We start from the raw sequence: 72,089 nt of genomic DNA, 5'->3' as shown, positions 1-72,089 counted from the left end.
GTATTTGGGTATCTGCAGTATTTCTTATTAATAGTGATTTTCCCTCTCTCATTTTCCTCTCAGATCGCATTAAGAGATGCACTCTTGAAGAAGAGAAAACACAAGTAATTCTGTCCTGTGACGGACTGGAGCTGATTTGATCTGTGCGGACCGTTCTGTGTACAGGAAGACAATATTCAGACCTCCCGGATGTGTTGATTTTTCATGTTTAATAAACCAATTAAACATTCGAAACGCTGTTGCCATTTTTTTTTGTATTCAAGCTTCAAATAGTCCATTGGACAAACTGCACTCTTAATAATATAACTGAAGCATGAACTAACAATGAAACAATACTTCTACAGCATTTGGTTTCATATTTTGTCATCTAATACAATAATGTTTTATGTGTCCAGATATTTTGGAACCACTGTATATGATAAAAATGTCAACAAAAAAAAATCATCTAACCAATATTTGAGAGGAATAAACGTCCTCCCACATATTTCCAGCTGTGCTATATGATCCCTTCTATTTGCATCTCTATTGTCTAGTGTCATGCCAAACACACACATATATATCATTAGTGACAGCTGTGTAGTGCGTCTACAACACTTCGGCAGAGATTTGCTTTCATCTGGATAGTCTGGAAATTTGCTTTAAAGGTGAAGATACAGGTTGGAAAACTGCCCTTCCTTTGTTGGAGCTGAAGCTTCTTAAATGTAATTATTTTCTAGTAATAATAACCACAACAAATCTCAGCCTTGACTTGTGATCAGTAGAGATCAGAATGAGCTTAGGAAATACTAGTGTGTACTGAAAGCAATTGGCTTTTTTAAAGTTTTAATCTTGTTAAATTATACTTTGCCGGAAATAGGGAGACTGGTGTTAGTTGTTACATGGACATTAAAAGTTTCAAGAGTAATATTTGCCAACTAAAGGTCAGCGTTTTATGTAAATAATTTTCAAGCACACGCCATTTTAGTTAATGTGTTAGCAGTGATGTTTTTGTGTGTTTTTTGAATAAAATCAATTTATCTCTGACACTGTCAGCTGTTTCCATGCCAGGTGTAGCCATAGATCACTGTAGCAAGTTTCTGTTTGTTTTTCATATTCCATCAAATCATCCTCCATCACCTTCAAAGGACTACCTTCCATATGTATTTGCTTCCGAAAACTCCAGTGCTCTGACAATAGTGAGTGGAACTACTTGTTCCGAGCCCCAGCCTACACCAAATAGAGGCACTAGCAGCACCCATGGTGCTTTAATTATTATAATTTTTGTTAATAATAATTATTTCTTATGTTTATATATATATATATATATATATATATATATATATATATATATATATATATATATATATATATATATATATATTCCTTCCTGTTTCATTCTATCTATCTATATATATATATAATAACAATGTGCAGGACAAAATACTGAAACGTTTGAAATCTGAAATAAGAAACTTAAAGATCATCTTGCACTACAATAAAAAACAAAACAAACAAAAATGACATTTTTTTTTAAATATATATAATGCTTATATTTTCCTAATTGTGTGGCATTCATGGTAAATTGCATTTTTCTTTGCCACAAAATCCCCAATTACTTCCGCACACCTTCTCCTATGGGTCAACCTAGGATAATGAGAAGCAGTTTGTATTAGAGCGTTGAGTTATAAAGTATTCTGTACGGAGAAGAAGAAGGAATGAAAAATACGATTTTTTTTCATGATTTACTTAATAATTCTTTTATTTGTTCATTGTATTTATGCATATGAAAACTCACCAGTGACTGTTCTCAAGGTTTCTTTGTTGAGCTTCAGTTTTCTCTTTGGTCTTCCTACACACTTCTATGTCATATGGCTCATCGTCACAGGAACAGGAAGTAGCGTTGCATCGTTCTTCGTTACCTGGCAGTGGTTCATCCTGTAATCTTTATGAAGTTCAAACCTCTCAGATACAGAGCGATCTGCTCTGCTGTGTCCTGGATAATGGGTCTTGGATCCTGTGTGCTCTACGCTATAATCTTATGTGACACTTATGTATTTCATTTCTGCAGTTCCTTCTCTCCTTCTCCATCCAGTTGTTTTGTCTTGTGGCTGTTCTCAGAGCTCTGAAGCAGTCAGGACCAGGAGAGAGAAGGAGAGAGAAAGGAGGGAAATTTGCTTTCACAAAGCTAGAGATTCCATATTTTGAGGAACAGAAAAAAAATCACCTGACTTTTTAGTCTAGTTTGCATTTGCATGCGAGGGCTGAATGACAATATATCGAGTATATACATGAGATGAGAATGGATTTCTGTGTACAACAGAGCTAGTAATCCACAATACTCTGCTTCCTGCATGAATACTTAGCCTACCAGTTTATGTTTTCTCAGTAACATTTTCAAAACGGTCCAAGTTACATTCAGCAATAACTTGATTTCCTGAAGGACGGCTGGACTTGTCTAGGTAACAAACTCCCTTTAAAATTCCATTATAATAAAGTTGTTTTGGATCTTAAAATGTAATACAAATCTTAAAATGTTAAAAATATATATGTTATACATTTTTCTTCAGCTAGTAGGTGATGTTATTTTTTTACAAGCTATGAGTAATAAATGATATGTTATTATTGTTTTCATTTAGAGTTTATAGGCCTGTTGGCATAACTTTGGTATTGAACATACCATACAGAAAGAGAGAGACCACACTCTTTCTTTATGTGTGCGTGTGTAATATACAAACATGAATACTAAAGAATATTTCTAGACCGATACTAATTGAAAGACTCTATTTAGGGACAAGTACAGCCATGGACTGCTCTTCTGAGGATCCCACATGTGCGGTGTTCCCATCAACAAACCTCACAGCATCTGACAGCGCACTAATGCTTTTTTATTCTATTAACAGTTGTGTGTTGAGCTTCAGTCTTCTGTCTGGTTTTCTAATTCACCTCTATGTGATCGGGCTCATCCTTACAAAAACAGGAAATGGAATAGCATCAGAGTTCTTCATCCTCAATCTCTCTGTTTGTGAGATCATTCTTTTAGTCTATGCGTTGCTTTATTTGATATATTCATTTCATCAAAGTCAGCAAGAATCAGTGCTCTTGCTTGTACTGAGGTTTTTAACAGGTAAAATCATCACCACCCATCCTCTGTTTCAGTGTCTGATGTGTGTTGAGTGTTACCTGGCAGTGGTTCATCCTGTTACCTTTCTGAAGTACAAACCTCTCAGATACAGAGTGATCTGCTGCACTGTGGTCTGGTTAATCGGTCTTGGATCCTGCGTTATTTGGCTGTTTCATTTAACATTACCAACATATTATATTTGGGTTTCATTCATGCAGTTCATTCTCTTCCTCTCCATCCAGTTGTTTTGTCTTGTGGCTGTTCTCAGAGCTCTGAAGCAGTCAGGACCAGGAGAGAGAGGGAGAGAGAGAGAGGAGGAAAATCCAGTTAAGAGAAGAGCAATTAAGATCATTGCAATATTGACTGTGACTATGCTACTCATAGTTGTTCCTTTTATTATCTCAAGATTCCTCAATATCCTGTTACAAAAACAGGTTGAAGAAGTGAGCTTGGTTAGCATGTATTGTTTTGTGCTGGGGGGCTTTGTACCTGCTCTTCTTTATCTCTGGCGAGTTGGGAAACTGCCTTTCTTCAAACCTACATAACGCTTCTCAGTACTTTAAAACATTTAAGTTTTGTCAGCATGTTACCATCTACATTTTTGCTGTTTTATGGTTCTTTTGTGCTTGATGGTTTTACTCATATGGTCTCATTAAGATCAGACATACCTTTTCCTCCATGCAACAATAGTGTAAATATTCTGAAGATGTTGTATTTGTGTCTATAAAAACTTCCCTGAAATGAGAAAAATCTGCCACACAGCATTTTAGTTTATGTATTGTCAATGATTCGCTTCAAAATAAAAGCATTTATCATTTATCTCTAACAGTGTCAAAAGGTTCCATTTTTTAAATTCAAGTTTTCTTTCACATCAGCATACATTTGATTTGATCAACCACAGTATATTTATTTACATTTTTATAATAATTAAAATAAAAAATGTATTTCTTGAACCTGTTTGCCTGCATCAAAACACTCAAGATGAATCTCTAAATGGAGCTTTTATTTATATTTCAAGTCAATATTTATTGAATAATTGAGACCATATGTTTTACATGTACATTTTACATGCAATATACATATCTTATTTATTCAAAATATATTTCTACCAATTCTAATTAACATGATGTTTTTTCCATGCAAATAGAAAATTTTCCATGCAAATGTTTCAAATGTTTACTCAGACAGCTATCTGTAAATCATAAGAAATATTTGCATCTCAGTTGATTTATGTGACATGGAGTCTTGCAAATATATCCTAATGACAGCTGTGAAGTCAGTCTGAAAAACAAAAACACAACATAATCTCTAATAATAGCATGATGTTCCACGCATGCACACTACTTGATGTGAACTTTTTGATGTGATTTTTTTTTTTTTTTTTCAAATATGGTGACCCAGTTATGAAAAAGGCAGGCCTATACATTAAGGCCATACATTGGCTGAAAATGTTAGAGATACATTACAACACAAATCAATAAAGATTTATATTTATACAGAACAGTGTCCTACAACATATTTTTCCAACTAGTCATTAAAAAAGCATTGCATCCCACAAGCTGAAATCATTGTACTTCATGAGTTATCAATTATGAAAACAATTCCACAGACTGTCTTTTTGAATCTCTATTTTTCAATGAATATTTGCATGTGTGCTCCATTGCATGCAGAAGTCATAATACTTTCTTGTGGCAGCTGTGAAGTCAGTCTGCAAAACAGCACAGATTTATCCAGAGCAACTGGACATTCACACTTCAGGTGACGAACCTCTCTTTCAAATTGCATTCATTTTCTTCTCTTTTTTGTATGCTGAATTGTATGTCACAGTGCGGTTATTATTCATATTAAAGGGTTAAAGGCACATATAAAATGATATTAGCAATATGTTGTGTTCCTGTAGCTCAATTGGTAGAGCATTGCGCTATCTAATGAAAGGTTGTGGGTTTGATTCCCCTGGAACACACGATAGGTAAAAATTGATAGCCTGAATGCACTGTAAGTAGCATCTGCTAAATGCATATAATTTAATTTAATGTCATGGCAACATATGTTGTTACATTACTTTAACTCATCAAATAAATTTAATTTCAACTTCACTTTTTCACATGGGATTCAACTTGATTTCTCAAGCCAGTTTAATATAATTTATCACTTGAACAGCCAATTTGCTCATACTTAAAAAAATTTAGGCAGCAACTGAACTTGTTGAAGAATGTAGAAACTGTATGGGTGATTAAAAAGAATCAATAATTTACTTTGAAAGCTAAATTCCCTCTATTCCTACAGGTCACAGTTCCTGTATTTTGCGAGCGTTTGTGGCCCGGGCAAGCGAGGCGAAATGAACTCATCCACACCTGACTCATACGCTAACTCCACAACTCCTTCCATTGAGCTAATAGTCTATCTGGAAATGTGCATCTCCACCTTTAATTTCCTGTTTGGTCTTCTTACACACTCCTATGTGATCTGGCTCATCGTAACAGGAAGTGGAGTTGCATCAGAGTTCTTCGTCCTCAATCTCTCTGTTTGTGAGATTGGAAACTCTTTGAATTCGTTGTTACATATGCTGTCAAATGAGTTTTCATGTCTTACGACATTAGTCGTGTTTTTACAAGGACTCGCCATCACTGGTCGTCCTCTGTTTCAGAGTCTGATGTGTGTTGAGCGTTACCTGGCAGTGGTTCATCCTGTAACCTTTCTGAAGTACAAACCTCTCAGATACAGAGTGATCTGTTGCACAGCGGCATGGATCATAGTTCTTGGACCATGTTTGTTTTGTAGGTTTATTTTATACCCTCTCCATTTGGAGGCATATTGCTGGTTCTTCACAATGCAGTTCCTTCTCTTTCTCTGCATCCAATTGTTTTTCCTTTTAACTGTTCTCAGAGCTCTGAAGAAGTCAGGACCAGGAGAGAAAGGGAGAGAGAGAGAGGAGAAAAACCACATGAAGAGAAGAGCGTTTAATATCATTCTTATATCTACAGTGAATGTAGCTATCATATACGTCCCGTATACCATCACCTCACTTAATACCATTCTAATACAGCAATATATCCACAGAGATTGGTTTGGTGCTTTGCTTTTTTATGTGCTGGGTGGTTTTGTTCAGCCGGTTCTTTATCTGCACCGCGCCGGAAAACTCTCCTGTCTCTGTTGCTCATAACACCTACTATTGTGATATTCTAAAGTCATGGGACAGCTTTGGATCTGAAAGATCTCCTGTCATGAACCAAGAAATCCTATTAGTTAGCTAGCTGTTAGTTAGTTTGTTTTTTCAGTAAACCTCTTCAACAGTGACCGGGTGTCATTGTCTCTCTCTTTCTTTCTAAATGCTTGGTCTTAAAAAATTCTAAAATAAATGTATTTGTTTGTATTTTTTATTGTTTTTATTACAGATTAAAACTAATTAAGCTATATCAGACAAACAGCAGTATGTCTTGTTTTGCATATGGCATGCATCAGAGTTCTGCATCCTCAGTCTCTCTGAGATTGATAACTGTCTGGATAGTTTGCTCTTTATAATGTCAAATTGGCTTTTATTTCTCAGTAAACTGTCACAGTTCCTACTAGGAATCTCCATCACAAGTCGTCCTCTGTTTCAGTGTCTGATCTGTGTTGAGTTGAGGAAAACCACATGGAAGAGAAGACATTTCACATCATTCTTGTAACCACCGTGAACATGATAATTGTGCATGTGCCAATTACAATCTCAGGAATATTTACAGTTTGGAGAAAAGAACATATTTCAGCATTTTGGTTCCCTGGTTTGATTTGTCATGTATTGGCTGGTTTTGTTCAGCCTGTTCTTTATCTGCACCAGAGTAGAACATTTTCCTACTTTTTTTTCCTTCATAAAACCTAGAAAAAAAGAGTTAATGTCACTAACATGCAAATAAAGCCACGATAGTACTTCCTCAAAAGCCATTGCATTATTAACATGGTGCATTTTTTAACATTAGATTGTTTTCTGGCTGATAAATCAAAACCTGTGCATCTACTTTTGACTTCTTGTGGTTGATATTAGTTTGTTTGTTTATAAAATAAATAATTCCATTAATTATCTAGTGTCATTTTGGTCTAATAAATTTGCATTACAGGTGTCCAATGCCTGATTGTAATAGAAGCCTGTACTTTCAGACATTAAAGATTGTTTTATAAAAGTGGATATTTATTATTCCATTATTTATCATATAATATCAAACTGCTATATCAAGAGTGCTGTTGTCTTTTGTCTGCAATGAGTTGAAAGTGCAATTGCTTTTATACAACAATTTAGTAAATAATGAGATTTTAGTAAACGATACATGTAACTTAAATTTTAGGCACAATTTTTCAAAACATTTTTTTTTATCAAAACATCCAAGATTTCTCTCCAAGCAGATGAAGTCATGCAACATATAAGCTGTTCTGGTGACAGTGTAATGTCAGTTCACAAAATGTATATATATCCAGAGAGCCTGAACATTCACTCCTCAGGTGATAAACTCTTCCTTCTTTTATATTGTTGTCATGTTGGATGAACCGTAAAAATAATGAATATTATTATTTACTGTAAAACTTCACTTACGTTTTCGCTCTAACAATTAAAAATCCATTAGCTTTGATTTACAACCCCCCCCAAAAAAACAAAAACAAAACAACAACACTCAATATGCAGCTCAAGATGCTTTTTTGTGAATTATGGGATTAATATGCATTATGCGGCATGAATTATGAATATGTATTAGTATAAAACAAACTGACATTTAAGATCATTAAAGATCAAAATGGGACATGACTTGCATCAATATATTTATATTTTCTTTTTTCCTTTATGAATGTTGTCCAGGAACAGCCTATAAACAACTCTGAACATAATGCAAAGATTAGCTATGTTTGTTAAGCAAATGTTGAACACAGCTGGTGTCTGTCATAACAGTACGCATCAGAAGTGCAAACGTCATCTGGATTCAGACAGATAGCTTTGTACTCCACAAGGGTAAGCTGCATTTTACTTCTAGTTTGGAAGAGCGTTTTGTAATCAGAGGCCCCGGTCAAGTCATTCAGATAACAAATTGTGATCTAAGAGATCAGCCGAGCGAATAACGATTTTACGTAAGCCTCAGTAAATATTAAATCTCATCTTGGTTTCATGTTGACAAGGTAGGCTAAACATTTTTTTGTTCCACTAAAAACAAATGCTGCGAAAATTGTGTTGCATATTCAGTCTACTTTTTGATCTCATTTATGTTGAATTGCAGTCTGAATAACCTGGTGAATGTATAATTCTTTCATCCATTAGCAATATTATTTATGTTTTGTGAGCTTCTTAGCTCAGACAAGCGAGGAGGAAATGAACTCCACCACACCAGGAGCTTCCACCAACACCACATCTCCTTCCACCTCGCCACTGGACAGTGCTCAAATTCCTTTGTTCAGCATCAATGTCTTGTTTGGTCTTCCTACACACTCCTATATTATATGGCTTATTGTCAAAGGGACAGGTGGAATTGCATCAGAGTATCTCAACTTCAATAACTCTTTATGTGAGATTTGCATCTCTTTGGATTTCTTGATCTTTATATTGGCAAGCTATATTTCAAGTCTCTTTCCATTAGCAATGTTTTTACAAGGACTCACCATAACTGGTCGTCCTCTGTTTCAGTGTGTGATGTGTGTTGAGCGTTACCTGGCAGTGGTTCATCCTGTAACCTTTCTGAAGTACAAACCTCTCAGATACAGAGTGATCTGCTGTATCGCAGCCTGGATAATCACTCTTGGATCCTGTTTGTTCTGCCTTATCATGTTCTTTTTTTCTACCGTTGCTATGCATGCGTGCTTCTACTCAGTGCAGTTTCTACTCTATCTCCCCATCCAGTTGTTTTGCCTTGTGGCTGTTCTCAGAGCTCTGAAGCAGCCAGGACCAGGAGACAGAGGGAGAGAGAGAGAGGAGAAAACACACATGAAGACAAGAGCATTTTATCTCATCTTAATAACTACTGTGACCATGACTATCACATATGTGCCAACCACTGTCACTGGAATCTTTACCATTGTGTTAGACCAGCTTAATTCGATAGTTTGGATTCCTTCAATGATTTGTTTTATACTAGCTGGTTTTGTTCAGCCTGTTCTTTATCTGCACCGGGCTGGAAAACTCTCTCGCCTCTGTACTCAATAAAACCTTTTGAGGATCTCTAGTTTTACTTTTTGATGCATTTGATTAATGAATGGGAAAATTGTTTATATTTTCTTTCTTTCTGAATTGCCTCTTACATCTATATTGCTTACATGCTGATTTTATAAACTTTGAACCTTTTAAACAAAATTTAATTTATCGGAGGACTAGTAAAAAAAAGTGCACTCTTCTAAAAGATGAATAGCAGCCAAACTATACGATTTGAGCTGGTGATTTTGGGCAACTATTGACAGTTTTGTGTGTAATATTTATCAGATAGGTGGTGAAGGACAACTAATGCATATGTGCATGTTGAAATCTTTTACTGTCCTATTTATTAGAATTTTATTCTGAGTGTGTTTATGTGGTATATTTATTATAAATGGTTGTTATTTGTTTTGCTTATCCAATAAATCACTTCATCAGCATCAGTTTCTCTCTCATTCTTTCTAAATATCCAAGTTATATTTATTCGGAACAACATCACAATTGTGAGAGCTATTGCTTTAGTACAAGTTCAGTTACAAAAAAAAAGTTAATCCACTTATTCACACAGAAGATAAGAAAATAAAAGTGTCAGATAAGACTTTGTATATTAGGTTTTCGAAAACTTTTTTCTACCATTTTAATATTTGCATATCTGGTGTTTTACGTAACATAGCAGATAAAGACATCTTGTGACAGCTGTGAAGTCAGTCTACAAACCACAGCACTGAGTTTTATACATCCCTAAAGACTGGATATTCTCTTTTCAGGTAATAAAGTCCTCTATTCCTGCTAAACAATGCTTGACAATAGTGTTGCAGTCATGATTTATATTAAAGGGCTCATGGGCATGTTAAATAAAACACTTAAGGAAACCAGAGATGATTTGTTGTCATCTGTGAATTAACAATTTACTCGACACCATTAGGGTATAATGTAGGCTTACTGCAAAATATCAAATGATCAGTATGAAATTGACCTGCATTAAGTAGCCCAATATTGATTTGATCTGATTACTTATATTTGAATCGATAATTCTGTAGAATTCTTAGGGTGGACTGGAAAGTCTGAATAATTCCAAATCTTTACAATTCTCTATTCCTACAGCGATATTATTGATTCATTTATTGTGAGCTACTGTGCTCAAACAGACGAGGAGGAAATGAACACTACCACACCAGGAGCTTCCACCAACACCACAACTCCTTACATTCTTGGAAATCTAGAAATGTGTGTGTTCAGCATCAAAGTCTTGTTTGGTCTTCCCACACACTCCTATATCATATGGCTCATCGTCAAAGGAACGGGTGGAGTTGCATCCGAGTTCTTCAACTTCAATCTTTCTGTTTGTGAGATCGGTGCCAGTCTAGACTGTTTGTTTTTTATCCTGGTAAACTGGATTTTGTTTCTTGCACCATTAGCACTGCTTTTCCAAGGTTTTATCATCACTAGTCGTCCTCTGTTTCAGTGTCTGATCTGTGTTGAGTGTTACCTGGCAGTGGTTCATCCTGTCACCTTTCTGAAGTACAAACCTCTCAGATACAGAGTCATCTGCAGCACCGCGGCCTGGATAATTATTTTTGTCTCCTGTTTGGTCTGCATGTTCACATTAATGTCATCTAATATTAATGCACATACATGGTTCTTCTTATCACAGTTCATTCTCATCCTCTCCATCCAGTTGTTTTGTCTTGTGGCTGTTCTCAGAGCTCTGAAGCAGTCAGGACCAGGAGAGAGAGGGAGAGGGAGAGAGGAGGAAAACCACATGAAGAGAAGAGCATTTCAGCTCATTTTAATAACTACTGTAAACATGGTTATAACTTATGTGCCGATTATTATCTCAGGAGTATTTATAATTTTGAAACAGCACTATCATGTATCATACTGGGCCCCTGGTTTGGTTTGTTATGCACTGGCTAGTTTTGTTCAGCCTGTTCTTTTTCTGCGCCGGGCTGGAAAACTCTCTTGCCCCGTTTCTCCATAAACGGACAAAGATTATCTGCAATTAACTACACAATGTTTTACTTTTTAAATTATATTTATTAGTGGATTTGGTCGTTTTATTGTATTTATTTATTCATTTATTTTCTTCTTTTTGCTTGGTGTTCACTCTTTCGGTCTTTATTGTGAAGTTGTGTTTCAAATACTTGATGTTACATATCTGCAAATTTTGAGTTTTGTGTTCAAATTATACTCATAGACAATCAATGTAAACTTACAGAGATTAAGTTTATTATAATTGTTAATCCAATAGCAGTTTATTTATCCAATAAAACACTTAAATAAAGACCCGTTGTCACTCTTTTCATATTTTCCCTCATATTTTTTTCTCTCATTTTCATTCCCTTTTTTTTAATTATCTGTCTAAAATGTTGCATATCACATGATAAATAAAATGCACCTGTGCTGGCCAGTTTATTTGTACAAAGATTGAATGTTCAGTCTGCAAAAATAATACTCAGGTGATCAATCTGAATTCCCTATTTACTGTAGGCTATATATGCAACATGATATAACATTATTATGTGGTGCTCTGGAATACTTTATTCTGATTGGTCAATCATGGTCGCTCACAAAGATGATTGCAGTTCAAATTTCACATTTCTCAAACAAATATAAATCACATGCTTTGAGATTCTGTAAATTCTGTTGAAAGTTTACTCAGACCTATATATATGGATAGATCTGAAGTGGGTTTGTCAGATACAGGGAGACATACATAAATATGCAGTGCTGGGGGTTTCTCATGCATGGTGATGTTTGAGAACCACTGCCTTCATTTATCATTGTGACGACTGTGAACTGTGAATGCCACATTCGCGCTTCAGGTAACAAACAAAACTTGTTTTTATCATCAATACTAAGCTAAAATGTCCATAGAAAATTATGAGAGTGCTATTGAGACTGAGCTCTTTTTGTCTGATTGAACAGGGATCATTGAAATCTAAAACTATGATCGAAAATGTTATTTTGCATGTGAATGAAGTTATTTTAAGAAAGATGAAAAAGGACAAAAATTGTTTTGGGATAAGCTTTTCTGTTATGGAGGTATATGGATGGAGTTATTATGCTATCAGTATTTTGTAATTCAGATTCATTAACCTTAAGAGTTATTATGGTAAAAAAAAGGTTCAGAATTCAAATATTTGGGGACTGTTGCAAAAAGTTAATGCTCTTATGTGTACCAAACGCAACTCTAAACATACCCTACTGTTAACAAATGCAATACTGATCTAAAAACACATTTTTGGATGCAACCTTGCCATTTTAACTTCTTTTATGCAGATTTGAACTGTTTTGTCAAACCATATTTACACAGGATTCAAACCAGAGCTCCTCAACGCTTAAGTACATCCCCATACTTCGCGAGCTATCAAACAAACCTACCATACATGAAAACCCATAGATATGAAGCTGGATATGTGTGATGCTAACATTCAAAAACATCAGAGTTCAACTCTCCCAGCATATTAAAATTGTTTTGAAGTCATAACATAATATCCTTCAAGTAATGGTGTGAATATTACACTTTTATTAATCGAAACTGTAAATTTGTGTTTAAGAGTTTTATGCCTCTAGTGTTGATTTCTTTTGGAACTGCAGTCATATGTACTTATTGGTATGAATTACACATTTTGAGAAAAAAATGTCCTACGTTTTTGTCATGAGACCAGGTAGCACTTTCTGAAATCACAATCATGTTTGATACATTACGAACGATTGGTTCTAACCAAACGAAAAAAAAAATGCTTTAAAAGCTTCATGAAGCAGCTTTAGAATTAGAACTTAATACTTAATTTGTTGAAAATTAACATGTTTCTGTTTCCATAGTTAAGAGTTCTAAATTACATTGTGCTGCATGTCGTGGAGAAGATGGACACAGAAGAGATGAATAACTGTACAGTGAACTTCACCACACCGGTTGAATCTACAAACTCCACAACAAATTCCTACGAGCTGCTCTATATTTTGAACATGTGTATGCACTGCATCAATTTCCTGTTTGGTCTTCCTACACACTCCTATGTTATATGGCTCATCATCACAGGAACAGGAAATGGAGTTGCATTTGAGTTTGTTATCCTCAATCTCTCTTTTTCTGAAATCGGTATCTGCCTGAATTCTGTGATCTCTCTACTGTCATTTTGGTTTTCAGGCATCATAATATTAAATACATTTTTAGTAGGACTAATTATCACTGGTCGTCCTCTGTTTCAGTGTCTGATCTGTGTTGAGCGTTACCTGGCAGTGGTTCATCCTGTAATCTTTCTGAAGTACAAACCTCTCAGATATAGAGTAATCGGCTGCACTTTGGCTTGGATACTTATTCTTGGATCCTGTGTGTGCTGCATGTTGACTGTAGCCTCACACTACATTGTATTTATGTGGTTCATTTTTCTACAGTTCCTCATCTTCCTCTCCATCCAGTTGTTTTGTCTTGTGGCTATTCTCAGAGCTCTGAAGCAGTCAGGACCAGGAGAGAGAGGGAGAATAAGAAACGAGGAAAACGACAAGATAAGAAGAGTGATTTATCTCATTCTAGTAACAACTGCAACCATAGTTATCATATATGTGCCACTTGCTCTCACAGCGTTGTATACAATTGTGACAAAAGTAATGATTCAGGATGTTTGGTTTCCTGCTGTAATTTGTTATATCCTGGCTGGTTTTGTGCAGAGTGTTATTTATCTGAACCGGACTGGAAAACTCTCCTGTCTCTGTTCCTTATGAAGCCTGCTACTGCTGTTATTATAATATTCAAAACCAGGGATTAGTTTGTCCTCAGAAGTACTTATCAGACTGGTACCTTACTTCTTGTACTCTGTGATAACTATAAAATGTCTAGCATGAAGCTAATGATATATGAACTAATTTTAGAGAGTGACAGCATGAGTTCATGAAAGCCTTCACTGTCCTATAATACTTTTAATGTTTGCAATTTGTTTTTTCAATAAATCACTTAATGACTAAGTCTCATTTTCCATCTCATTATTTTTAAATATTATCTAAAAACAGGCATATTAGGTGCTCAGTGAGTGCACCTGTGCTGGCCAGTGAGTGCCTGATGTAGAAAGATTGTTTGGGCAGATTAAACACTGACAATTTTATTTTGTATTATATGAAAAATATTGTTTTGACATTCAGGGTCACTTGATAAATGTGTAAATGATACTTTTGCTCTTTGCATATCAGATGTTTTGTGTGATTTATATTAGATGAAGTCATGCACAAGATTTAATGCGACAGCTGCAAAGTCAGTCTACAAAACAGCACACAGATTTAAACACACCCAGAGAGTCCGGACGTTCACTCTCCAGGTAATAAACCCCTTTTTTTGTTTTATTCTTTTTGTTTATACACGTATTAATAACCAACAGCGTTACTTTTCCAGGTAAAAAAATAAATAGACTTAAATTAAACTAATATCAATGCGCTTATTATATTTTTATTATACAATACTAAGTGCTTAATAAATTTGTTATTTTGGAGCAAATTTAAGTATAATGATTTGTTTATGATATGTGTAAAGATATGTCAAGATATGCTTAAATGCAGTGCATTTTAATATATTTAGTTAACCTCAAGAAACTTTAGTGTAATTAAATTGTACTTCTTTAACATATTTGAATACACTTTTATACTAAATTGTTATTATTAATAATAAATTACATTAAATTATACTCCTTGAAAAACGTCTCGGTTACGTATAGTAGGAGGAGAAGAAGGGAACGGAAACGCCACGCCGGTGACCGACGAATATGGGATATAGCTTCGATAGACCAATCTACTAAGAGTGTTAACTAAACGAGCCAATGCAGATTGGCATGCAATTATTGCATCCAGCTACCGCTGATCACTGCGTGAGTATAAGAAGGCAGCAGGTGCAATGCATACCAGTTTTTCGCTGAGAAGCTGAGCCGGGGACCGAGCCGCAGCTCAGCAGTGGTACAGCAACCATGGCGATGGGACGTGGCATCTCCGTTCCCTCCTTCAGGGAACGAGGGTTACCATACGTAACCGAGACATTACCTTTTAGTTGGTCACTCTCGACGCCACGTCGCTGACCGACGAATATGGGATCCCTATCAAAGCGCCATGGGTGCTGCCCCTTCCAGTGCCCTGTGCGAGCTGCCTGCGCCCCTATTAGGTGTAGGCCGGGGCTCAGAACAAGTAGCTCCACTCACCATTGTCAAAGCACTACCTCACTGGGTAAGATTGGATAACACTGGGAAAACGTACCCGGTTCGTTTGGAACCAGGACGCTGCGAAAGCTCCATCCTTCCCGAAGGAGTTCTTGGAGGCAAATACATATATAGCATCCATTTAGGAGTATACAGAGAAATTTGAGGTAATTAAAATCCCTCTTGGGAAGGCGGAAGTCTGCCGGGGAAACACGGGCTCTAAGACTATACTGTGGACTGTACACATACGAGTACCGCTTAGGTCTCAATATGGAACCCACCCTTCCATGGTTCTCACAGATACATCACGTAGGCCTGGCGCCGGATGTTCCGCAGTGTCCAACTGCTTAGGGTGATGGAGTATCTCAAAAGGGTCTACAGTACGGACACTCTGGAGCAGATTAAGCAAGCCGATACTAACCGGGGCCTCTCAGTGCCACTACCCATTTGAATCAGAATCAGAATCAGAATCAGAATGAGCTTTATTGCCAGGTATGTTTACACATACGAGGAATTTGTTTTCGTGACAGAAGCTCCGCAGTAGAACAGAATGACAGCGACAGAACATAAAACACATAATAAAAGAATAAAAAATACAAATATGTAGACAGTGAATGACAGGTGAGAAGACAGGGGGATACTGGCTCTACACGAAGGCTGTAAAACCTAGCGAACGTGTTAGGGGTTGCCCAGCCCGCAGCTCTACAAATATCTGTCAGTGAGGTGCCATGACGCAGCACCCAGGAGGATGCAACACTTCTAGTTGAGTGAGTTTGCAACCTGAATGGGCAGGGAACATCCTGAGCCTGATAAGCCAGGGTTATGGCATCCACAATCCAGTGGGCCATCCTCTGCTTAGAGACGGCACTCCCCTTCTGCCGGCCTCCATAACAGACAAAGAGCTGGTCTGAGGTCCTGAGAAGCTTTGTGTCTGGTCTACGTAGCATCTTAATGCTCGGACGGGACAAAGCAAAGCCAGGGCTTGGTCCGCCTCCTCCAGGGGCAGCGCTTGCAGGTTCACCACTTGGTCTTTGAAGGGTGTAGTGGGAACCTTGGGCATGTAGCCAGGCCAGGGCCTCAGGATTACCTGGGAGTCAGCCCAAACTCTAGGCACAAATCGTCAACCGAAAATGCATGCAGGTCCCCTACCCTCTTGATGGAGGCCAGTGCAAGCAGGAGCAGAGTTTTCAATGAAAGAAACTTTAGCTCAACTGAATGCAAAGGCTCGAATGGGCCATGCTGTAGTGATTTAAGCACTAGAGACAGGTCCCTCCATTGCTGACATGGCGGACTGCTGTTATACATGTTTGTCTCACAGCAAAGGCACCTTGAGCATCATTGGATTGAGCTATCACTTGACGGCACAAGAGTCTGACAAAGATGACCAGTTTATGAACAGCTCACAGTTGCCGCGTTCTTGCTAGCGGCATGGCCCGATGTTTATCTTGTTGGATTAAATCCTGCCGTGGATACGCTTCAGGATTATATACAACGAAACGCAGCGACTTTGACACATACACTTCCTTCCTGTTTTCCAGGGACTGTGCCTCCATTAGAGAGCGCTGTTGGACCACTAATGCACATCCAGCCCTCTCACTACAGTCTCCACGCTCTAACACTTACTGCCTCGCAGCATTATTGGATCGAGCTATCACTTGAGCGCCCCCTCAGACACTCTGCACAATACAGCCTTCAGAGTTGAGGGACAGCACAAGAGGCTGACTAAGACAGCCTGTTATGACGGCTCACAAAGCTGCTGTTATCACACTAGAGGCATGGCCCGATATTCATTTTGTTGGATTTAATTCTGCAGCGGATACGCTTCAGGATTAGACATAACGAAACGTAGTGACTTTTACACATGCACTTTCCTTGCTTACGGACGATGTGAGCTTTCCGTGCTTGGATGTTAATGCATGTGGGAACGCTGCAGGTGGAGGCTTGGAAACCACTACGTTCTATGGGCAGCAAGGTAGCGCTTGCCCGGCATTTTCACTATGGGTGTTACGCACAATTCGTCACGGACACACCATTCAGTTCTTCTTTCGACTTAGCCTTGGCTCATCTGTATTTTCGAAACGCATGGACGCAACTCTGGCCCTGTTGCGGCTCCAGGGCGTTCATGTATTGAATTGCCTGGAAGATTGACTGGTGTTAAGCACAATCGCAGACTCAAGCACACTCCCATCGGCATCTTGTGCTGAATCATCTAAACAGCCTGGGCTCATGCACAAATTTCTAAGAGAGTTTAAATTCCCTCTCAGCGGATAACCTTCTGGAATAAACTTGACTCTCGTGCGATGACAGCAAGACTATCTCTCTCGCGTGCTCAGTCTCTCGCGTCATGCGTACGTCACTTCTAAGTTGGTCGCACAGTGACGGTGAGTTTGTGCCTCAGACTTTTAGGTCTAATGGCAGCGGCATCCCCTGTAATCCATCTGGGCTAACTTCATATGCACCCTTTCAGTGGTGGACGACAAGCCAGAAAATTTCACCCCGTTGTCTTCCGCATCGGACGATTTCGGTGACATGGAGGTGTGTTATGTCAATAAAACAATGGATGTTTACCAAATTCCTTCTAGCTGGAGTTTGGCTGGGGATTTGTGCTTCCCGAGAGACTGTCACGACGGACACGTCTTTGACCGGTTGGGGAGCTGTTTGTCAAGGGCGCTCAGCTCATGGAGTATGGACAGCGACACAACGCAGTTGGCATATAAACAGGTTGGAATTACTGGTGGTTTTTCTAGCTCTCTAGTATTTCTCGAATCTGCTGATCGGCCGTCATGTACTACTCAGATCAGACAACATAGTGGTTGTGTCGTATCTGTATTATCAAGGAGGATTACGCTCTCACCCCTTGTGCAGGCTGGCAAGAAATATTAGTCTTTGGTCTCAGAACAGATTTCTGTCGATCCGAGCGGTTCATGTCCCCGGACGTTTGAACTTCGGAGTGGATTTGCTATCCAAACAGACTATGGAGCAAAAAAAAAAAAAAATGAAAAAGGGGGAATGGAGGTTGCACCCCCAAACGGTGAGCCTTTTATGGCAAATATTTGGAGAAGCAAGAGTGGACTCATTCGCGTCGAGCATGACTACGCATTGCCCGCTGTGATTGTCCTTATGCCCTACATTGCCCCTGGGCTTGGATGCGTTAGCTCACAATTGGCCCACACAGCCGTGGTTTGTGGACCTGGTCAGTCTGTTAGCGGGCTCTCCATGGAGATTCCCCTCAGACAGGACTTACTATTGCGAGCACAGGGAATGATTTGGCAGCAAGGCCAGCTCTATGGAAGCTGTGGGCGTGGCCTCTGAGCGGAGTGAGTTAATATGTCCCGGTCTTTCTGTTGAAACCACCGAGACTATATGAATTCTAGGGCAGCTTCTACGAGACGCTTATATGCTTTCAAATGGAAACTGTTTACGACCTGGTGTGGAATTCGTAATTGGATCCGGTTTACTGCCCAGTGGCTTCAGTACTGGAGTTCCTTCAAGACCGTTTTTCTATGGAGTAACGCCAGCCACTCTGAAAGTTTACGTGGCAGCCATTTCAGCTAACCTCCTATCTATATATATATCTATATATATATATATATATATATATATATATATATATATATATATATATATTTATATAGAGAGAGAGTGAGAGAGAGAGAGAGAGAGAGAGAGAGAGAGAGAGAGAGAGAGAGAGAGAGAGATGGTGCTTCAGTGGGCCGTCATCCGCTGGTCTCTCGTTTTATACAAGGTGCGCGACGGCTGAGGCCTTTCCACCCTGTGCGAGTTCCTTCATGGGATTTATCCATTGTGTTGCAAGGTTTATCAGGGCATCCGTTAGCCCTTTGAAACTATACCGGATAAAATCTTGACTTAAAGACAGTTCTTCTTGTGGCTTTATCCTCCCTCAAGAGAGTTGGGGATTTACAGGCTTTTTTCGTTTCGCCCTCGTGCATTCATTTTGCACCAGGCTCTGTGGAAGCATTGCTGCGACCGTGGCCTAATTATGTCCCTAGGTTGCTTCGAACCATTTCACTTTCAACAAGTGGTCTTGGAGGCTTACCCCCTGCAGAGGTGGGGTCAGGAGTTCTGAGTCTTTCCCCTGTCAGAGCGCTGAAGACTTATGTTGATCGAACAGCTCCATGGCTTGAGTCCAACCAGATTTGCCTGTTAAGACACAAAATAGAGGCCATGCTGTCACAAAGCAGCGCATGTCACATTGGCTGATAGAGACTATATCTTTAGCCTATGAGGCGTGGCGACGTGCTTCGCACTTAGGAATTAGAGCTTATTCCACGAGAGCAGTGGCTTCATCACAAGCTTTCTCAGTGGTTCTTCTATATGATGTCTGTGCTGTGGCAGGATGTTACTCACGAGCACTTTTGTCAAGTTTTACAGTCTGGATGTGAGGATGGCTCCTGGCTCCCGGGTTCTGTCCACTTGAGCAGATGCTTTCCTTGGATTCCAACTATCAGGTACGTCAGGCGTGATGGTATAGCGTTCCCATAGCCGGTGACGTCAGCGCAGCATCGAAGTGACCTATGAAAGGGAACATCTCGGTTACGTATGTAACCACGGTTCCCTGAATAGGGAACGAGATACTGCGGTCCCGGCCGTTCCGTACCTTGATAGTATTTCTTCAGTTCATGAAATCTAAGCGAAATAGCGCACGCCACCCAGGTATACGATGCGTACGCATGCGAGGGCGATGCCAAGCGCTATTTGGCCAATAGGATTGGCAGGGTGGTATAGGGCTTCAGACATTCGTCACACCGGTGACGTCACCGCAGCATCTTGTTCCCTATTCAGGGAACCGTGGTTACATACGTAACCGAGATGAAGTCTGACGTCACGTAGCATCGCTTCCGTGTCCAAACGCTCTATCAGTTACCACAAGAAAAACAAAAGGTGCTAATATAAACTCACAATGTGATATAATACTAGCAAAAAAGTTATAATCTTAACCCTTTAACTCCATACCGAGGTCCCAGATAGGCAGACAATGAAAATATAAATATAAAAAATAAATATACAAATATTTAATAAATATATAAATATACAAATAATTTGTGCTTGGGACTATGTTTGAAAGCGTTTAGTTTAAATGATTAATATGAATAAACAGTGCTCATAAACGGCTGCTGAGGTCATATTCTCAAGTGAAGCAAGTTGAGGCTTGGACCCAGAAACAGCGCTTTTTACATCAACACTTAACAACCAAATACCTTTAACGGCATTAAATCTAGTGTCACGTGGATGGGAATTTGCATGGAAATAATATGCAGATAGGGTTTGCATAGTATAACTACGTAGGCACTGTAAAGTCCATATATGGTGATTTCGTCCCCTGACTCAGATTTATAAAGATACTTTTGTATAAATACTTTTGTATAGCATTTGTGAATACGTACACTTTTAGAATGAAATCTACAGAAAGTTTTATAAATGGGACCCCACGTGTGTTCATCTGATAATGTCTGATTTGGGATGAAGTTAACAATTTAGCTTCTGATTAAAATGACACTGACTTCTGTTTAATTGAACAGAACAGTTTAAATAAATCCAGTATGAATTAAATTTGTGAACCCATATATTTTTATGTCAAAGGTTTTTGCTCTGGTCATTCATATTTAACCTGAATGTTGAAGAATTATGTACTGAACAAACTGGATATTCTGTCGTTTTAGCATATCTGGTTAATTTTTAAACACCTCTTTTCTTGTAGATAACAGTAGAAAATTATTAGTTTATGAGCTGCTGAGAAGAAAGATCAAGAGATGAACAACTCCACATTCAAATTTACGACTCCTGAGTCATCCACAAACTTCACAACTTATTCCATTAGGCCACTGAATCATCTGGAATTTTGTATGTACAGCATCAGTTTCCTGGTTGGTCTTCCTACACACTCCTATATTATATGGCTCATCATCACAGGAACAGGAAGTAGAATTGCATCAGAGTTCTTCATGCTCAATCTCTCTGTTTGTGAGATTGCTAACGCTCTGAACTGCTTTTTCTTAGTACTTTCAATTTGGTTTTCAAATTTCTTGATATTACGAATGTTTTTAGCAGGATTCGCCATCACTGGTTGTCCTCTGTTTCAGAGTGTGATCTGTGTTGAGCGTTACCTGGCAGTGGTTCATCCTGTCACCTTTCTGAAATTCAAACCTCTCAGATATAGAGTCATCATCTCCATTGTGGTCTGGACAATCACTCTTGGTTCTTGTTTGTGCTGCATATATATCTTAGTTTTATTAAACAGTACTGGATATGCATGGTTCTTCATGCTACAGTTTGTTTTCTTTCTCCCCATCCAGTTGTTTTGTCTTGTGGCTGTTCTCATAGCTCTGAAGCAGTCAGGACCAGGAGAGAGAGGCAGAGAGAGAAAGCAGGAAAACCACATGAAGAGAAGAGCATTTAATCTCATTCTAATAACTACTGTGAACATGGTTATGCTGTATGTGCCGATTCTTGTTTCAGCATTATTTACCAATCTGACAAAAGTAAATATTCAGGGAGCTTGGGATTTGATTTGTTATGTACTGGCTGGTTTTGTGCAACCTATTCTTTATCTGCACCGGAGTGGAAAACTTCCCTTCCTTTGTTCACTATAAAAACTTGATATTTTATTATTATATTCCTTTTTAATACATTGTTTTATTTGATGGGACTTTTTTGAAGGTACCTTTTCTGTTGCTTTTGCTGCAATGTAAAATCACTCTGATGATGTATCAGAAGGTGGCACTGATGATTATATTGAGATTTGTGTGGCTATAGGTTAGAAGTGCAAATGTCCAGTGTTATCACCACATTGCACAACACTGATACAAGCTTATAAATCAATAATAAAAAGTTGTTTTCATAATTTTCCCAGGCTTTTAACAAAATTAAAATGGAGCCATCCAGCAGCCTGAGCAAAACTGACAGTAGCAGTGGTTTCCTGGCACTGGAAAACTCTCTTGCCCTATTTCTCCAAAAAATAACTACAATTAACTACACATTGTTTTACTTTTAAAATTATATTTATAAGTGGATTTTGTCATTTTATTTATTTATTCATTTATTTGACTTCTTTTTGCTTGGTGTTCACTCTTTCGGTCTTTAGGTTGTGTTTCAAAGACTTGATGTTACATATCTGCAAATTTAGAGTTTTGTGTTCAAAGTATACTTATATACAATCAATGTAAACTTACAGAGATTAAGTTTATTATGATAAAATAATAAAACACTTAAATAATGACCCATTGTCACTCTTTTCATATTTTCTCTCATATTTATTTCTGTCTCTTTTTCATTCCCTCTTTTTATTTTAAATTATCTGTCTAAAATACTGCATATCACATGATAAATAAGATGCACCTGAGCTGGCCAGTTTATATGTAAAAGACTGGATGCTCAGTCTGCAAAAAATAATACTCAGGCGATCAATCTGAATTTGCTATTTACTGTAGGCTATAAGATATAACATTATTATGTAGCGCTCTGTAATACTTTATTCTGATTGGTCACTCATGGTCACTCACAAAGATGATTGCAGTTCAAATTTCAAATTTCTTAAATTTAAATCACATGCTTTCAGATTCTGTAAATTCTGTGAAAGGTTTACTCAGACCTATATATATATATATGGATAGATCTGAAGTGGGTTTGTCAGATACAGGGAGACATACATAAATATGCAGTGCTGGGGGTTTCTCATGCATGGTGAGGTTTGAGAACCACTGCCTTCATTTATCATTGTGACGACTGTGAACTGTGAATGCCACATACGCGCTTCAGGTAACAAACAACACTTTTATCATCAATAATAAGCAAAAATGTTCATAGAAAATTCTGAGAGTGCTATTGAGACTGAGCTTCTTTTGTCTGTTTGAACAGGGATCATTGAAATCTAAAACTATAATCGAAAATTTTATATTTGCATGTGAATGAAGTTATTTTGGGAAAGATGAAAAAGGGCAAAAATAGTTTTTGGGATAAGCATTTCTGTTATGGAAGTATATGGATGGAGTTATTCTGCTATTAGTATTTTGTAATACATATTCATTAACCTTAAGAGTTATTATGGTAAAAATGAGAAAATATTGAGCAAAGTGCAACATTATACTGAATGTGCATAGTACAAGCACTTAAATGCATGAACCCTGGAACGTTTTTATAACATTTATATTCAATTCAATTCAAGTTTATTTGTATAGCGCTTTTTACAATACAAATCGTTACAAAGCAACTTTACAGAAAATTATGTTTCTACAATATTTAGTAATAGCTCATAAGTGGTGACTGTCAGTTTGTGCACGTATGACAGGATTTGTAGAAATATTTATACAAGTCGTAGTCAGCCAGATGATGAACATTATTAATATTATTAATAATTAATATATGATTCAGTCACACTTGTAGCAATATTTGTTAGTTCTGTTGTTGATTCAGGGTAAGCATCCTCTGGGGTCCTCTGAGGGTCAGCATCATCTCTTCTCAGGTGTTCTGGATCCAGACTGGAGCTTGTGTAAATCTTAGTTACCTAGTGCAAAACATAGAAACAAATAGAGACATCATTAGCATAGCTGCTGTTCCAACAAAGTAAAATTAATTATTTTAACCCAAGCTAAAGAATAATAACGCACATTTGATCAGATACAACTATACTCACAATTTAAGATACATTATATTAGACTTTGCCATCCTATATAAGTGCGTATTGTTGTGTTTTTATTACGTTGCTTCAGGTATGTCTTGCGGCGATTCAGAGTTCAAATATCTGAAAAAGTTAAATGCTCTATCGTGTAAGAAATATGCCATGGCCTACACCAAACTCAGTCCTAAACCTATCCTAGTGTTAACAAATACAAAACGTCTCCGGTTATTCATTTTCCTTGAAATTATGAAGTCTGATTTTAATAACTCTTTTGCTTGCAAATAGAAAATGGCAAAACCTCAGAATCTTTGAATGAACAAGATCGATTAGGCTGGAAGGCTTTCCACACGGCAGCTTACATAATGTCTCATTCCCTCTCAGGGAACCAAGGTTACATGAGAAACCAGAGATGTTCCCTTAATGAGTCGGTCTCTTGACATTAGGTATGGGGAACAATAAAACCCTCGCATCGAGCCCCAGTAGAGCACAAGCACTGATTCTTACAGCGTGCCAGCTCTAGGTTGGGTACCTGACCTGGTTGAAACACCTCTTGGCACCGAGCCAAATCGGCTCCGAAACCATCGTAACCCTGCGCACCCAGTTAAGCAAATCTGAACCGGTGTGATATGGGGAAAATGCAGCAATACAGTACGTTGGTGCTTGAGAATACACTGCCGGCTTATAATGCGGGCACAAAAAGGGGGCCGCATTGGATAGCTAATGAATACATCAACTGCAGCTATTGCTAAAATAATTCACGCTGCCTATATGACCTGGTCGAATCCATGGCTAGGGCACGCGCCAGCCGGGTCGTTCCCATAGCCTAGTCCAATGACTGCTCAAACTCCCTCCTCCTGCACTGACAGCACATGTGATGCGAACGAGGGAATGTCAAAGTTATAGAATCTTGAAACTTGAACCCATGAAGGTGCCAAACTCCTTGTGGAGTGGGCGTGCACCCCCATTGTGCAAGCAGTTCTCCGGGAAGCATTAGTCAGTCACACAGCCTCCACTATGCAGTGTGATAGCCTCTGCTTTGACATCGCGCTGCCCTTCTAGCTGCGTTTGGGTAAAAGTCTGACCATAAAATCGTCCAGTCCAAACTGCATACACGCACTGTTCACTGATCGTGAACACAAACCTCCCTGGCGATTGATGTACACCACCGCCGCCGTGTTGTCCATTCTGATGAGAACATGATGATCTTTCACAAACAGAAGGAAACTCTGCAGTGTGCTCTTCTGAATGTAGCATGAAGCTAATGATATTTGAACTAATTTTAAAGAGTGACAGCATGAGTTCATGAAAGCCTTCAATGTCCTACAATTATTTGAATGTTTGCTATTTGTTTTTTCAATAAATCACTTAATGAATAAGTCTCATTTTCCATCTCATTATTTTTAATTATTATTTAAAAACAGGCATATTAGGTGCTCAGTGAGTGCACCTGTGCTGGCCAGTGAGTGCCTGATGTAGAAAGATTGTTTGGGCAGATTAAACACTGACAATTTTATTTTGTATTATATGAAAAATATTGTTTTGACGTTCAGTGTCACTTGATAAATTTGTAAATGATACTTTTTCTCTTTGCATATCAAATGTTTTGTGTGATTTGTATTAGATGAAGTCATGCACAAAATTTAATGTGACAGCTGCAAAGTCAATCTATAAAACAGCACACAGATTTAAAACACATCCAGAGAGTCCGGACGTTCACTCTCCAGGTAATAACCCCCTTTTTTTGTTTTATTCTTTTTGTTTATACACTTATTAATAACCAACAGCGTTACTTTTCCAGGTAAAAAATAAATAGACTTAAATTAAACTAATATCAATGCGCTTATTATACTTTTATTATACAATACTAAGTGCATAATGAATTAGTTATTTTGGAGCAAATTTAATTATAATGATTTGTTTGTGATATGTGTAAAGATATGTCAAGATATGCTTAAATGCAGTGCATTTTAATATATTTAGTTAACCTCAAGAAACTTTAGTGTAATTAAATTGTACTTTAACATATTTGAATACACTTTTATACTAAATTGTTATTATTAATAATACATTAAATTAAATTATACTTCTTGAAAAACGTCTCGGTTACATATGGTAGGAGGAGAAGGAGGGAACGGAAACGCCACGCCGGTGGCTGATGGATATGGGATATCGCTTCGATAGACCAATCTACTTCGAGTGTAAACTAAACGAGCCAATGCACATTGGCATGCAATTATTGCATCCAGCTGCCGCTGATCACTGCGTGAGTATAAGAAGGCAGCAGGTCCAATGCATACCAGTTTTTCGCTGAGGAGTCGAGCTGGGGACTGAGCTGCAGATCAGCAGCGGTACAGCAACCATGGCGACGGGATGTGGCGTCTCCGTTCTCCCCTTCAGGGAACGAGGGTTGCCATACGTAACCGAGACATTACCTTTCAGTCGGTCACTCTCGACGCCACGTCGCTGACCGACGAATATGGGATCCCTATCAAAGCGTTATGGGTGCTGTCCCTTCCAGTGCTCTGTGCGAGCTGCCTGCACCCCTATTAGGTGTAGGCCAGGGCTCAGAACAAGTAGCTCCACTCACTGTTGTCAGTTCTCGGAGGCAAGTACACATATAGCATCCATTTAAGAATATACAAAGAAATTTGTGGTAATTAAAAACCCTCTTGGGAAGGCGGAAATCTGCCGGGGAAACACGGGCTCTAAGGTTATACTGTGGACTACACACATACGAGTACCGCTTAGGTCTCAATATGGAACCCACCCTTCCATAGTTATCACGGATACATCATGAAGGCCTGGCGCCGGATGTTCCGCCGCGTCCAGCTGCTTAGGGTGATGGAGGATCTCAAAAGGGTCTACAGTACGGACACTCTGGAGCAGTTTAAGCAAGCTGACACTAACCGGGGCCTCTCAGTGCCACTACCCGTTTGAGGTGAGAAGACAGGAGGACACCAGCTCTACACGAAGGGTGTAGTGGGAACCTTGGGCATGTAGCCAGGCTGGGGCCTCAGGATTACCTGGGAGTCAGTCGGCCCAAACTCTAGGTACGAATCGTCGACCGAAAATGCATGCAGGTCCCCTACCCTCTTGATGGAGGCCAGTGCAAGCAGGAGCAGAGTTTTCAATGAAAGAAACTTTAGCTCAACTGAATGCAAAGACTCGAATGGGCCCTGCTGTAGTGATTTAAGCACTAGAGACAGGTCCCAAGAGGGTATACAGGGGGGCCGGGAAGGATTTAACCTCCTGGCCCCTCCAAGGAACCTGACAATGAGGTCATGCTTACCCAAAGACTTCCCATTCATGGGGTCATGGAACGCAGCAATAGCAGCAACCTGGACTTTGAGGGTGGAGGGAGACAGCAAGCTACAACTTACCGTACAACTTCCGGAAAGAAAGGCACTGGGGTGGGGCACTGAGAACCAGTGCGCACCACCCCAAGAAACAAATCATCCAACCGCAAGGGTTTGGGATGTGGTGCGGGATCCCACTCGAGCCCTATCTTCTCGGTGGCCAAGGAAAGCATAGCTGCCACTTCGGGATCCGACTCAGTCTTTGTCACCATCCCAGAGGGTGGCAGTGCAGCCGAATCGTCATCCGACAGCTCTCCCTCCGATGCTGAGATCGACATCTGGTTGGGGGGAGTCCCACTGGATACTGCTGGTACGCTCCTTGAAGAGGGCCCAGCGTGTTCCGTGGGTTGCTCCACTGGATTGGAGTTGCAAGAGGAGTGGTGGTCCCCAGAGGGTTGGTTCCCTGTGGGGTTTGCCACCACTGTGACCCTCAAACCACCTGCGCTACTGCTGGAATTGGTTCTCGTCTGTTGGCCGCCAGAACAAGCCCCAGATCGTGGCAGCGGCAATTGGACTCCGCTACCTTCAGCCTGGTTCGCAGCTCTGAGATGGTCATATTCCCGCAGTGAAAACATGACTCATCCACAAAAGCCAGACACGTGCTCGCCCAGACACATGAGGCAGCGATCGTGACCATCACCTGTTACCAGGTAACGGCCGCACCCAGAAATGCATGAGTGAAACGACATCCTTATAAGGATGATACGTCGTCTTTTCAAAGACGCACCTGTGAAGCTTTTTTAGAGAAATTTGCTCTTTAGGAAATGCTATTTTAGTGCTGAGGCGCACAGGGGAATTGGCCGCTTGCAACACTACAGGGGTAGTGCAGCGTGAAGTGTGCAATCCACTCGACACAGGAACGACCACCACTGAAGTGCCGTCTCGCCAACACACGAAGCTTCTGAGAGCGTGCTGAACTCGTAGTTCACAGCAGACACAGTTGAGCAGATCGATACTAACGCTTTGCTCCGAAGCGAAAAGCTGTTATGCATTGCACCTGCTGCCTTCTTATACTCACGCTGTTATCAGCGGCAGCTGGATGCAATCATTGCATGCCAATGTGCATTGGCTCGTTTAGTTTACACTCAAAGTAGATTGGTCTATCGAAGCGTTATCCCATATTCGTCGGTCACCGACATGGCGTCGAGAGTGACCGACTGAAAGGGAACTGTTATATTGACTGAATATATTTTAAAGTGTCATTTTAATATTCTTCAAGAATATTTTCAGTAGCATAACAGCTCATTAGAAATGCATTACTTGTACACTATTAGTTTTTGAAGAATATTTCTGTTATATTACTGGAAAGTACATTATGAATGTTGCATCATTGAATAGAAATTAATCACAATTCAATTTCTGCACTCAAATATAAAGAAGTTACTTAAAAAACAATAAAGCACAGAAGTGAGTAAAGTGCATTTCTTACAAAGTCAAGGTAAAGTTGCAAATGGCTGAACCAAAGTTTGACTTGCATCTAAACTTTTAGAATTCAGACACTATGGTATTTGACCATTTCTTCATCACAGGGTCTGTGAAAGGAAAAATAATTATTCAGTGTTTGGTGTTTTTGAATATTATATTCATTTTAATTTGGATAGATGTGAAATAAATTTTCTTTGACTGTTCTAAGTTTTCCTTACAAATCTTGGACTACATCCTCATCAAGCTTCAAACAAACAAACAAGTAATTCCAAACAATAGTCGACAATATTATTTTTATAATAGATTATAACTTGGTACAATATAAGAATATAATACGATGTAAGCATAGTTAGACCTAGCCATAATGTATTTATGTATGAGTGAATGAACATACTTTATAGAATATATTGAAATGTAAAAAAAAAAAATCAAGATATCTTCCTTGTGAAAAATAGGCTTAAATGGGTCATAATTTGAAAAATAATGTTTTTTGAACATTAAAGCATGTCAACATATTCTGTTACACCAAAAACACAAAATAATGATTAAAAAAAAAAGAATCAAATGACCCCTTTAAAAGCCTAGAATAGGTATTTATTTATTTTATTTATTTCGATATACACATTTACATTAAATATTCCACTCTCTTTAATGGAGATAATCACTGAAATTAGATAAAGTCATTATGCAGATGTAAAAAATTGATCGATGAGCTAGATGCTGTTTAAATGACAGCGAGGAGTTCTTTAGGTGCACAATACTTCATCTTCAAACTAATCTCAACAAATCTCGTGTTTTGAGAAATGACTTTTGTGAGAACAATGATCAATGATGTGTACGTCGATATTGTGGCGGAAATTCGGTGGAATGATCTATATCGTCTGATTCGAATAGGTCCAGAGATCTTACTGTACAAACGCAGCTGCACGGATGTGTTGATAATGTTATGTTTGAAGGCATCTCCACAACATTTATAGTGCCTATCTCCTATCTCATATTTCCTTGATGTCTTATTAAGTCTGACGTAACGTAGCATTGTTTCCGTGTCCAAACGCTCTATCGGTTACCACGAAAAAAACAAAAGGTGCTAATATAAACTCACAATGTGATATAATACTAGCAAAAAAGTTATAATCTTAACCCTTTAGCTCCATACCGAAGTCCCAGATAGGTAGAAAATGAAAATATAAATATAAAAAAATTAAATGCTTGGGACTCTGTGAGCACGGAGACTGTAGTGTACACCGTAAGTTTGAATGCGTTTAGTTTAAATGATTAATATGAATAAACAGTGCTCATAAACGGCTGCTGAGGTCATATTCTCAAGTGAAGCGAGTTGAGGCTTGGACCCAGAAACAGCGCTTTTTACATCATCACTTAACAACCGAATACCTTTAAAGGCATTAAATCTAGTGTCACGTGGATGGGAATTTGCATGGAAATAATATGCAGATGAGGTTTGCATAGTATAACTACGTAGGCATTGTAAGCTCCATATATGGTGATTTCGTCCCCTGACTCAGATTTATAAAGGGATTGTTTCTCAGGTTCTGGCGTACACATGGTTTTATAAATCTAAAAACCTTTGTCTAGCATTTGTGAATACATACACTTTTAGGATGAAATCTACAGAGAGTTTTAAAAATGGGACCCCACGTGTGTTCATCTGATAATGTCTGATTTGGGATGAAGTTAACAATTTAGCTTCTGATTAAAATGACACTGACTTCTGTTTAATTGAACAGAACAGTTTAAATAAATCCAGAATGAATTAAATTTGTGGACCCATATATTTTTATATCATAGGTCATTCAGATTTAACCTGAATGTTGAAGAATTATGGACTGAACTGTATAAACTGGATATCCTGTCATTTTAGCAGATTTGGTTAATTTTTAATCACCTCTTCTTTGTAGATAACAATTTGCTAATTATTAGTTTATGAGCTGCTGAATTTAGAAGACACATCCAGAGATGAACAACTCCACATTCAAATTTACGACACGTGAGTCATCCACAAACTTCACAACTTATTCCATCGGGCCACTGAATCATCTGGAAATATGCATGTACAGCATCAGTTTCCTGGTTGGTCTTCCTACACACTCCTATATTATATGGCTCATCATCACAGGAACAGGAAGTGGAATTGCATCAGAGTTCTTCATGCTCAATCTCTCTGTTTGTGAGATTGCTAACGCACTGAACACCTTTTTCTTTGTACTTTCAATTTGGTTTTCACATTTCTTGATATTACAAATGTTTTTAACAGGATTCTCCATCACTGGTCGTCCTCTGTTTCAGTGTCTGATGTGTGTTGAGCGTTACCTTGCAGTGCTTCATCCTGTAACCTTTCTGAAGTACAAACCTCTCAGATATAGAGTCATCTGCTCCATTGTGGTCTGGACAATCACTCTTGGTTCTTGTTTGTGCAGCATATGTTTTAGTTTCATTCAACAATACTGGATATGCATGGTTCTCCATTCTGCTGTTTGTTTTCTATCTCGCCATCCAGTTGTTTTGTCTTGTGGCTGTTCTCATAGCTCTGAAGCGGTCAGGACCAGGAGAGAGAGGGAGAGAGAGAAAGCAGGAAAACCACATGAAGAGAAGAGCATTTAATCTCATTCTAATAACTACTGTGAACATGGTTATGCTGTATGTGCCGATTCTTATTTCAGCAATATTTACCTATCTGACAAAAGTAAATATTCAGGGAGCTTGGGATCCTAGTTTGTTTTGTTATGTAATGGCTGGTTTTGTGCAACCTATTCTTTATCTGCACCGGAGTGGAAAACTTCCCTTCTTCTGTTCCCTATAAAACCTTATGATATTTTATTACATTTTCCTTTTTAATAACTTTTATTATTGGATGGGACTTTTTTAAGTACCTTTTGTGGTGCTTTTGCTGCAATGTAAATCACTCTGATGATGTATCAGAATCTGGCACTGATGATTATATTGAGACTTGTGTGGCTATAGGTTAGAAGTGCAGAACTTCCAGTGTTATCACCACATTGCATAACACTGATACAAGCTCATAAATCAGTAATAAAAAAGTTGTTTTCATAATTTTCCCAGTCTTTTAACAAAATTTAAATGGAGCCATCCAGCAGCCTGAGCAAAACTGTTTACTTTTAAAATAATATTTATTAGTGGATTTTGTCATTTAATTTATTTATTCATTTATTTGACTTTTTTTTTTGCTTGGTGTTCACTCTTTCAGTCTTTATTGTTAAGTTGTTTCAAAGACTTGATGTTACATATCTGCAAATTTTAGTTTTGTGTTCAAAGTATACTCATAGACAATCAATGTAAACTTACAGAAATTAAGTTTATTATGATAAAATAATAAAGCACTTAAATAATGACCCATTGTCACTCTTTTCATATTTTCCCTCATATTTATTTGTCTCTTTTTCATTCCCTCTTTTTATTTTAAATTATCTGTCTAAAATACTGCATATCACATGATAAATAAGATGCACCTGAGCTGACCAGTTTATATGTACAAAGACTGAATGTTCATTCTGCAAAAATAATACTCAATCTGAGTATTGAGGTGATCAATCTGAATTTGCTATTTACTTTAGGCTATAAGATATAACATTATTATGTGGCGCTCTGGAATACTTTATTCTGATTGGTCAATCATGGTCGCTCAGAAAGATGACTGCAGTTCAAATTTCAAATTTCTCAAACAAATATAAATGCTTTCAGCTTCTGTCAATTCTGTCAAAAGTTTACTCAGACCTATATATATGGATAGACCTGAAGTGGGTTTGTCAGATACAGGGAGACATACATAAATATGCAGTGCTGGGGGTTTCTCATGCATGGTGAGGTTTGAGAACCACTGCCTTCATTTATCATTGTGACGACTGTGAACTGTGAATGCCACATACGCGCTTCAGGTAACAAACAAAACTTTTATCATCAATAATAAACAAAAATGTTCATAGAAAATTCTGAGAGTGCTATTGAGACTGAGCTCCATTTGTCTGTTTGAACAGGGATCATTGAAATCTAAAACTATGATCGAAAATGTTATTTAGCATGTGAATGAAGTTATTTTGGGAAAGATGAAAAAGGACAAAAATAGTTTTTGGGATAAGCATTTCTGTTATGGAGGTATATGGATGGAGTTATCTTTCGATCTTTCACGAACAGAAGGAAACTCTGCAGTGTGCTCTTCTGAATGTTCACAGACAGCCCCAATCCTGCCAGGTGGGTGAGGAGTTCTGTGTTTGTGTTCTTAGAGAGCGCTTCTCGACCATGCGATGACTAACCAGTCGTCGAGATCAGTATGCACATTCCACTGAGCTTCAGGGGGAGCGAGTGCTATAGTCATGCACATTGTAAATATGCGGGGGGCCAGAGCCAGCCTGAGCGGCAACACTTTGAACTGGTACGCCACACCCTCAAATGTAAAACGCCTGAGGAAGCGCCTGTGATGTGGGGCTGTCTGGATGTGGAAGTACGAATCCTTCAGATCCACTGCAAGAAGTAATCATCAGGCTGAATCTGTGCGAGGATCTGCTTCACAGTTATCATCTTGAATGTGCGTTACCTCCGTCCAGTTTCGGAACTAGAAAAATAACAGATGTAGAAACTGAATTTTTTCTGCTCCTCATTTCTCTACTGCTTGTTTGGTCATGAGAGAGGAGATTACAGATCAAATTGCATGACAAATAAGTTTTGTCTCGTAAAAGTAAGAAAATTTATTCTAAACAACTGCGCTGAAAAGAGTCAATCTCACTTCATGTTACCAGTTACCTGTTATGTTTGTTCGCATAATGCCAGCCTATGGACGTCATTGGCTGTCCTTCAAACATCTACTACTCTAATCCGCCCTCAATCTCTGTAGTTGTCCAGGAAATTTATGAAAATGTGGATGTTCATGATTCAATGTCTAAATATAAAAGACTTCAGGTAAAATAATATTTTTGTTTTAATTTTTTATATTTTTACTTATTTTTTCATAATCATCAGTGTAAATTAAAACCAGACTCCTTATGTATTTCAAATGCAAGAAGACATTGCAAACACTTCTGGAGACTTTGAGAAACATGCATTGAGAAGATATCTTGCAAGGCGACCTAGGGTCTGGTTTAAAGGGAGCACGTTCAAACTACAGCAGTTTAATGATGCACCTACCTTTTGCTGCAAAATCTTCCTGTGTATTGTACATGCATTTAATTCACTGGATTTGTTTGTAATTGTAATTGTTTAAAAAAGGAAAGAAGTCATAATTATTCTTTATTATTTTTTGTAATATTGGAACTGTAAACTGTTTATTTTCAATCAACATTGCATTTTGTTCTTACACAAACAATCTGTACAAAAGACATTGAATGAAACAACATTTACAGCACAATAATAATAATAATACAAACATTTTGGTTATTTTTAGAATTACAGGGCTTAATTTCTCTGTAAAAGCCTATGAGAACATTGGTTGCACATGTCACGGTAGGTAAACTGTGATCTCTGGGTTTTGCACTTTGTGGTGAAGTCTGTGTGTTTCACGTCTGCACTTATTAGCTTGTGGGCGTCTCTGTTAATTGTCATCAGCAACAGTTGTCACTCATTACTCACTCACTATATATTGGCTTGTCTCACGTCTTGTGTTTGTGAGAACGTTGTTTAATGTCGGTACTCTGTCTTTTGCTTCTGTGTCGTTTGCGTTGGATGTCCGTGTCTTTCCCCGGAACCTCATCCACTCTCCGCTCTATCATTCAGCATCAGACTTACCTTCGGCTCTATTCCCCGCAGTTCCTGCCATCCTCTCCTGCTGCCTTCTCACCATCATCACCTGGATTACTCACCGCCTTCTCACCATCATCATCTGGATTACTCACCGCCTTCTCACCATCATCACCTGGATTACTCACCGCCTTCTCACCATCATCATCTGGATTACTCACCGTCTTCCCACCATCTTGGATTTTCGTCTTCCCAGCATTGTTGTTGTACTCTTGTTTGTTTGTCCCTTTCTCATTAAATTGTTAAACTCGCACTTGTTTCCAGCTCCTCCTTCACCCAGTCGTCACAGCACATAGATTGAAATCACATTTATGTATCACCAATTCAACTCAGTACTTCTCTCACAATTCAGATGGCAATTGCTATTCATATGAACATATGGAAAAATTATTTACATGACACCTCAGTGATAACTCCCAGATTTGATGACTTATTCCCAGTGGAGAAGATAAATGTGGAAAATGACAAGATAAGAAGAGTGATTTATCTCATTCTAGTAACAACTGCAACCATAGTTATCATATATGTGCCACTTGCTCTCACAGCGTTGTATACAATTGTGACAAAAGTAATGATTCAGGATGTTTGGTTTCCTGCTGTGATTTGTTATATTCTGGCTGGTTTTGTGCAGAGTGTTATTTATCTGAACCGGACTGGAAAACTCTCCTGTCTCTGTTCCTTATGAAGCCTGCTACTGCTGTTATTATAATATTCAAAACCAGGGATTAGTTTGTCCTCAGAAGTACTTATCAGACTGGTACCTTACTTCTTGTACACTGTGATAACTATAATCTATAAGCTAATGATAAATCAACTCATTTTAGAGAGTGACTGCATGAGTTCATGAAAGCCTTCACTGTCCTACAATAATTTGAATGTTTGCTATTAGTTTGTTTTTTCAATAAATCACTTAATGACCAAGCATTTTCCATCTCATTATTTAAAAAAATATATTTTTAAATATTATCTAAAAACAGGCATATTAGGTGCTCAGTGAGTGCACCTGTGCTGGCCAGTGAGTGCCTGATGTAGAAAGATTGTTTGGGCAGATTAAACACTGACAATTCTTTTGTATAATATGAAAAATAATGTTTTGAAGTTCAGGGTCACTTGATAAATGTGTAAATGATACTTTAACTATTTGCATATGAGATGTTTTATTTGATGTGTATTAGATGAAGTCATGCACAAATTTTAATGCATTAGCCGCAAATTCAGTCTACAAAACAGCACACAGATTTAAGCACATCCAGAGCGTCCAGACTTTCACTCTCCAGGTAATAAACCCCCTTTTTAAATTCTTCTTGTTTATAGACTTATAAATAATCAACAGCATTACTTCCTGGGTAAAAAAGTAGATAGACTTAAATTGTACTAATTTCGATGAGCTTATTATATATTTATTATACAATACTAAGTGTATAATAAATGTGTTATTTTGGAGCAAATTTAAGTATAATGATATGTTTATGATACGTGTTAAGATATGTTAAGATATGCTTAAATGCAGTGCATTTTAATGTTTTTAGTTAACTTAATTAATTAAATAAATTGTACTTCTTTATCATATTTAAATACACTTTTATATTTCTTGAAAAACAGTTTGAATACATTTTAAGTTTCATTTTAATATTTTTCAAGAACATTTTCAGTAGCATATCAGCTCATTAGAAATGCATTACTTGTACACTATTAGTAATAAAGCTATTTTCATCTGTCTAATGTGGTATATAATATATTCAATTAAAATGACACATGTACACACTTGCAAATCTGGAAAACTTTCATATTACAACAGTATAGACATATATTGTTGTAATCACTTTAAAAGTTACAGACACATTTATAAATGCTTGACCAATAATTATAATAAATTAAAATACAGCTAATTCATTCAGTTTGAAAAATATTTATGTTGTATTACTGGAAAGTACACTATGAGTATTCCATCACTAAACAGAAATGAATCACAATTCAATTTCTGCACTCACATATAAAGAAGTGAGTAAAGTATATTTCTTTCAAAGTCAAGGTAAAGTTGCAAATGGCTGATCCAAAGTTTGACTTGCATCTAAACAATTAGAATTCAGACACTATGGTATTTGAAAATTTCTTCATCGCAGGGTCTGTGAAAGGAAAAATAATTATTCAGTTGTTTTTTAACATTATATTAATTATAATTTACATAGATATGCAATAGAATTTTCTATGACTGTACTAAGTTTTCCTTACAAATCTTGGACTACATCCTCATCCTCATCCTCGAGCTTTATACAAACAAACAAGTAATACCAAACAATAGTCGACAAAATTATATTTATAATACATTGGTATAATATAAGTTGGTATGCATAGTTTATAGACCTAGCTATAATATATGTATGAGTGAATGAATATAATTTATAGAATATATTGAAATGTTAAAATAGGTTTTTCAAGATATCTCCTTTTGAAAAGTAGGCTGAAGTCCATTCATTACATAAATATTAAAAAAATATCACAGTAGGTCTAAATATGGTTGTAAATAAGATACATATACTTGAAACCCACTGAAAGCTGTATCATTTTATTAAGTTCTTATGCAAATAAAGTAAATATTTAAGGAAGAATAAAATAAGCATAATTGTGTTTAAGCATATTTCTTAAAAGTACAAGCATAGTTATTTATTACCTTCAAGTATGCATGTTAGGAATACAATTGTACTATAAATCAAATATTAGAATTTCAAGTGCATTTTTAATACATTTTAGAGTTTTTCTTTTTCACCTGGTGTGTTCATCTGATAATGCCTAAAGGTTTGGGGTGAAGTTAACGATTTAGCTTCTGATTAAAATGACACAATTAAAAACGTCTGTTTAATTGAACAGAACAGTTTAAATAAATCCAGTCTGAATTAAATTTATGGACCCATATATTTTTATGTCATAGGTTGTTACTCTGGTCATTCAGATTTAACCTGAATGTTGAAGAATTATGGACTGAACTGTATAAACTGGATATCCAGTCATTTTAGCAGATTTGGTTATTTTTTTATCACCTCTTCTTTGTAGATAACAATTTGCTAATTATTAGTTTATGAGCTGCTGAATTTAGAAGACACATCCAGAGATGAACAACTCCACATTCAAATTTACGACACGTGAGTCATCCACAAACTTCACAACTTATTCCATCGGGCCACTGGACCATCTGGAAATATGCATGTACAGCATCAGTTTCCTGGTTGGTCTTCCTACACACTCCTATATTATATGGCTCATCATCACAGGAACAGGAAGTGGAATTGCATCAGAGTTCTTCATGCTCAATCTCTCTGTTTGTGAGATTGCTAACGCACTGAACACCTTTTTCTTTGTACTTTCGGTTTGGTTTTCACATTTCTTGATATTACAAATGTTTTTAACAGGATTCTCCATCACTGGTCGTCCTCTGTTTCAGTGTCTGATCTGTATTGAGCGTTACCTTGCAGTGCTTCATCCTGTAACCTTTCTGAATTACAAACCTCTCAGATATAGAGTCATCTGCTCCATTGTGGTCTGGACAATCACTCTTGGTTCTTGTTTGTGCAGCATATATATTTTATCTTCATTCAACATTACTGGACATACATGGTTCTTCATGCTACAGTTTGTTTTCTTTCTCCCCATCCAGTTGTTTTGTCTTGTGGCTGTTCTCAGAGCTCTGAAGCAGTCAGGACCAGGAGAGAGAGGGAGAGAGAGAACGCAGGAAAACCACATGAAGAGAAGAGCATTTAATCTCATTCTAATAACTACTGTGAACATGGTTATGCTGTATGTGCCGATTATTATTTCAGCAATATTTACCAATCTGACAAAACAAAATATTCAGGGAGTTTGGGCTCCTAGTTTGATTTGTTATGTACTGGCTGGTTTTGTGCAACCTGTTCTTTATCTGCACCGGAATGGAAAACTTCCCTTCTTCTGTTCCCCATAAAACATTGTGATATTTTACTAAATTGTACTTATTAATATTTTTTTTATTATTGAATGAGACTTTTTTTTTTTTTTTTGCCTTTTGTGTTGCTTTTACTGCAATGTTAAATCACTCTGATGTGTCAGAAGGTGGTAGTGATGATATTGAGACGTGTGTGGCTAGAAGTGCAGAACTTCCAGTATTGTCACTGGAAATACCATGGAAATTTATAATTTGCATGTGTATGCTACTGAATATACAGAACCTTATTTTGCAATCATTTAATCATTTGGGTTTAAATATGAAAATTTGTTGAATTACAGACTGGATTTTTTTTTCCAATAATATTTACAGTCTGCATTCAGATCATACCTGGTTCATTCCAATTTTGATACCCTAGGTTGTGTTTGCATTATTATGTTTTTGAGCTGCTGAACTCTATTGAAATATTACCTGGCAGTGGTTCATCCTGTAACCTTTCTGAAGGGCAAACCTCTCAGATATAGAGCCATCTGCACTGTTGTCTGGATCATTAATCTAGATTCCTGTTTGGTCTTCATGCACAAGGAAAATCCCCTGAAAAGAAAAGCACTTTATCTTATTCTAATAACTACTGTGACTATGATTATTCTATATTTTTTTTCCATTTGCAGTAACAGGATTCTCTATCATTTTTACAGCAGACAGTTCTCCATCAGTTTGGTTCACTGGTTTGACTTGTTTTATTTTGGCTGGTTTTGTACAGCCTCTTCTTTATCTACACCGTGCTGGAAAAATGTCCTGCCTTTGTTCATCATAAAATAATCATATTTTTTTACTTACTTAAATCTTACATTAATTGCTGGGTAAATATGCTCCTGGATATGTGTTTTCTTTAACTGTCCTCTAAAATGAACACAGATGCAACTCTCAAAAGCATGACATTTAATCGTATGAGAAATACTGTGTTTTTTATTGTAAGGCAGGTTAATATTAAGAAGTTAATAGATGTTATATATGTTAAACTTAAGTTCAGAAATTGATTAAATCTTCAAGTCAAATTACTTCTGTAATATTTTCAGTCTCTATTAAATTCCTGAAAGAGCTACTGTATGAGTTTCACTTTATGGTGTATTTTTAGGTTTGATATTTTTTCAAAGTAACTTGAAAGTAATCAGTAATCTGATGACATTTTACATGCAGTAACAGTAATGTAATCGAATTGCAATTTTAAAGCAGTAATTAGTAATTTGTAGTGGATAAATTAGTAGATTTTAGTTACTTAACCTAACTCTGGTTACAGATGCACATGTACAACTATCCATTACAACTGTGAATTTCACTCACTTAACTGTAGGGAGCTCCAAAGTCACACAATTGCAGATAGTTGCCGAGTTTGTTAAGAGTGTGTTTATCATATGTGGCTAATATGAATTGTAGCTTTTAAGTAGATTTTTCCATTGATTGATTACACATTTTGTTCATTAAGGTAATCTTTCTCCTTAAATTAGAAATTAACAACATTATTTTTGCACAACTTCAACAACTCATTCAACCTTTATTTAAAAAAAAAAAAAAAAAAAGAAGTTAGTTAGAATGCACCTCGAGTGTGTAAAAGGTAGTGAGTAGATGAGTTTAATGTCCATGATGACCTCTGTAGTCCCAATTAGCCACTTGATAGCTACTGCCTTTTGATGTATTTTTATGTTGTAGAATAAAATGAAAATATCTTGAGCTTGACCTTATTTAAGACAGTTAACCATTTTAAAAACCCATTTTAAAGTTTTGTCCATGACCTTTTAGTCACCATTCCTTAGTGTAAGCTTTCGTATCGAGATTGTTGTATTAAATTTGACATCCTTTCATAACACAGATGATTGAATCGTTTTTGTTCTTTTTTATTTTTTAAATGCTTGGTATAATAATTTTGCATATTAATTTAGTCTCAGTTTTTATGTTAAGGTCAGCTGATCAATTTCTATCTTTAAGATCAGCTCAATTTTCCTGCTAGTGTTTTTCCTGCTAGTTTGTTGCTAGCCACCTCCAAGATTTTTGTTGATTTTTACAAAAATGTCAGGGTCCCCAGAATATTATGTATGCATATGCATATGAAAAATAATGAGATTATTTTTCTATGCACTTTACTGTCCATTGCAATAGTGTAATTATGTTCATATGTTCATAGTTCTGCCTATAGTGTACATACACTTTACAATATCCACCTTTATAGTATGTTCATAGTACACCTATCTGTATATCATGCTAATAGTATTTAAATCTGTAAATTATGTCCATAATACTTATCTGTATAGTTATTGTACATATTGTAGACCTTGTATATTCTGTACTTACTGCTTATTGCACTTCTGGTTAGATGCTAACTGCATTTCGTTGCCTTGTACCTTAAATGTGCAGTGACAATAAAGTTGAATCTAATCTAATCTAATCTAATCTAATCTAATCTAATCTAATCTAATCTAATCTAATCTAATCTAATCTAATCTAATCTAATCTAATTTATTGTTTTATCAATGTCTGAACATGTAATACATCAAAATGAAGAGCATAGACCCTACTTTTAAACAACTTTTTATTTTATTTTAGCCTAAAGCATTCTTTTTCTATCAACACTTTAATGTTAGTTTTATACATACAAAAAAAAAAACTATATTTTGAGAAAAATGCAGAGAAATTCATGTTTTTAATCAAATACATGTGGATCATGTTCAGTAGAATGATAAAAGCAAAGATGCAGCAGATCGCTTCAATCAACGCCCCCAAAACTTGCACAGTCCTTTTTCGCACAAAGTTTTCCTTTATATGCTGTTTATTGTTGATGATCTCATTATTTTTCATATGCATATGCATACATACTAGATTACATGTTTCTGCATCGTCCTTGCATATGTTTTTGATTGACACATTTTACTGTAGTTTCTAAATAGGAGATGGGTAAATGTTATGTTTGTCAGCCGCTGAACTAAAAAGACACATGGGAGATAAATAACTGCACAGCATCAATCTCTTGTTAAGTCCTCTATAATAAGAATAAACATTTAGTACAGTCGAGCGATTAGAAATGAAATGGCCTAGACTCGCTGGTCATTGGCTATGAATAATGGAGCTGAGACACACACAGTGATAAAGTCCCACCAATTTCACAAAAAAATTGTTTTCTTTAAATATTCCACTCTCATGTTTAATTCTAACTGAATATTTAAAACTTTCATACGCTAATGTGTTGTTATGAAACCATTTTTGCCTTTTCATAGATAAGCCTTGTCGTCTACACTGCAGATATAATGGATAATGCAAACAAAGTCAGTCATAAATATTTCAACCTTTAAATTTATTTACTTTATTTGCATATCGTGTGTTGTTTGTGAGGTGTAGCATACAAAGTCTTGCAGATATTCATGTTACAGCCGTGACTGGTGTGACAGAGACTGGACGTAAACTTCTCAGGTGATAACTTCCTCTTATTGGTTCAAGGTCTTGTTTTTACAATTCATAAGAAGAAACGTTGCTACTGTGTTGATTTGTTTTTTAGAAAACGTTCACTGAGTAAATAAAAAGCCTCTTTTTATTTTTACTGGAGAGAAGATATCAGTTCGTTGGGAATAAAATAGAACCAGAGAAATTAATTACCTTAAGAATTACTGAATTTACTGAACTATATTTTTTATTTTATAATTTAATATTGGTTTGCACTGTTTATTTTGGTATTGATGAATTACCAGACTCATGTGCACTTCTTATTTCCCATGGATCACAGCTAGATGAGGTTTTGAGAGCTGTTGACACGACAAGACAAGCACAGAGGAGATGAATAACTCTACATTGAACTTCACCTTACCTGAACCATCGACAACTAAGGCCATTGGGATTGTGGAAACTGTGAATATTTGTATGCACAGCTTTAGTTTCCTGGTTGGTCTTCCTACACACTGCTATGTTGCATGGCTCATCATCAGTGGAGCAGGAAGTGGAGTTGCATCAGAGTTCTTCATCCTCAATCTCTCTGTTTCTGAGATTGGTTTCTGTGTGAATTGTTTGACCTTTGTACTGTCACAATGGTTTTCATGTATAGTGGATTTTAAATTATTTTTAATAGGACTAATGATTAGTGGTCGTCCTCTGTTTCAGTGTCTGATGTGTGTTGAGCGTTACCTGGCAGTGGTTCATCCTGTAACCTTTCTGAAGTACAAACCTCTCAGATACAGAGTGATCTGCTGCACTGTGGCCTGGATAATCACTCTTGGCTCCTGTTTCTGCTGCATGTTTACTATACTCAGACACTTCATTGTACATATGTGGTTCTTGTCAGTTCAGTTCCTTTTCTTCTTCCTTATCCAGTTGTTTTGTCTTGTGGCTGTTCTCAGAGCTTTGAAGCAGTCAGGACCAGGAGAGAGAGCGAGAGAAAGAGAGGAGGAAAACCACATGAAGAGAAAAGCGTTTCATCTCATTCTCATAACAACAGTGACAATGGTCATCACATATGCCCCATACTGTATTTCAGGGTTTTTAACCATTGTCACTGAAAAGGTTTTTGAGGCACAATGGGTCCCTGGTTTGTTTTGTTATGTGCTAGCTGGTTTTGTTCAGCCTGTTCTTTATCTGCACCGTGCTAGAAAACTCTCTTGCCTCTTATAAGACCTGCTATTGTTATATCAATGGTAAAAAACAAAACAAAAAATCCCTTGTTTCCTTGTAGCTATTTCTCTGCTCTAAATTAAGGTTTTGTTTTTATGTAATATAGCTCAAAATAAAATCAAACACCTCCATGAACTTAGTTTTTTTTTTTTTTTTTGGCATACTGTATATGCTATATGAGATATATCTTGTGTGTGCCTTTGTGGTTTTAGGACTCTTGTCATTAACTGTTTATCAGGGGAGATGCAACTGTATTTCTGATTGTTGTCATTACGCAGATTTGGTCAGTTTTTGTGTGTGTGTGTGTGTGTGTGTGTTTAACAGATGACTGAGTGGTTGGAAATTGTGATTTCAGATTTTTTTTAAATGTGATTCATTGCTTCTTTCAACTGTTTCTGGGTGAATATTTTAAGCCATCTATATGTATCATATAATTGTGTGGTATTTTATACTACTTGAGGCTTTTTTAAAGTGGCTCGGAACATGTTAGTGTGGCTCCCTGTCATCATTTTTATTTGAAGTGTGTTTATCAGATTGTCCATGATTGATATAGCCGAGTTCCACCTTGAATACTATCCAATCATAACAAAGATGTGTAGATGATTTTTCTATTTCATTTTGACATGAATGGCCATAAAATTTCCATATCATGTGTTGAATGAGTGGCACCTGTGCTGGCCAGATTCAAAATAAAGAGTGTTTGGGAAGACTAAACATTCACTTTTCCACTAATAATTTCTGCTTTACAGATGGAATTGACCATTTATTTTTTAACCTTGTAGATTTCATTCTTGTAGATTCCTTGTAAAGGAATTATTAATTATTTGGATCATTATTCTTAAGTGAAAGGCCATGGTAACCCACTAGTCACTCAAGTATTACCAAATTCTTCAAAATGAATTTAAAAATGAATGCTTACAATGATTTCAGTAATTACTAGAGAGTTATTTTGTTTTTCACTTTAGAATGCTGATCCAAATAATAAGTAATTCCTAATAAGGAATTTGACCATACTTGAATCACTAGTGGGTTACCATTGACTTTAGAATTAATTATGCATTTTGAACTTTATTTATGAACTTGTTTGCAGTGGTTTAGAGTGATTTGCTGCACTGTGGTCTGGATAATCACTCTTGGCTCAAATTTAGGATGCATGTTTCCTTTAGGCTTGATTTATATTTATACTTTACCATCTGTCACGATCTTCAGCATGAGTGCCCTGCTTTTCCACCAGAGGGCACTCCAGCACGTACCATTGCCACTCATTCCCAACAATCCTTTGCACAGACTCATCAGCACTCATTGATTTCACCTGTGCCTCATTAATGCTGTTCGCTTTTTAATAAATCGATTCATAGGCATATCTCTGGTAGCCCATGTTTTGTTTGTTATAAAGCAACATTATGTATCAGGATCATTCAAGTCCTCAGTGGTACACAAGCAGTGCAACTTACACGTCGGAATCCTTGGCAATCCATGGCAAACTTCGACAGTTGGTTAAACCAGCTCATTCTGTTCTTTTTAAGTCGATCATGCTACTTCGGCTCTGCGTCCTGTGTCATCAACCCGGAACTAAAGTGTGATTCAGTTAGCTTATGTAGACAGGTGTCATGAGAAATCGGGTCCACTTAGGACCAAGGCATTAGCTGTTTTAAATGCCTAAACAAGTTGTTATCGCGGTAGCTTGTTGTAAGTGTTTGTTGTAACAAATGAGTTAAGCTAACCTAGTAGGCTAATCAGGAAGCTGTATGCTATGCTAGTACGTGAGTAAAAAAAAAAAAAAAAGAAGAAGAAGAAAAAAAAGGATAATTTTTTGATTTCACAACCTATAGCTTCGGTTAAATACTAGCGTATGAAACATGTCATTTAAAAGACATTAATGGTCATTATAAAGAAGTTAAAACAACATAAATCAAAGCATGATTTTGCAGAAATTGTAATCAGACGCTAAAAATAATAACCACTGTAGGTTCATTGAGCCAATGGGATTGCTCAGGGTCCTAAGCGGACCCAATTTCTTGACTTCTAATGACACCGGCTCAACCGGTTCCTTCCTGAGAACTTGATATCCTTGATACATGATAACTAAATTGGCATTTACCATTGTCAAGATGAGCTTTTAAAACAACTTGTCTATGCATTAAAAAGTTAAATTTTTGCTGAAAAATAAATAAGGAGATATGGGTGCAGTTAAATACACATTGGTGATTAACATATATAACCAACAAAGTAACAATACAAAGCTGGATGAAAATCAGCACACAGTTGAATGTTTTCTAAAATGTGCCTTCCTGAACCATGTCAAGTAGGCTCCAAAGTTTGCTCAAAAATGAGCAAATAAACCATTTTTGGTTTACTTGAAATATTTGCATATGTTATGTTTTATGTCATGTGTAGATTAAGTCATGAAGTCACACATTTGTTCTTGTGACAGCTGTAAATTCAGTCTACCTAACACAGCACAGAGATTTATCTCACACAGAAAGACTGGACATTCACTCTTCAGGTGACACATTCCTCTTATAAACTCTGTATGATTGTAAAATCATTGTAAAAATAAATGCTACCTTCTTATCAATAATGGAATTTCAATTTCAAGTGTTCTGGGTTATGTATACTGGGAAGTGTTGAAAATGTGACTTCAGATCTTATTTTTTTGTTTACTTGTTTTGGCTGTTCACTCAGACATCTTGTGTCAGTAAATAAAGTAAATAAGCCAAGCTGTAAAATATTTCAAAGACTATAGCTTTGAAACTACACGCAAAGATTGGTGTATATGATTTCTGTGCAGGATTTTTTTTTTATATATGTTTTAAATGCAGACATATTTTCTCAATTTTATTATGTCTGTGTTAAGAAGGACAATTATCCTGAAACCACATTGTAAATGTGATTATACAGTAGGTCAGGAAGGAAGCAATTAGGGCAATTAGGGACAAATCAAGCAGATGCTATATGTTGCTATATAGATTTAGTTTAGTGATATAATGATAATTATGTTTCTTCTGTGGAACACAAAATGGAGATATTTTGAAGAATAGGGGTCCATATTACATTGACCCGTTTGACTTTTATTGTATGAACTTAAACTGACATGAGGGTGAGTAAATGATAGAGGTTTGGATAAACTTTTGGATAAACTATCCATTTAAATTATTGTATAAACAATGATTACAACACAAGCCTTATTTTGTCCATTTTCTCCCCATAGAAATAATACATGCTCTGTGAGCATTTGAACTGTGGGACAGTTACGAAGATGGATAACTCTATAGTGAACTTCACCACATCTGAAGCATCTACAAACTCCACAATATTTTTACGCGGGCCACTTAACATTCTGGACATTTTCAATCTTGTGTTTGGTCTTCCTTTGTACTCCTATGTTTTATGGCTAATCATCACAGGAACAGGAAGTGGAGTTGCATCAGAGTTCTTCATCCTCAATCTCACTTTTTGTGAGATTGTTAACTGTTTGAGCTCTTTGATCTCTACACTTTACAGTTGGGATCCAAGTCTCATGCCATTAATGCATTTTTTAACAGGACTAGGCATCACTGGTCGTCCTCTGTTTCAGTGTCTTATCTGTGTTGAGCGTTACCTGGCAGTGGTTCATCCTGTTACCTTTCTGAAATACAAACCTCTCAGATACAGAGTGATATGCTGCTCTGTGACCTGGATAATAACTCTTGGGTCCTGCCTGTGCCTCATCTTTATATTAGACTTGTTTCCAAATATATATCCATGGTTCTTCTCAATGCAGTACCTGCTCTTCTTCTTCATCCAGTTGTTCTGCTGTGTGGCTGTTCTCAGAGCTCTGAAGCAGTCAGGACCAGGAGAAAGGGGGAGAGAGAGAAATGAGGAAAACCAGATGAAGAGAAGAGCATTTCACCTCATTCTAATAACTACTATGAACATGGGTGCCATTTATGTGCCATTTATTATATCAGGATTGTTTTTTATTCTGACTCAAAGGTACTTTCAGGATATTATAACTGTTGGATTATATTGTTTTATTTTGGCTGGTTATGTTTAGCCTGTTCTTTATCTAAAAAGGGCTGGAAAACTCTGCTGTCTTTGTTTTTAATAAAATTTTAAGGGCCATGTGTATTCATATTTTTAGCACCAAAAACATGGTTTTAATAAGTGTGACCCTGAAGTTGTTTAAAGATCGGACAATAATACATTTTCTTTTCTTTTCCTCCATTTTCATTTAAATTGTGTTTATGACACCAGAACCTGTACTGTATTTTCTGCTTTCATTCAGTTTTCTGTTGATTTAAATAAAAAAAACTGCCTCAAAGACTTTCTCACAGACACATTAACTCTATTATGTGTGTTAATTAGATGTATATGTTGCAAATAGTTTCCTTTTGTTTGTGTGTTTTATTTTCTTCATTGACACCCATTGTTATTTTCCATTTTGATAACTGGAATTTTGTAATAGCTGGAATTTGTATTTTTGATATGAATATTTTGAATTATGTATGTACATTTTGGGAAATGTTTATGTAACGTTGTTTATCTTGTATTATCTAACTTAGTAAAAAGTTTCGCTCCTCAGTTAAGGATGGAATAATAAGCAAGGCTTCGGCTTACACCTTTTTCTGAAATTTTGTTTATTTATACATTTTTGAAAAGTCTTGTCAGGACCAAAATAAAATAGTTGATTATTGATTGATCTACTGAAAAAGAATGCTGAATGTAAAGGCTTTTTTATTTGAATGTTTTGAAAAATTGATGAAAGTTCCGGCCATTTGTAACGCTTTCTGCCCTATTAGCATATACACAGCCCTGAGTGAGAAGCTGCGGTCTGCCATTACTGTTCTCTTGCTGTAGCTGCTGGAGGTTAAATGTCAGCACCAAAGAGCCATTAAAAATGTCATGTGTTGGGATGCACCAACAAACATAGGAGTCTCCATAGACCACTGAGGACATGGTGGTTAACTTTTTTATTTTTGAAGGAACTGTTCCGGAAAAAACAGAAAAGTCCTATAGTTTGTACTAACATTTAATACTGGACTCGATTGCCTCACAAACGAGGGCCATTCAGTGCTGGAGTAGTGCAAAGATTGCTTCTGAAAGAAGGATCGATACCAATGCTTTGTGCGCAAATGTCCAGACTCGAGACAAAGTAAGCATCACGCATCATATTTTGTTTTCCAAAAGAGATTACTGGCTCTCTGCAGGGCTAATGTTGCTAAAGTTACAATTGTGAATGCCTGTTTTCACTAATGCTGCCTTCACGTGCTACCAATATTCTTCCGTGAATAGGAATGTGGTAGTTAAAATTTGCATTTGGAAGCAATGTGTGAGGTCAGTAACATGATCACCGTAACACCGTTTTGCCCGTCAGCATGAGTTCTTGAAGCTCTGCACTCTTTTGAAAAGGGAGCAGGGTTGCCAGATTTTCACAAAAAAACCTCCCGTGGACATGAAATGCAATCCTCGGCAAAAGTGTTAAAGTAGCCGAATTCCGCAGGAATACCACAGATTGGCAACAGTGGAAGGGAAGTGGCACCACCAGCTCATTTTCATTTAAAGGGGACATACACAGAAACAGAGCATTTTGGCTCATACCTTAAAAGGCAATTTCAAGAAGCTATAAAAATTATTGGTGGGGTATTTTGGTATTGGTGGGGTTTATTAAATAAGATTATATATATATATATATATATATATATATATATATATATATATATATATATATATAAATGTGTGTGTGTGTGTGTGTGTGTGTGTGTGTGTGTGTGTGTGTGTGTGTGTGTGTGTGTGTGTGTGTGTGTGTGTGTGTGTGCTTACCAAATTGAGGATCATCTGACAGAAATTATTTAATTTGACCTGCAATCCCATCACACATATATTGAAAAGTTTATGTCTTTCATTTGACAAATGATAAATACATTTGCATAACAGGTGATAAGTGTTGCACCTGTGCAGGCCAGATTCAGATTTATGAAAGCTGTTGAAAGAAGATCGACGTTTATAGGCTACATGTCAAATAATGATTATAATTATTCTTTTGTTAGTATTAGTTAATGGTCAGCTGATAAATGTGGCTTTGTTGAACAATTTCAGTGTCACCCCAAGATAAGGTTAATCATTGGCTGTCAGATGAAAACAACATAACAACATTGTCATCGAGGATAATTTATTTTCTTTTCCAAAGACAGGGAGGGTCTGTTCAATCAAATCACCTTTTTATAAGTCTTGCCTGCATCCTTGCACAATATCACGTAAGGTGGTTAGTAAGTTTTTAAGTTGGTAACTTAAAAGTTAGGTAAAATTAGTAGAAGTATTTTTATGTAAATAAAGTGTTCAAAAATGTGACTGCGGTGTCATTTTTACAAAATTACATTACTGTATATTACTTCTTGCGCATTTGGTGTAAGTTCTGACGTCATTTGAAGTCATACACATATATTCCCGAGACTGTGAAGTCAGTCTACAAAACAGCACAGAGATTTGTGCACATACAAAGAGACTGGATATTCACTCTTCAGGTGACTTCTCATTCGATTTTCTATATGAATGTAAAGGTTGTAAATAATTCAGGAGTGTTTTGAAAATAGCTGAATGGATGAATATTATCTGCTATTCTTTAAAGTGTGTGAGCAGCTAAATAGAATTTTAGTGCTTTTAAAATCCGCTGCATTTTATAACACAAATAATTTCACCTTTACACTATTACAGTCAGTGTCCACTGAAATTTTGCATGCTAGTGTGAAGCGTAGTGAGATTGTAGTTTTACTGAAGATTAAAAATACATGCTTATCAGTGATAATGTCTTAAAATAAGATGATATATAATTACAAAACAACATAAAATATGACAGCATTGTCATCGAAGATAATTTGTTAACTTTTCCAAAGAGAGGTAGGGTATGTTCAATCTAATCACCTTTTTAGTCTTGCCTGAATTAAATTCTTGCATAATATCCCATAAGAGTGTTAGTAGTTGTTTAAGTCAGTAAATTAAAAACTAGTACCTAGTAATTATTTTTTTGTGTAAATTAAGTGTTGTATAAATGTGAAAAAAATCTAAATGATATTACATAGCTTCTTGCATGTTTGGTATAAGTTCTGATGTGAAATGCTCTGCATGTATCGTGCAGCTTTATAGGAAATTATATATATATATATATATATATATATATATATATATATATATATATATATAATGTGTGTGTGTGTGTGTGTGTGTGTGTGTCTTAGCTGGTCACCATAACCAAATGGCCCATTTTAAATAAATGTACCCCCATTTTGTTCCTAGTGATCACAATATTGCAAATTTTGCACATATATTTGGTTATCTTCTGGGCAGTGAAGAAAGATGAGGAGACAATGAATAACTCTACAGGGAACTTCACCACATCTGCTGTTTCTACAAACTCCATAGCTCAATACATTGGGATATTGAGCAGTGTAAAGTTGAGTGTACACTGCATCAATTTTCTGTTTGGCCTTCCTGCACACCCCTATGTGATATGGCTCATCATCACAGGAACAGGAAGTGGAGTTGCATCAGAGTTCTTCATCCTCAATCTCTCTGTTTGTGAGATTGGAAACTGTCTGAACTCTTTGTTCACTGTGCTTGATAATAGTTCTTGGTTTTCAAGTGTCACATTATTAACATATTTTTTAGTAGGACTCGCCATCACTGGTCGTCCTCTGTTTCAGTGTCTGATGTGTGTTGAGCGTTACCTGGCAGTGGTTCATCCTGTAACCTTTCTGAAGTACAAACCTCTCAGATACAGAGTGATCTGCTGCACTGTGGTCTGGTTATTTAGTTTTTGCTCTTGTTTGTGTAGCATATTTACTTTAGTCTTACTTAACTTCCACATTTATGCATGCATAAACTCGATTCAGTTCCTTCTCCCCTTCTGCATTCAGTTGTTTTGTCTTGTGGCTGTTCTCAGAGCTCTGAAGCAGTCAGGACCAGGAGAGAGAGGGAGAGAGAGAGAGGAGGAAAATCCCATAAAAAGAAAAGCATTTTATCTTATTTTAATAACTACCATAAACATGATGATGACATATATGCCCTTCACTGTTTCAGGATTCGTTTACATGCTGACACACAGTTTTGATGAAACTTTGTCTATTGGTATTATTTGTTTTATTGTGGGTGGTTTTGTTCAGCCGGTTCTTTATCTGCACCGGGCTGGGAAACCCTCATGTCTCTGTTCCCCATAAAACCTGCAATTGTCAATTTTACTAAATCAGACTGCTTAATAATGTTCTGTTTGATAACTTTAGTTTAATGGGATGGGAATGTGCCAGAACATGTTAGTGTTTTCATTGAGTACTGTGTATTTTGAGAGATCCTTAATAAATTACACCTTTTTAACAGATCAAACTTGAAGTGTTTCAGTGCCTTTTTCTTTTAACACTAAAAATACAAATTCATTGTATTTACATTCAGGTAAATAATAATAATAAATACTACTATTACTACTAATAATTGTCTATATCTACACCCGTGTCAATGTTTTGATTCATAAACTGAGCTTTATTTGCTTCTACACATCTGGTGCTTTCTATGATATGTAGCAGAAATCATGCACAGATATATTTTTTTCCTGTGAAGTCAGTCTAGAAAACACACAGAGCACACATTTATACACATCACAGCCTGGACATTCTGGACATTTTCAGGTGATAAACTTTTACAATCAATATAAATAAGATAACTATATAATCTTATTATTATTATGAATAGAGTCATATACAATTTTGTAAGAATTTAAATTTGAACTCTATTTAACTCTAATTTACCTTTCAATCATACCTTTGTTGATAAATAATTGTTGTTTTTAGTTTGTTCATTTAAAAATATTAAAAACACAAATAATGTGATCATTTTACTAAATTACAACAGCACTACACTTAATTCAACTTCAATGCGCTTGAGAGTCGGAGATGGGTGATATAATGAGTTTTTTAATGGTTATCATGCAAAGTTTGATTCATGAATATGTTCAAAGAAAGTTGAGATTCCTTTGCCCCTCATCTTTCTTCACTATTTATTTACTTGGTGCTATTATCGTACTTTTTTTTTTTTTTTTGAGACTCATTTTCTTTTGAGACTCATTAACTCATTGCTTAAGTTGCTGGGTATATGTTAGTTAATTGAGTAATTCACCACTGGTGATAATTTAAATTATTACGTTTCATATCATTTGTACATACTACAGATGTATTAACAATACAAAGCAAATTGTGTGTTTCTCATGTTAGTCAAATATTGTATAAAATATGTCTTGCTTAACCATTTCAAATCCAAAATCATTTGTTTCCAGTGTTTACTCAATATTTATCAAAATTGTTTTTGTTCACTTTAGATATTTGATAATGTTATGATTTATTTGACGTGTAGATTAAGTGAAATCATGAACAAATGTTCTTGTGACAGCAGTGAAGTCAGAATACAAACCACAATACAGAGATTTACAGGACCATGCACAGAGACTGGACAGTCACTCTTCAGGTAACACATTTTTTTTATGAATGCATACTTAACAAGTAAAGTACTCTAGAGTGTATTATTTATTTATTACTTCAGATCTTACTGTTTTTGTTTACTTGTTTTGTCTTTGTATCACTCAATCTGTATGTGAAGTCTGATACTGCTTGAGAGTCATAAATGGGCATTCATCGTAAGCATCACCATCATCAGCTTGCACTGCCAGCATTAATATTTTCAAATAATTGCTTAAATTAGATCAGTTTCTATATATTGAAAACTTATTTGGGAAAAGATGATCATTATGTTTAAAGGGATTTTTTTAACCAAAATGAAAATTATGTCACAATATTCTAGACATTTAGAAGAATGTTGGAGTCTGAACAACAATGACTTGTTTGTATTTAATTATATGTAAAATCACAGTTGTACAGAAAAAAGGCAGTAATACATTTTTGGAATGAAGAAGTGAACAAGTTATGATTTTTTTTTTCATGTTCTTTCTTTCTTCTTTTTTTTTTTGTGAATCTCCAACCTGATCCTGTCCATTTTATTTCATAGAAGTTTTACATTATCTGTGAGCTTTTGAGCTGTGGAATAAGGAGATAAGGTAAGGAAATGGATAACTCTACAGTGAACTACACCACATTTGAAGCATCTACAAACTCCACAACTCTTTACTCGGTGCTAATGAAGATTCTGGACATTTTATATGTTCTGTTTGGCTTTCCTACACACTCTTATGTTTTATGGCTCATTGTCACAGGAACAGGAAGTGGAGTTACATCAGAGTTCTTCATCCTCAATCTCTCTGTTTGTGAGATTGGTAATTCTCTTAATTCTTTGCTCTCTCTAATGGATTATTGGTCGGTTCTCAAGACAATAACTGATTGTTTATTAGGACTCGCCATCACTGGTCGTCCTCTGTTTCAGTGTCTGATGTGTGTTGAGCGTTACCTGGCAGTGGTTCATCCTGTCACCTTTCTGAAGTACAAACCTCTCAGATACAGAGTGATCTGCTGCACTCTGGCCTGGATAATCACTCTTGGATCCTGTTTATTCAGCTTGTTCACTGAAGTCTTGTTTTATTTTTATTCATATTTGTTCTCTCTCCAGTTTCTCCTCTTGTTCTCTATCCAGTTGTTCTGCTGTGTGGCTGTTCTCAGAGCTCTGAAGCAGTCAGGACCAGGAGAGAGAGCGAGAGAGAGAGAGGAGGAAAACCACATGAAGAGAAGAGCATTTCAGCTCATTTTAATAACTACTGTGAACATGTTTGTTCTGTATGTGCCATTTATTGTCTCAGGATTGATTCTCATTCTAAGCAAAATGTATATTCCTGAACTGTTTATTGTTGGATTATTTTGTTTTATTTTGGGTGGTTTCGTTCAGCCTGTTCTTTATCTGAACCGGGCTGGAAAACTCTCCTGTCTTCATTTTCCATAAATCATGATTGTTTTTAGATCTTACCAAACCACATCATAGACTTCTTACAGCCACTTTAACTCCATTCTGTGTGCTCATTAGATGTGGTTATTACTAATAGATTTGATTTGTTTGTGGTTGTTACGTCCAGAGCCATAAAGTTTTGGGTAACACTTTATTTTGATAGTCCACTTTAGACATGCAGCTACCTATAAATAACTTTGTAACTACATGTTAACTAGCAGTCATTTGAGAATTAGACTTTTTGCTTAATATCATAATATAACTAACATTTTATTTTGATGGCTGCTCAACAGACATTCTAATTTTTGTTGTTGTAGTATTTGTCTCACTTTTGTTTGCATTTTATCATGATTGTTTGGGTTATTGTAGTCTTTCTGGGTTTGGAGATTTTAGCAGTAAATTGCTTTATCAATATACATATATTTTTTTTTTAATTTTGATGCTTGCCCGGAGATTATTTCCTTGGAACTAAAATTTAATCACAGCATAATTTCATCATGTATGGGAAAAGAAAACCTTCCCTTTTCAAATCGATCATTAAATATCTGATCGAATGTATTTGTGTGACTGTCTGCATGTTTATTAAAAATGATCCACCATCAAAAACAAACTTATAGTTGTACATTTGATTGCTCAACATAAACTTGGATCTAGTTTCCTGCCGGTCTGCTGATTGCTGCAAGTCTGTCATTTTTTATTTGCTAAAAAATCAGCACTGGCCTGCTTTTTCAAATATGTACTGTTGTTGCCCTTGGTATTGATTATGTGAGTCAGTTAAATATTGTGTAGACATGTGCATTGGTTAACAATTTTAAATTCAACTGAGTCAGTATTACTCCATTCAAATGTTTAGTAAGATATATGACTGTCTTTTTGAACATTATGTTTAATTAATATATTTGAATATATGATGATTTATGCTGTGAGGCAGATGAAGTCATACACATACAGTGTATACTTGTGACAGTTGTGAAGTCTACAAAACACAGCACAGGTTTCTACACATTCAGAGCGACTGGATATTCACTCGCAAGGTGATTAAATTCCACTTATTCGCTAATTCAATAGATTATGAGATTTATATGAATGCAGACATTGGATACTAGAATTGGGACCTTTTGAAGTGTATCATAGAATGCATTTAGAATATCTTTAAATCTTGTATCTTTGACTTATTTTCACAAAGTCTGAATTATTATAAAACAAGAATATATAAGAGTAAAAATTTGGGATTTGTTCCTGAGATTGACCGGTTTACTAAACTATACTGTATTTAACCTTAAGCAACTTATGCAACTTAATCTACTGTTTGTGCTTGAGGTGAGTATAATGTTGAGCATTTTATGTTGTGTTCACCATAAGCAGCTCTAAAATTGGTTTGAAAAACTATTCTGTTCTGTTGAAATGGGACAGCAGCTTTGATTTTTCTTTTCTAAAATCAGATACTTTGCAAATGTTAGCATTTTATATGCAGACCATGAAGATATGAAAGCTGCCAATGGGGTGGTAATCTTTCAAAATGTACTGATATGTATATTTTAGGTACTAAAACGTCTCATTTATGGGGGTAAACAAGGTTCAAAAGTGAAGTGACGTTATTTATGCACTCTATATTCCCAGAGACTTAAAAAATTGTTTACAATTTTTTAAATAAATAAATAAATATATTTTGTACAGTATAACATGATTTACCAAAAAAAACAAATCATGGTGTAAAATCATTCATAGCAGCTTTGAAAGTGCATGCAATTTAGGTTAATGTATTGGAAACTATTTTCTCTTGATAGAAAGCTTACATTTTCTGTGAGATTTTGAGCGGAGAGACGAAACGAGATGAATAACTGTACAGATAACTTCATACCGGAATCATCTACATTCTCCACAACTCAACACATTGGGCTGCTAAAAATTTTGGATCTCTGTCTGCACAGCTACAATTTCCTGTTCGGTTTTCCTACACACTTCTATGTGACATGGCTCATCATCACAGGAACAGGAAGTGGAGTTGCATCAGAATTCTTCATCCTCAATCTCTCTGTTTGTGAGCTGGCCAATACTCTAAACATTTTTCTTCATGTATTTGATCGCTAGTTTTCAAGTCTCAAAGCATTAAAATATTTTTTCTTAGGACTAGGCATCACTGGTCGTCCTCTGTTTCAGTGTCTGATGTGTGTTGAGCGTTACCTGGCAGTGGTTCATCCTGTCACCTTTCTGAAGTACAAACCTCTCAGATACAGAGTGATCTGCTGCACTGTGGTCTGGATATTCACTCTTGGCTCCTGTTTGTGCTGCTGGTTTACTATGGTCTCATGTAACTTGTATATTTATGTATGCTGCTTCTCACTGCAGTTCCTCCTCTCCTTCTTCATCCAGTTGTTTTGTCTTGTGGCTGTTCTCAGAGCTCTGAAGCAGTCAGGACCAGGAGAGAGAGCGAGAGAGAGAGAGGAGAAAAACCACATGAAGAGAAGAGCATTTTATCTGATTCTGATAACTTTTGCGAGCATGTTTATCACATATGTGCCGTATATTGTCTCAGGGTTACATTTTATTCTGACTCGAGGTTATTTTCAGGAAGCTTTTTCTGTTGCTTTTTTTTGTTATGTACTGGCTGGTTTTGTTCAGCCTGTACTTTATCTGAACCGGGTTGGAAAACTCTCTTTTTTAATTGAATTTAATTGCGTTAGTGTTAATGATAGTCGAACATGTTAATATATATTTAATGAAGCTTCACATGTGGCTACTGTGCTGTATTTACAGTGTAAAGTGGCTCAGATCATAATGCGTCTCTCTGTCATTCACTGTTTGTTTAAAGCTACACAACCACTACACTTGTTTTGAGTGTGTTTATCAGATATGGTTATTATAAATGTGAATGAAATTAAATCTTAAATTACTAAATCTTGTTTTATTAATTTTTTTCAATTTCAATCAACTTGAATGAAAGGAAATCATTTCCCCGGTCCTAGCATCTCTTCACTGGTTATCGGTGCATTATAGGACCCATTTTAAGATTTTAGATTACATTTTAAGATTATAGTTTTGAACAGTTATCATTGACCTTGTTGTCAATATTTAGTTTGTCCAGTGATACCAGGTTGCAGTTTCCACAATGAATGGGAATGCTTTGTCTTTTAATCCTGTTTATACAGATAACGTATTTTCATAAATATTTGCAAGTCTGATGTTTTATGTGAAGCATTTGAGGTAATGCACATATATTCTTATGACAGCTTAAAAGTCAATATAAAAAAGACAGCACAGAAATATTTATACATTTAGAGAGACTGGGAAAATTGGCACGTAAAATCATTGACTGTCCCACTGTTCAAGACTGTCCATCCTTTTCAAGTTGCTCTTGTCCCTTTAATATCAAATGTCTATATTTGATATTAATTCCGAGTTGCATTAGAGTTCTTTGTCCTCAATATCTGTTTATTTATTTATTGTTTATTTTATTACATTTCCAGAACCAAACCATGTTTTGTATTTAGCATTAATTTTGTGATTTTGTTTTTTTTCATTTACAATAAATTGTCTCCTGTATATTAGCATTTATGAGACCAGAACATGTTAGAATGTTTCTCTGTCATTCAGTTTTCTGATTATTCAGAGTGATCCACCCCCTTACTTATACAATTCAATACTTGACTTTCTCATATTCATATTAACTGCATTCCATATATTTATTAGATGTGGTTGCTGCCAGTCTGTCATTTGTTTATCTAATAAAACTCTTCATAAATGACATTGTCACCTTAAATGTAGAAATTCTTGCATTAAACTATACTTTAGTCATATAACAATTTCAATATTTTACGTATCCCCTGATTATTTCATATAATCGCACTGAATTATTATCATTATTATATATATTTTTAATTAAGTCTTAAGTTGCTTAAGTTGCTGGGTATATGTTAACTGAGTAATTCACCACATGATAATTTACATATTTACATATTTCATATCATTTGTAAATACTACAGATGTAGTAATAATACAAAGCAAACTGTGTACTTCTCATGTTAGTCAAATATTGCATAAAATATGCCTTGTCTAACCATTTCAAATCCAAAATGGTTCCAGTGTTTACTCAATTTTTATCAACATTTTTTGTTAAATGTAAATATTTGCATTTGCATATGTTTATTTGACGTGTAGATTAAGTGAAATCATGCACAAATATTCTTGTGACAGCAGTGAAGTCAGTCTACAAACCACTGTACAGTGTTTTACAGGGTCATGCACAGAGACTGGACAGTCACTCTTCAGGTAACACATTTTCTGTATGAATGCATACTTAACAAGTAAACTCTAGAGTGTTTGTGTTATTTGAACGGGAATGTATGAATTTTTATTTTTATTTTTTACTTCAGATATTATTGTTTTTGTTTATTTGTTTTGTCTTTGTATAACTCAATCTGTATATGTGAAGTCTGATACTGCTTGAAAGTCATAAATGAGTATCAAAGTGAACATTTTATATTGCATTCATCATAAGCATCATCATCAGCTTGCCCTGCCAGCAGAGGCGTCATGCCCATTCAGTTTTTTTTCAAAGATTTCTGAGCCAAGTGGATTTTAGATGCTTCCAAATGTCAAAAAAAAAAAACAAAAAAAAAAAACAAACAATAAAAATATTTTTTTATATATTCAATACATTCACACCGGTGTGATTAGATCGTTCAGTGCACAGCATCAGATGCTAAATTCTAATCTGTGTTCGCTGGCTGGCACTGAGCCAGAGACAGATGCGTTCGTACAACGCTTCGTGATAACCAATCAGAAACGATTCTGTTGCGCTTATGAATGCAATGGCCAATCAGAGACATGCAGAAGAGTCATCACTGAAACACTGTGTTTTGTTCACTTGCTCGCTGACTGAATTATTTAGCGAATACTCTCATCAGAAACAACAAAACAGTGCAGATGTGTATACGAATGTAAGTAAGATATTCGTTTCATAATGTAAAGTGCTTCAGTGATTTTAATGGGAGTTTTTGAGAGTGCCTGAACTCTTTGATAATGTAAAGGTTCTTTACTCTCTGTAAAATGAAAGTGTTAAAATAACTAACTTAAAATATTGTTATAAAATTTACATTAAATGCAAATGCAGTTGTGTTAAAAATATTTTATGGCATGATGTTGCACTTAAGTAAAAAGTCGGGTTCTTATGTGTTAATAGATAACACTACTTTACCCATCACCATATGATCAAATAATCTATAAAGGTGCAAAACGCGCTTACTTACACATATTTGAGAATAGAGATATTTCCTGATATATTAAGCATGTTTGGAATTGTTTAGAATAAAAAGGAAAAATAAATAAATAAAACATGTATATCTGTTATACAGTGCGTAGCTGCTGTGTCACATGACAACTATGACTTATACCATGATTTATACTTACTTGACATTATGAGTAAATTATGATTTTTTTTAAAATCTCCAACCTTATCCTGTCCATTTTATTTTATAGAAGTTTTACATTTTCTGTGAGCTTTTGAGCTGAAGGTGCAGCAAAGGAGATGGATAACTCTACAGAGAACTACACCACATTTGGAGCATCTACAAACTCAACAACTTGTGCTTGGTACTTTGTGCTAATGAAGATTCTGGACACTTTAAATTTTCTGTTTGGTTTTCCTACACACTCTTATGTTTTATGGCTCATTGTCACAGGAACAGGAAGTGGAGTTACATCAGAGTTCTTCATCCTCAATCTCTCTGTTTGTGAGATTGGTAACTCTCTTAATTCTTTGCTCTCTCTAATGGATTATTGGTCAGTTCTCAAGACAATAACTGATTGTTTATTAGGACTCGCCATCACTGGTCGTCCTCTGTTTCAGAGTATGATCTGTGTTGAGCGTTACCTGGCAGTGGTTCATCCTGTAACCTTTCTGAAGTACAAACCTCTCAGATATAGAGTCATCTGCTGCACTGTGGTCTGGATAATCACTCTTGGATCCTGTTTATTCAGCTTTTTTACTTTAGTCTTGTTTTATTTTTATTCATATTTCTTCTCTCTGCAGTTTCTCCTCTTGTTCTCTATCCAATTGTTCTGCTGTGTGGCTGTTCTCAGAGCTCTGAAGCAGTCAGGACCAGGAGAGAGAGCGAGAGAGAGAGAGGAGGAAAACCACATGAAGAGAAGAGCATTTTATATCATTCTGATAACTACTGTGAACATGTTTGTTCTGTATGTGCCATTTATTGTCTCAGGATTGATTCTCATTCTAAGTAAATTGTATATTACGGAACTTTATACTGTTGGATTATTTTGTTTTATTTTGGGTGGTTTTGTTCAGCCTGTTCTTTATCTGAAGCGGGCTGGAAAACTCTCTTGTCTTCATTTTCCATAAATCATGACGTTTTTAGATCTTACTAAACCACGTCATAGACTTCTTCCATTCTGTGGGTAAGACTTTATTTTGATAGTTCGCTTTAGACATTCAGCTACCTATAAATAACTTTGCAACTACATGTTAACTAGCAGTCATTTGAGAATCAGTAGACTATTTGCTTAATATTAGGGATGCACGATAATATCGACACAACATCGGTATCGGCCCATAAAAGCTTAAAATGACCATCATCGGCATCGGCTGATATGAATATTTCAAACCGATAGGGGGACGACCATGAACGTACCTTGAACGCCCAAAACTTAAACTTACAACATGTCAGCTGTGTGGAGGCATTTCGAGATCTGTCAAACAGATAACAAAGTTGCTATTTGCAATATTTGTAAAGCACAAGTGATGCGAGGAGGCGTAAAACAACTGTCTTTCAACACTACAAATATGATTACACATCTTAAGAGCCGTCATCCTGAGCAGCACCAAGACCTGTTTTTCAGGTGTGAATGTCTGTCTACATTTGTAAAATAATACATTTATGGTAGAATCAGTACAGAAGAGATACATGGATTTCTCTTCAGTAAAATTAAAGTTTAAATATATCAGGCGAAAAATTTGCATATATATCGTATCGGCATCGGCCAAATTTATTTTGAAAATATCGGCATATCAAATATCAGCCAAAATCCAATATCGTGCATCCCTACTTAATATCATAATATAACTAATATTTTATTTTGATGGCCGCTCAACAGACATTCTACATTGCATTTCATCATGATTGTTTGGGTTATTGTAGTCTTTCTGGGTTTGGAGATGGGGTTTTCTCTGCTGTTGTACATTCATTCACCACCAGCTGTATATTTCTGTTGTGATCCTCCCATAGACTATTTGGAACCATAATAGTGATGTATTTATTTGTATTTTTAATCTTTTCAAACTGATCATTAAATATCTAATTGAATGTATTTGTGTGACTGTCTGTATGTTTATTAAAAATGATCCACCATCAAAAACAAACTTATAGTTGTACATTTGATTGTTCCACATAAACTTGGATCTAGTTTGCTGGCGGTCTGCTGATTGCTGCAAGTCTGTCATTTTTTTATTTACTGAAAAAAATACTAAAGCTTTTAGCTTTTTCATATACTGTTGTTGTTGCCCTTAGTAATGAAAATGTGAGTCAGTTAAATATTGTGTAGACATGTGCATTGGTTAACAATTATAAATTCAAGTGAGTCAGTATTACTCCATTCAAATGTTTAGTAAGATATATGACTGTCTTTTTGAACATTATGTTTAATTAATATATTTGAATATATGATGATTTATGCTGTGAGGCAGATGAAGTCATACACATACAGTGTATACTTGTGACAGTTGTGAAGTCTACAAAACACAGCACAGGTTTCTACACATTCAGAGCGACTGGATATTCACTCGCAAGGTGATTAAATTTCACTTATTCACTAATTCAATAGATTATGAGATTAATAACAATGTAGACATTGGATACTAGAATTGGGACCTTTTGAAGTGTATCATAGAATATCTTTTAGAATATCTTTAAATCTTGTATCTTTGACTTCTTTTCACAAAGTCTGAATTATGATAAAACCAGAATATATAAGATTAAAAATTGGGACTTGTTCCTGAGATTGACCGTTTTACTAAACTAAACTGTATTTAACTTCATGCAACTTATTCTGAGTATCATGTTGAGCAATTTATGTTGTGTTCACCATAAGCAGTTCTAAATTCTAAATTGGTTTGAAAAATCTGTTCTGTTGGGTCAGCAGCTTTGATTTTTTTTTTTTTTTTTCTGAAATCAGATAATTGCAAATTCCAGCATTTTATATGTAGACCATGAAGATATAAAAGCTGCCAATGGGGTGGTAATCTTTCAAAATGTACTGATATGTATATTTTAGGTACTAAAACGTCTCATTAATGGGGGTAAACAAGGTACAAAAGTGAAGTGACATGTTATATATGCACTCTATATTCTCAGAGACTTAAAAAACTGTTATTTATTTTTTAAATAAATAAATATATTTTGTAGATAACATGTTTTTCCAAAAAAACTAAACAAAAACATGAATAACAAACTTTTTGTGTGCGAACTTGGGAACACCAATTTTGGGTGATATACAAATCATGGTGTAAAATCTTTCATAGCAGCTTTGAAAGTGCATGCAATTTAGGTTTATTTATTGGTAACTTTTTTTTTCTTGATAGAAAGCTTACATTTCCTGTGAGATTTTGAGCGGAGAGACGAAACGAGATGAATAACTGTACAGATAACTTCATACCGGAATCATCTACATTCTCCACAACTCAACACATTGGGCTGCTAAAAGTTTTGGATCTTTGTCTGCACAGCTTCAATTTCCTGTTCGGTTTTCCTACACACTTCTATGTGACATGGCTCATCATCACAGGAACAGGAAGTGGAGTTGCATCAGAATTCTTCATCCTCAATCTCTCTGTTTGTGAGCTGGCCAATACTCTAAACATTTTTCTTCATGTACTTGATCGCTGGTTTTCAATTCTCAAAGCATTAAAATATTTTTTCTTAGGACTAGGCATCACTGGTCATCCTCTGTTTCAGTGTCTGATGTGTGTTGAGCGTTACCTGGCAGTGGTTCATCCTGTAACCTTTCTGAAGTACAAACCTCTCAGATACAGAGTGATCTGCTGCACTGTGGTCTGGATATTCACTCTTGGCTCCTGTTTGTGCTGCTGGTTTACTATGGTCTCATGTAACTTGTATATTTATGTATGCTGCTTCTCACTGCAGTTCCTCCTCTCCTTCTCCATCCAGTTGTTTTGTCTTGTGGCTGTTCTCAGAGCTCTGAAGCAGTCAGGACCAGGAGAGAGAGCGAGAGAGAGAGAGGAGAAAAACCACATGAAGAGAAGAGCATTTTATCTGATTCTGATAACTTTTGCGAGCATGTTTATCACATATGTGCCGTATATTGTCTCAGGGTTACATTTTATTCTGACTCGAGGTTATTTTCAGGAATCTTTTTCTGTTGCTTTTTTTTGTTATGTACTGGCTGGTTTTGTTCAGCCTGTACTTTATCTGAACCGGGTTGGAAAACTCTCTTTTTTAATTGAATTTAATTGCGTAAGTGTTAATGATAGTCGAACATGTTAATATATATTTAATGAAGCTTCACATGTGGCTACTGTGCTGTATTTACAGTTTAAAGTGGCTCAGATCATAATGCGTCGCTCTGTCATTCACTGTTTGTTAAGAGCAACACAACCACAAACTGACTAATAGCTGTACATTTGTTTGTTCTTTTTTATTTCCATAAAGATTACATTTGTTTTGAGTGTGTTTATCAGATATGGTTATTATAAATGTGAATGAAATTAAATCTTAAATTACTAAATCTTGTTTTATTATTTGTTTTCAATTTCAATCAACTTGAATGAAAGGAAATCATTTCCCCGGTCCTAGCATCTCTTCACTGGTTATCGGTGCATTATAGGACCCATTTTAAGATTTTAGATTACATTTTAAGATTATAGTTTTGAACAGTTATCATTGATCTTGTTGTCAATATTTAGTTTGTCCAGTGATACCAGGTTGCAGTTTCCACAATGAATGGGAATGATTTGTCTTTTAATCCTGTTTATACAGATAACGTATTTTCATAAATATTTGCAAGTCTGATGTTTTATGTGAAGCATTTGAGGTAATGCACATATATTCTTATGACAGCTTAAAAGTCAATATAAAAAACAGAGCACAGAAATATTTATACATTTAGAGAGACTGGGAAAATTGGCACGTAAAATCATTGACTGTCCAACTGTTCAAGACTGTCCATCCTTTTCAAGTTGCTCTTGTCCCTTTAATATCAAATGTCTATATTTGATATTAATTCCGAGTTGCATTAGAGTTCTTTGTCCTCAATATCTGTTTATTTATTTATTTATTTATTGTTTATTTTATTACATTACCAGAACCAAACCATGTTTTGTATTTAGCATTAATTTTGTGATTTTGTTTTTTTTTTTTCATTTACAATAAATTGTCTCCTGTATATTAGCATTTATGAGACCAGAACATGTTAGAATGTTTCTCTGTCATTCAGTTTTCTGATTATTCAGAGTGATCCACCCCCTTACTTATACAATTCAATACTTGACTTTCTCATATTCATATTAACTGCATTCCATATGTTTATTAGATGTGGTTGCTGCCAGTCTGTCATTTGTTTATCTAATAAAACTCTTCATAAATGACATTGTCACCTTAAATGTAGAAATTCTTGCATTAAACTATACTTTAGTCATATAACAATTTCAATATTTTACGTATCCCCTGATTATTTTATATAATCGCACTGAATTATTATCATTATTATATTTTTTTTTAATTAAGTCTTAAGTTGCTTAAATTGCTGGGTATATGTTAACTGAGTAATTCACCACATGATAATTTACATATTTACATATTTCATATCATTTGTACATACTACAGATATATTAATAATACAAAGCAAACTGTGTACTTCTCATGTTAGTCAAATATTGCATAAAATATGCCTTGTCTAACCATTTCAAATCCAAAATGGTTCCAGTGTTTACTCAATATTTATCAACATTTTTTGTTAAATGTAAATATTTGCATTTGCATATGTTTATTTGAAGTGTAGATTAAGTGAAATCATGCACAAATATTCTTGTGACAGAAGTGAAGTCAGTCTACAAACCACAGTACAGTGTTTTACAGGGTCATGCACAGAGACTGGACAGTCACTCTTCAGGTAACACATTTTCTGTATGAATGCATACTTAACAAGTAAACTCTAGAGTGTTTGTGTTATTTGAACGGGAATGTATGAATTTTTATTTTTATTTTTTACTTCAGATATTATTGTTTTTGTTTATTTGTTTTGTCTTTGTATAACTCAATCTGTATATGTGAAGTCTGATACTGCTTGAAAGTCATAAATGAGTATCAAAGTGAACATTTTATATTGCATTCATCATAAGCATCATCATCAGCTTGCCCTGCCAGCAGAGGCGTCATGCCCATTCAAAGTTTTTTTTCAAAGATTTCTGAGCCAAGTGGATTTTAGATGCTTCCAAATGTCAAAAAAAATAAAAAAAAATAAATAAATAAATAAATAAATAAAAATAAAAATATTTGTTTTATATATTCAATACATTCACACCGGTGTGATTAGATCGTTCAGTGCACAGCATCAGATGCTAAATTCTAATCTGTGTTCGCTGGCTGGAACTGAGCCAGAGACAGACGCGTTCGTACAACGCTTCGTGATAACCAATCAGAAACGATTCTGTTGCGCTTATGAATGCAATGGCCAATCAGAGACATGCAGAAGAGTCATCACTGAAACACTGTGTTTTGTTCACTTGCTCGCTGACTGAATTATTTAGCGAATACTCTCATCAGAAACAACAAAACAGTGCAGATGTGTATACGAATGTAAGTAAGATATTCGTTTCATAATGTAAAGTGCTTCAGTGATTTTAATGGGAGTTTTTGAGAGTGCCTGAACTCTTTGATAATGTAAAGGTTCTTTACTCTCTGTAAAATGAAAGTGTTAAAATAACTAACTTAAAATATTGTTATAAAATTTACATTAAATGCAAATGCAGTTGTGTTAAAAATATTTTATGGCATGATGTGGCACTTAAGTAAAAAGTCGGGTTCTTATGTGTTAATAGATAACACTACTTTACCCATCACCATATATTGATCAAATAATCTATAAAGGTGCAAAACGCGCTTACTTACACATATTTGAGAATAGAGATATTTCCTGATATATTAAGCATGTTTGGAATTGTTTAGAATAAAAAGGAAAAATAAATAAATAAAACATGTATATCTGTTATACAGTGCGTAGCTGCTGTGTCATATGACAACCATGACTTATACCATGATTTATACTTACTTGAAATTATGAGTAAATTATGATTTTTTTAAAAATCTCCAACCTTATCCTGTCCATTTTATTTCATAGACGTTTTTACATTTTCTGTGAGCTTTTGAGCTGAAGGTGCAGCAAAGGAGATGTATAACTCTACAGAGAACTACACCACATTTGGAGCACCTACAAACTCCACAACTCTTTACTCGGTGCTAATGAAGATTCTGGACATTTTAAATGTTCTGTTTGGCTTTCCTATACACTCTTATGTTTTATGGCTCATTGTCACAGGAACAGGAAGTGGAGTTACATCAGAGTTCTTCATCCTCAATCTCTCTGTTTGTGAGATTGGTAACTCTCTTAATTCTTTGCTCTCTCTAATGGATTATTGGTCAGTTCTCAAGACAATAACTGATTGTTTATTAGGACTTGCCATCACTGGTCGTCCTCTGTTTCAGTGTCTGATCTGTGTTGAGCGTTACCTGGCAGTGGTTCATCCTGTAACCTTTCTAAAGTACAAACCTCTCAGATATAGAGTCATCTGCTGCACTGTGGCCTGGATAATCACTCTTGGATCCTGTTTATTCAGCTTTTTTACTTTAGTCTTGTTTTATTTTTATTCATATTTCTTCTCTCTGCAGTTTCTCCTCTTGTTCTCTATCCAATTGTTCTGCTGTGTGGCTGTTCTCAGAGCTCTGAAGCAGTCAGGACCAGGAGAGAGAGTGAGAGAGAGAGAGGAGGAAAACCACATGAAGAGAAGAGCATTTTATATCATTCTGATAACTACTGTGAACATGTTTGTTCTGTATGTGCCATTTATTGTCTCAGGATTGATTCTCATTCTAAGTAAATTGTTTATTATGGAACTTTATACTGTTGGATTATTTTGTTTTATTTTGGGTGGTTTTGTTCAGCCTGTTCTTTATCTGAACCGGGCTGGAAAACTCTCTTGTTTTCATTTTCCATAAATCATGACGTTTTTAGATCTTACTAAACCACATCATAGACTTCTTCCATTCTGTGGGTAAGACTTTATTTTGATAGTCCGCTTTAGACATTCAGCTACCTATAAATAACTTTGCAACTACATGTTAACTAGCAGTCATTTGAGAATCAGTAGACTGTTTGCTTAATATTAGGGATGCACGATAATATCGACACAACATCGGCCGATAAAATCTTAAAATGACCATCATCGGCATCGGCTGATATGAATATTTCTGCCAATAAGCCAAACCGATAGGGGGACGACCATGAACGTAGCTTGAGCGCCCAAAACTTAAACTTACAACATGTCAGCTGTGTGGAGGCATTTCGAGATCTGTCAAACAGATAACAAAGTTGCTATTTGCAATATTTGTAAAGCACAAGTGATGCGAGGCGACGTAAAACAACTGTCTTTTTTAACACTAAAAATATGATTACACATCTTAAGAGCCGTCATCCTGAGCAGCACCAAGACCTGTTTTTCAGGTGTGAATGTCTGTCTACATTTGTAAAATAATACATTTATGGTAGAATCAGTACAGAAGAGATACATGGATTTCTCTTCAGTAAATTAAAGTTTAAATATATCAGGCGAAACATTTGTATATATATCGGTATCGACATCGGCCAAATTTATTTTGAAAATATCGGCATATCAAATATCGGCCAAAATCCAATATCGTGCATCCCTACTTAATATCATAATATAACTAATATTTTATTTTGATGGCCGCTCAACAGACATTCTACATTGCATTTCATCATGATTGTTTGGGTTATTGTAGTCTTTCTGGGTTTGGAGATGGGGTTTTCTCTGCTGTTGTACATTCATTCACCACCAGCCGTATATTTCTGTTGTGATCCTCCCATAGACTATTTGGAACCATAACAGTGATTTATTTATTTGTATTTTTAATCTTTTCAAACTGATCATTAAATATCTGATCGAATGTATTTGTGTGACTGTCTGTATGTTTATTAAAAATGATCCACCATCAAAAACAAACTTATAGTTGTACATTTGATTGTTCCACATAAACTTGGATCTAGTTTGCTGGCGGTCTGCTGATTGCTGCAAGTCTGTCATTTTTTTATTTAGTGAAAAAAATACTAAAGCTTTTAGCTTTTTCATATATTGTTGTTGTTGCCCTTAGTAATGAAAATGTGAGTCAGTTAAATATTGTGTAGACATGTGCATTGGTTAACAATTTTAAATTCAAGTGAGTCAGTATTACTCCATTCAAATGTTTAGTAAGATATATGACTGTCTTTTTGAACATTATGTTTAATTAATATATTTGAATATATGATAATTTATGCTGTGAGGCAGATGAAGTCATACACATACAGTGTATACTTGTGACAGTTGTGAAGTCTACAAAACACAGCACAGGTTTCTACACATTCAGAGCGACTGGATATTCACTCTTCAGGTGATTAAATTTCACTTATTCACTAATTCAATAGATTATGAGATTAATAACAATGTAGACATTGGATACTAGAATTGGGACCTTTTGAAGTGTATCATAGAATATCTTTTAGAATATCTTTAAATCTTGTATCTTTGACTTCTTTTCACAAAGTCTGAATTATGATAAAACCAGAATATATAAGATTAAAAATTGGGACTTGTTCCTGAGATTGACCGTTTTACTAAACTAAACTGTATTTAACTTCATGCAACTTATTCTGAGTATCATGTTGAGCAATTTATGTTGTGTTCACCATAAGCAGTTCTAAATTCTAAATTGGTTTGAAAAATCTGTTCTGTTGGGTCAGCAGCTTTGATTTTTTATTTATTTTTTTTTTTTTCTGAAATCAGATAATTGCAAATTCCAGCATTTTATATGCAGACCATGAAGATATAAAAGCTGCCAATGGGGTGGTAATCTTTCAAAATGTACTGATATGTATATTTTAGGTACTAAAACATCTCATTAATGGGGGTAAACAAGGTACAAAAGTGAAGTGACATGTTATATATGCACTCTATATTCTCAGAGACTTAAAAAACTGTTATTTATTTTTTAAATAAATAAATATATTTTGTACATAACATGTTTTTCCAAAAAAACTAAACAAAAACATGAATAACAAACTTTTTGTGTGCGAACTTGGGAACACCAATTTTGGGTGATATACAAATCATGGTGTAAAATCTTTCATAGCAGCTTTGAAAGTGCATGCAATTTAGGTTTATTTATTGGTAACTTTTTTTTTCTTGATAGAAAGCTTACATTTCCTGTGAGATTTTGAGCGGAGAGACAAAACGAGATGAATAACTGTACAGATAACTTCATACCGGAATCATCTACATTCTCCACAACTCAACACATTGGGCTGCTAAAAGTTTTGGATCTTTGTCTGCACAGCTTCAATTTCCTGTTCGGTTTTCCTACACACTTCTATGTGACATGGCTCATCATCACAGGAACAGGAAGTGGAGTTGCATCAGAATTCTTCATCCTCAATCTCTCTGTTTGTGAGCTGGCCAATACTCTAAACATTTTTCTTCATGCACTTGATCGCTGGTTTTCAATTCTCAAAGCATTGAAATATTTTTTCTTAGGACTAGGCATCACTGGTCGTCCTCTGTTTCAGTGTCTGATGTGTGTTGAGCGTTACCTGGCAGTGGTTCATCCTGTCACCTTTCTGAAGTACAAACCTCTCAGATACAGAGTGATCTGCTGCACTGTGGTCTGGATATTCACTCTTGGCTCCTGTTTGTGCTGCTGGTTTACTATGGTCTCATGTAACTTGTATATTTATGTATGCTGCTTCTCACTGCAGTTCCTCCTCTCCTTCTCCATCCAGTTGTTTTTTCTTGTGGCTGTTCTCAGAGCTCTGAAGCAGTCAGGACCAGGAGAGAGAGCGAGAGAGAGAGAGGAGAAAAACCACATGAAGAGAAGAGCATTTTATCTGATTCTGATAACTTCTGCGAGCATGTTTATCACATATGTGCCGTATATTGTCTCAGGGTTACATTTTATTCTGACTCGAGGTTATTTTCAGGAAGCTTTTTCTGTTGCTTTTTTTTGTTATGTACTGGCTGGTTTTGTTCAGCCTGTACTTTATCTGAACCGGGTTGGAAAACTCTCTTTTTTAATTGAATTTAATTGCGTTAGTGTTAATGATAGTCGAACATGTTAATATATATTTAATGAAGCTTCACATGTGGCTACTGTGCTGTATTTACAGTGTAAAGTGGCTCAGATCATAATGTGTCGCTCTGTCATTCACTGTTTGTTAAGAGCAACACAACTGACTAATAGCTGTACATTTGTTTGTTCTTTTTTATTTCCATAAAGATTACATTTGTTTTGAGTGTGTTTATCAGATATGGTTATTATAAATGTGAATGAAATTAAATCTTAAATTACTAAATCTTGTTTTATTATTTGTTTTCAATTTCAATCAACTTGAATGAAAGGAAATCATTTCCCCGGTCCTAGCATCTCTTCACTGGTTATCGGTGCATTATAGGACCCATTTTAAAATTTTAGATTACATTTTAAGATTATAGTTTTGAACAGTTATCATTGATCTTGTTGTCAATATTTAGTTTGTCCAGTGATACCAGGTTGCAGTTTCCACAATGAATGGGAATGATTTGTCTTTTAATCCTGTTTATACAGATAACGTATTTTCATAAATATTTGCAAGTCTGATGTTTTATGTGAAGCATTTGAGGTAATGCACATATATTCTTATGACAGCTTAAAAGTCAATATAAAAAACAGAGCACAGAAATATTTATACATTTAGAGAGACTGGGAAAATTGGCACGTAAAATCATTGACTGTCCAACTGTTCAAGACTGTCCATCCTTTTCAAGTTGCTCTTGTCCCTTTAATATCAAATGTCTATATTTGATATTAATTCCGAGTTGCATTAGAGTTCTTTGTCCTCAATATCTGTTTATTTATTTATTTTGAGCGTATTAAAGTTTAATAAGGGTCAGTTGATAAATATTTAAATATTGCTTGGTGAGCAAGTTTGTCAAGATCAAATTTAACCGTAGGCAATCAGATGAAATTATAAATACATCTTTAGGTACATTGTTTTAACACAATTTTATATTCTTCTAAAGAAAAGCAGAGCTTCTTCATTACACAATTAAATCAACTTTTTCTAGTCTTCACTCCTTTCATCATGTAAGAGACTAAGAAATTGTAGTTTTATTGTAAATCAAGTGTTGTATAAGTTCACATTTTATGACGGTCATGCTGCTTACACGTGTTGCAGATGTTTTAGTGTGAGGTGTCTGTGTGGCATTAAAAGAAAGTTCAATACTTTCTGAAACATGAACAGGACTGTGGTGAGGTTTTATCCCATTTCGGAAATGTGATTGATTGATTCATAAATTCATTCATTACTATTTTCCCAACCAACCATTTTTTAAAATAAGGATTATAATAATAGTTATTAGTTTCAGTTTGTACAATGTTAACAGGTTGCAGATTCAAAATCAAACTGAAAATTATTTTTTTAAATCCTGTGTATATAAATAATGTCATAAATATTTGCATATCTAATGTTTTATGTAACGTGTAGCATATGAAGTCATCCACATATTCTTATGACAGCTTCAAAGTCAGTCTACAAAACACAGCGCAGAAATGCATGTACAGTACATTCGCAGAGACTGGGCATTCACTCTTCAGGTGACAAATGCTAATAACTCCTTGCTTTCAACTCATTTGTATTCCATTTTGCTGTGAATATTATGTATTGTATAACGTTTGTGAG

The 72,089-nt window shown here is 35.8% G+C and overlaps 9 protein-coding genes and 2 pseudogenes across 10 annotated transcripts in view; all 11 read left to right on the top strand.

The window, feature by feature from the left end:
* Positions 1–234, top strand: part of sdad1 (SDA1 domain containing 1) — a 7,873-nt gene extending 7,639 nt beyond the window's left edge. For both annotated transcript variants that reach the window (XM_052537733.1, XM_052537732.1), the window contains exon 22: positions 64–234. In XM_052537733.1, coding sequence (XP_052393693.1) covers positions 64–108 — 45 coding nt within the window. In that variant the 3' untranslated portion in view covers positions 109–234. The remainder of the gene's footprint in view (positions 1–63) is intronic.
* Positions 235–8,413: 8,179 nt separating this feature from the next.
* LOC127942271 (G-protein coupled receptor 35-like) lies at positions 8,414–9,260 on the top strand. Its single transcript, XM_052537958.1, has one exon. It carries the CDS (start codon positions 8,433–8,435, stop codon positions 9,258–9,260), a length of 828 nt encoding a protein of 275 aa, XP_052393918.1. The 5' UTR covers positions 8,414–8,432.
* A 3,870-nt stretch (positions 9,261–13,130) lies between these two features.
* Positions 13,131–13,973, top strand: LOC127942270 (uracil nucleotide/cysteinyl leukotriene receptor-like). Its single transcript, XM_052537957.1, has one exon. The coding sequence runs from the start codon at positions 13,131–13,133 to the stop codon at positions 13,971–13,973; it is 843 nt and encodes a 280-aa protein (XP_052393917.1).
* Positions 13,974–21,195: 7,222 nt separating this feature from the next.
* On the top strand, positions 21,196–22,035 carry LOC127942269 (hydroxycarboxylic acid receptor 2-like). Its single transcript, XM_052537956.1, has one exon. It carries the CDS (start codon positions 21,196–21,198, stop codon positions 22,033–22,035), a length of 840 nt encoding a protein of 279 aa, XP_052393916.1.
* An 8,779-nt stretch (positions 22,036–30,814) lies between these two features.
* LOC127942268 (hydroxycarboxylic acid receptor 2-like) lies at positions 30,815–31,658 on the top strand (annotated as a pseudogene).
* Positions 31,659–37,712: 6,054 nt separating this feature from the next.
* Positions 37,713–38,558, top strand: LOC127942267 (hydroxycarboxylic acid receptor 2-like). The gene has a single exon (XM_052537955.1). It carries the CDS (start codon positions 37,713–37,715, stop codon positions 38,556–38,558), a length of 846 nt encoding a protein of 281 aa, XP_052393915.1.
* Positions 38,559–42,341: 3,783 nt separating this feature from the next.
* Positions 42,342–43,169, top strand: LOC127942266 (G-protein coupled receptor 4-like). The gene has a single exon (XM_052537953.1). The coding sequence runs from the start codon at positions 42,342–42,344 to the stop codon at positions 43,167–43,169; it is 828 nt and encodes a 275-aa protein (XP_052393913.1).
* A 7,343-nt stretch (positions 43,170–50,512) lies between these two features.
* On the top strand, positions 50,513–51,361 carry LOC127942265 (uracil nucleotide/cysteinyl leukotriene receptor-like). Its single transcript, XM_052537952.1, has one exon. It carries the CDS (start codon positions 50,513–50,515, stop codon positions 51,359–51,361), a length of 849 nt encoding a protein of 282 aa, XP_052393912.1.
* Positions 51,362–55,910: 4,549 nt separating this feature from the next.
* On the top strand, positions 55,911–60,301 carry LOC127942264 (uracil nucleotide/cysteinyl leukotriene receptor-like; annotated as a pseudogene).
* A 2,415-nt stretch (positions 60,302–62,716) lies between these two features.
* LOC127942261 (uracil nucleotide/cysteinyl leukotriene receptor-like) lies at positions 62,717–64,088 on the top strand. The gene is made up of 2 exons (XM_052537951.1): positions 62,717–63,420; positions 64,085–64,088. The coding sequence occupies exons 1-2, from the start codon at positions 62,717–62,719 to the stop codon at positions 64,086–64,088; spliced, it is 708 nt and encodes a 235-aa protein (XP_052393911.1).
* Positions 64,089–69,614: 5,526 nt separating this feature from the next.
* The window catches only part of LOC127942260 (uracil nucleotide/cysteinyl leukotriene receptor-like), a 3,363-nt gene continuing 888 nt past the window's right edge, over positions 69,615–72,089 (top strand). The window contains exon 1 of the mRNA XM_052537950.1: positions 69,615–70,424. Coding sequence (XP_052393910.1) covers positions 69,615–70,424 — 810 coding nt within the window. The remainder of the gene's footprint in view (positions 70,425–72,089) is intronic.

This window comes from Carassius gibelio, chromosome A21 (genome assembly GCF_023724105.1).
Source record: "Carassius gibelio isolate Cgi1373 ecotype wild population from Czech Republic chromosome A21, carGib1.2-hapl.c, whole genome shotgun sequence".
Taxonomy (NCBI): Eukaryota; Metazoa; Chordata; class Actinopteri; order Cypriniformes; family Cyprinidae; genus Carassius; species Carassius gibelio.
This window is presented reverse-complemented; position numbering and strand designations above follow the sequence as displayed.

Excerpts from the sequence above, each read along its gene's own strand:
- LOC127942267 (XM_052537955.1), top strand. The coding sequence starts at position 37,713 with ATGAACAACTCCACATTCAAATTTACGACACGTGAGTCATCCACAAAC.
- LOC127942271 (XM_052537958.1), top strand. The coding sequence starts at position 8,433 with ATGAACTCCACCACACCAGGAGCTTCCACCAACACCACATCTCCTTCC.
- LOC127942270 (XM_052537957.1), top strand. The coding sequence starts at position 13,131 with ATGAATAACTGTACAGTGAACTTCACCACACCGGTTGAATCTACAAAC.
- LOC127942266 (XM_052537953.1), top strand. The coding sequence starts at position 42,342 with ATGAATAACTCTACATTGAACTTCACCTTACCTGAACCATCGACAACT.
- LOC127942269 (XM_052537956.1), top strand. The coding sequence starts at position 21,196 with ATGAACAACTCCACATTCAAATTTACGACTCCTGAGTCATCCACAAAC.
- LOC127942265 (XM_052537952.1), top strand. The coding sequence starts at position 50,513 with ATGAATAACTCTACAGGGAACTTCACCACATCTGCTGTTTCTACAAAC.
- LOC127942261 (XM_052537951.1), top strand. The coding sequence starts at position 62,717 with ATGAATAACTGTACAGATAACTTCATACCGGAATCATCTACATTCTCC.